This window comes from Rousettus aegyptiacus, unplaced genomic scaffold, assembly GCF_014176215.1.
Source record: "Rousettus aegyptiacus isolate mRouAeg1 unplaced genomic scaffold, mRouAeg1.p scaffold_m13_p_7, whole genome shotgun sequence".
In the NCBI taxonomy this organism is placed as follows: domain Eukaryota; kingdom Metazoa; phylum Chordata; class Mammalia; order Chiroptera; family Pteropodidae; genus Rousettus; species Rousettus aegyptiacus.
Window position 1 is genome coordinate 72,048,410 of NW_023416310.1, and position 56,808 is coordinate 72,105,217.

Here is a 56,808-nt window from a genome sequence, read left to right on the forward strand (position 1 = left end):
TCTTAATAAAAGTCACTGTTGACCAAATTGCAGCTTTGAGAGGAGACACAAACAAAACTTCGCAGGATCCATGAGGGAGTTGAGGGCTCCAGGTTAATAAACTTCCATTTGCCTTCGCTGAGCACCATTCAAGGGACTCTGCCCTCAAGGACCCGTTTCATATTTTCCTGTGAATTTCCCCAACGCCGGGGATAGATAGGACTGGTGATGGGAGCTTTGGCTTAGGAGATTAGTAGGCTGCAGAGATTTTTAAAATAACTCTTCAGAACTGATCAAATACGAAATGCCTGTTTGTCATAGAAAAGTTTGGAAAATTCATCAAAGTACAAAGAAAAAAAACTTAAATGGTCATTATCCAACTCCCCAAAGCTAACTACTACTACCGTTTTATCTTTCGTCGTTTCAGAGATTATTCTGTATGAGTGTGTGCGCACGTGTGTGTGTGTGTGTGTGTGTGTGTGTTAGAACAAGTAGTGTTCAACCAGCGTTTTCGGCTATCGGTATCTATTAATAGTTTTCCGTGATTTCATTTTTTCACCGCATAATGTTTCTTTCCCTTTGATGTGGCAAATTCATTTCCCTAGTCCTCTGCAGTTGGATATTTAGTTGTGTTTTTTTTCAGTCTTGCTAAATTTGTAATAAATATCTTGGCCACTCAATCTTTGCCCAAACTCATGACTTTCTTCAGAATAAATTTCTGTTAAATTCCTGGGTTATGGTGGACATGGGGTAGTAGACTGCTCATTCATTAGTGAGCCACAGAGCTACATACCTATTAAGTAGAGAAAAACAAACAAACAAAGTTCAAGCCCCCGGGCTGGGTCCCCATCACGTTCTAACGTTTGGGGTCCTTGGAGGAACCTCTGGCTCTCCTGTGCCTGGGGTGGTGCAGCGGCTGATTCCGAGGCTCACGTCCTTTCCCCCACCCCAACCTCTGCCTCCGCAGGTGTCTGCTTTTCCCAGACCAGCCAAGAAGGACCATGTGCCAGGTGAGTGTGGCGTTTCTTTATACTGCGCTCTGTTTTACCGCAGATTTCACGTTGCTCATAAGAATGCATCCAATAACACAAAATGCAAACGAATCAGGATCAGGGAAAACAGGAAGCGAATGGAAGATCAGAGCCGCGGGAAGGGCGGAGCGGATTCGCTACAGAGGCTGCTGGGGTTATTAGCTGCCCTGTGAATTTTAAGCCCGGTATTTCTGGCACTGTGAAATGACAGATTCCATCCAATATCTGACTTGTGTGGTGTGCCTGGGACAAGCATGTCACCTTCACGGCAAGTCTTTTCCAGTATAAGCCGTGGACGTTGTGCCAGTGCAGACATCTATGACGACAGCTGTTGAGGGAATCAGATACTCAGACCTGCAAACACAGCCTGGTTATGATCCGGGCTGACCTAGAAAAAACACTGTATTAACACATGAATAGTATGTTCTTCAAATGATCCGCACAGTGCTTTTGACAGAGGAGAGCAAACAGCTCACTGTTCCTCAGTCTTTGCCAGGGGCAGTTGGGGGGGTGATGGCGGGGCGATGGCCCAGGCTCGCTCGGCCCTCTCTCCTCAAGTTCCAGGTGGTGGCCGCCTTTTCCCTCTGCAGGACTTACACCTCATCCATCTGCCCTTGGCCTCCCTGGAACCGTTTCTCAGTCATCATTATCTTTCTTCAGACATCAGTGACATCGTTGTTTGCCATCAACCTGTCTGCATTCTCATGCGCCTCTATTCTCTCCCTACCCTGGTGTTTAGGGACACGTGAGCACCAAGTGCACTGGCCAGAACCCTTGAAGTTACGAGAGCCAGAAACGCAGCTAGAGCAAGTGCAGGACAAACAGAATCTAGGCAGTACCCCGTACCGTGGGGCGAGCAGGCGTGCAGCTGGGACTCGGAGCTCTGAGTCACAGAGAGGACCCCAGATATTGTCAGGAGTCTTTCTTGTCCCTTGTCCCTGTTTCTGGGACTTCCTTCTGTCATACTGACTTCACGTAACCCGAAATAGAACGCCCAAATAGCTCCCACAGCTCACATTACAAATTTTGCCATAGAAAGGGACCGAGGCTCCTCAAATAGAGCCAGTTCGCAAGATCTTTGGGAAAGACTCCGATTGGCCCAGCCTAGTTTGGGGTGGGGCCGAGAGGCTGGGTCTCTGCTCCGGTTGCGGGGAGGGAGAGCGTGAGTCCCACAGAAGACGAGGCCTCGTGGACACACGTTGGAGCTGTCCACTCCAGGAAGAGGTACAGTCACAGGGTCTTAGTTCCTAGCCCAGAGACCTGTCTGAATGGGAGTGTTTATGCTTAATAAAGCCAGGCCTATCTGGAGGTTCAATACCAGAAACATCTGGGGCCAGGACAGGTATGAGAGGCTGAAAACAAGGTGGTGACCCCACACCACAGCCTTCTCGGAAGAGAGAGCTGGCCACGACAGGAGGCCGGCAGACCTGGATGTGAAGCTGCAAGTTTCCTTTGGTGCTGTTGGGAAGCTGTTGTTTTGTGGGAAACCAAGTCTCACTGGGACTCTCCCTGCGTCAGGGCCGTCTGCAATAAAGATGACAATAAAAGCATTCCGACTCCATCTGTTGAGCACTTAACGTTCCCGTCTCTGTGTTTTTCATCTGTTGTTTCATGAATCGACGTGTGAGCTAGGTGTCAGGAACCCCTCCTCCCACTTTACTGATGCACAGACGGACAGAGACCCGGGCCCTTCATGTTTGTGCTAAAACTGCAGTTGTATCTTCCAGTTCCATGTCCCCAGCATCACACACCTGCTTCCGACACGGCAGCCGGCGGCCCCTGGCGGGTACTGAGCACCGGAAGTGTCATCAGGGCGGCCGCGGACCTGAATTTTTAATTTACACTTACATTTGAAAACCAAATCAGCGTATTTTTTTTTCCATTAAACACAACTTCATTGCTTTTATAGGACTAAACTTCACCAAATGGAATTGGAGCTATAGTGTCTGAGGTGAGATGTACTGTAAGAGGCAAATACGCCAGGTTTTGAAGATGTGATGTGAAAAAATATATATGTTAGTGATTTAAAAATGATTATATGTTTAAATGATAACATTTTTGATGTAGTAGGTTAAACAAGAGGTATCATTAAAATTCATTTGTTTACTTTTTTAAAAAGTATGACTAGCAGAATTTATTTTTGAAACCATGTTATCAAGGTATGATTGACATACAAATATCCGTGTACATTTAATTAGACCACTTGATGAGTTTACAGATAAATGTGTACCCATGAAACCATCACCACAATCACAGCCATACATTTCCATCAAATCCAAGTTTCCTCCCATCCCGCTTTTTACGTATATATTTTTTTTCTTTTGTGGTAAGTTCATGTAACAAAAGATCTGCCCTCTTAGCAAAAATTTAAATACACTCTGCAGTATTGCTAACTACAAGCCCTAGTACCGCAGCGCTACTCCCTAGTGCTGAGAATTTGACTATTTTAGATTCTTCATAAAAGTGGGATCACGTGGTATTTGCCCTTCTGTGTCTGGCTTATTTATCTTAGCATAATGTTCTCCAGCTCCATGAATGTCACAAATGCTGTGATTTCCTTCTTTCTCATGGCTGAATAATATCCCATTGTGTGTACATGCCACATTTTCTTTATCCATGCACCCACTGATGGACAGTTAGGGTGTCGACATCTCTTGGCTGTTGTGAATAATGCTGTAATGAACATGGATGTGCAGATGTGTCTTCAAGATCCTGCACTCAATAAGACTGTCATCTTCAGAGATGCATTTGCTTCTTTATGATTTGGATGCCTTTTGTCTCTTTTTCTTGCCTAGTTCTGACTGGACATCAGTCCTGTGTGAATAGGAGAGGCATATTTACCTTTGCCATGAGATTTATAATGCTTTCATGTTGCTACCTAATATATTTTTGTTTCAACATGAATATGCTTTAGTATTTCTTGGAAGGCAGGTCTAGTAGTGATGAACAACCTCTGTTTTTGTTTGGGAAAATCTTTCTCCTTCATTTTTAAAGGAAAGTTTTACCAGGTGTAGTATTCTTGGTTAGCAGTCCTCCTCCCGGCCCCCCGCCCCCAGTACTTTGAGTATATCATCCCGCCCTCTCCTGGTCTGTGAGGTTTCTGCTGAGTAAGCCACGCATAGTCTTAAGGGGATTCCCTTACATATAACAACTTGTTTCTCTCTCGCTGTTTTCAAAATTCTCTGTCTTTGATATTTGGCGATTTAATTATAATGTGTCTCACTATAGACTTCCTTGAGTTCAACTCATTTGGGGATATTTGGAAATCACGAACGTGGATTTCCATTTCCCTCCCTAGATTTGGGAAGTATTCGGTCATTATTTCTTTAAATAAGCTATCTTCTTTATCTCCTCTCATCTGGGACTCCGGTTATGCATGTATTGGTTCTGTTGTTGATGTTCTATAAATACCATAGATTTTCTTCACTCTTTTTCATTTTTTTTTTAACTTCCTCTGACTACTTTCAAATGAGTAGTCTTCGAGTTCACTGGTTCTTTATTCTGTTCGATTGAGTCTGATGTTGAAGCTCCTATCAAATTTTTCAGTATATTTATTGTAGTCTTCAGTTCCAGGATTTCTGTTTGGTTGTTTATGGTTTCTGTGCCTTTGTTGAACTTCTCCTTTTGTTCATACTGTACCATTTCACACTTGTCTGATCAGCAGACACTTAAACGTGTCACAATACCAAGGTTTCCCCAAAGGACATGAGAAAGGGGAAGCTCGCATACTGTGTGGGTGGAGGAGTAACCTGACGCAGGCAGTACCACAGCCCCAGGAGCATCCTGACCTGACAGCAGTCCCGTCCACACCGTAACCCCAAAGCCTGCCCTGCCTTCCTGTGGACTAACAGCCCAGCCCACCTGCAGACCTTAGCATCCGGCCCTCCTACCCACAGATCGCACCCATGGACCATGGCTGTGGGCCTGCCCACTGACCCCACCAACCAACTCTCCCAGAATCTCTGATCAGGGTGACTGGTAAAGGTGTTTTCTCTCCAAAAAACATTTGGGAAAGACTGGAAGATGTGATTGCTTCTTTACATGCAGATAGCAATGCAAAGTTGTAAAGATGATGAAAAATCTGGTAAACATAACACCAAAGGAACCTAATAAAAGCCCAATAACTGACCCTAAGGAAACAGAGATCTATGAACTGCCTTTTCATAGGAATGTCCTCCTGACATCAGAACATCCTGTTGCTTTTTCATGACTGCTCAGGCGCAGCCTCCAGTAAAGCTTAACTTGACATCAATACATTGAATTTGACCGCTGTCTTCTTTGGGTCTGTTCTGTACGTAAATACACTATCATCATAAATACACTGTCATCATTCAGTGTAACCTTACTATACAGAAGTCCACGCTGTTCATCTCACTCCAGCAGACTCTAAATGCCTTTAGGATAGGACCAATGTAGCATTCAGCTTTTGGACCCCAAGCGCCAAGCAGAATGCCAGTAACACACCGGGTCTTCAATAGAGCCTTGCTCACCGAATGAATGAATGAATGAACGAACAAATGGAGATCCAAAGGTGAGATCTTTCCTAATATTATTTTTCTCACCCACAAAATGCACAAAGTTAGGGGCACACTCAGTTCCTGTATGACTTAGCATGGGGTGACCTGACTCTGAACATGGCAAGATCCATCTCCTCCACGCCTTTGCCATAGTACTCTGTTGCAAGCACTTAATAGTAATTGGGAATATGCTGTTTTAGGAACCACTGTCATTCAGAGATGTGGCTGTGGGCTTCACCCGTAAGGAGTGGCAGCAGCTGGACCCTACGCAGAGGACCCTGTACAGGGATGTGATGCTGGAGAACTATAGCCACCTGGTGTCAGTGGGTGAGGAAGCCCTCTCACGTCCCCGATCATGTCTGAGCTCCTTTCTTTTCTCAGCTATATAAAACTTCTTAAGTACTAAAAGTGTTTGGCCTTGGGTTTCAGTTGTCAAAGAGTCTTGCTCTCATCTCGCCTGCATTATATGTTTTCTGAATTTACTTCCCAAGCAAAATATCTATTCTTGGCCAAAATGTAAATGTTTATTGTGTGGCCTGAAACTTCTGCTTCCTTATATGGCTCAGATCGCTCAGCATAAATCCTGTAACCATTTTTCATGAACAGGGTGTCAACTCACCAAACCAGCCGTGATCTCCAGGTTGGAGCAGGGGCAAGAACCATGGGTGGAGGAAGACGAAATCCTTGGATGGGGCTTTCCAGGTAAGAGAGAAGCAGCTTGCAGGGGGACCGTGGACATAACGTTTCCATGAGGTCACAAAGCAGAACCTTGGATTTTTGTTTTGTTTTGTTTCAGGCAACTGTTCTTAAAAGCCTTGGACCTTTGCAAGCAGCTGTGGACATTTGGCCTCAGACCTTGAGAGGCCCAAATGATTCCTGCACACATCACACAGCACTACACCATAACTCCCTTTTCCCTGGATTTTGGAGAAAGACATAATCTATATCTATTTATCCTTTTATTCTGCCTTGCCATCCAAGACCTCGCTTGCTCAGTCTTTCTCTAGAATCTTGACTCTTACAGTTTCCGCCATGGTTATGAAATAGTCTTTTTCATGCAGTCAGGGATCCATACATTTGCCTTATTCTATAACTCTGTCATTTTGTGCCACTCATTTTAATTTTAGTTGTTTTTTTCCTTCACTGTGAGATGCCTCAAAAACCTATTTGCTACCCTTCGTATGACTTTAAGTTCCTCCTCTTTTCAAAACCACGTAATATGTGGCTCTGTGTTTTCTAGTTGGTGATAACTGAAGCTTTTCCCTCAACCCAGTGTAACTCCGTGGGAAGAAGAGCATTTATTTTATTCTTCCTTATTTCCGTGGGACTTACATGGTGGACATTGGCTATCTCCTTCCTCTTTTTTTAGGGCGAGGATCTTTTATCAAGCTTTTGTTCAGGGCTGTTGTTTTAATCGGATACAGAGAGGATCACCTAGAGAGCTTTAAAAATAGCCCCTGGCTAGGTTCCAGCCCACTCCAGATGGGAAAGACCTGGGGATTGATTTGATCTCATGGGAAATCAGTAGTGGGGCTCGGGGAATGGAAACATTTCCAAGCAAAGGCGCTCCACGGCTGCTCTGGGTCTGGGAGCCAGAGGTGAAACAGCAGCTACAATTTGTTGTTTAAAAGGTAAATGAAGAAAAAAGCCAATGAGGATCTGAAACAAAGGATGGTGGGTCCAACATTTAAGATTGTCAAAGCAGACTGCTCAGTAATGTGGACGCCACACCCCTTAGGGCTGTCAGCCGGATTTGTTATTGAGGAACCGTGACTGAAGAAAGTGGCCATCCAAGCCATGAGAGTACAACAGGGAATCATCCTGAGGCCAAGGACGCCTTGCATTTTGGTCTAGGACCCTTATTCTTGTGTTCTCATACTGGGTATCACACAGATCTGAGAGGTCCATGTGAGGATAAGTCACCGCAGAATGGACCTCTGGCTCGAACGCAGTTCCCTTAACAGTAAAGGACTTGCTGCTTTGAGAAAGTTGATTTGGTGTGCATGATGAAGGGGAGCTTACGGTGGGAAGGACACGGAAAATGCAGATTAGCGAAGAGTCTGTTTGTAACGCAGGAATGAAGTGAGGGAACTCTCACCCGGGTTCACTTCTTTTAACCTGAGTCCTTTGCTCATACTTCCTGAACCCTTCTCTTGTGATTCTTCCAGAAACCCTTGTCTTTCTCTGGTCCTTGCTAATAGTTCCTAAGTATCCTGCTCTCCTGATGGGGCCTCCTGATGAGCCCCTCCCTTTTGCCTAGGGTTGCTAGAGCTAGTTGTCGTCTGTGATAGCCAGTTGTGCCTGCATCTTCCCGGCTCTGCCGTCAGGACGTTGAAATTGACAGTGGTGGAGGAGTTGTTTTCACTATGGAAACTGGTAAATGCTACAGACCAGGGCTTTCCCGCTCCCGGCAAGCCGGTTCATTAGCAGACAGATTCATACCTTGAATCCACTATCCTCCCAGTTTTCCGCTCTCACTCGCTTTTACTTGTGTGCACTTTCTCCTTCTTTCCAATATGCTGTCAAACTTGTGAATAGCAAAACTACTTCTATTCATTGTCAATGTTTTTTTTTTTATTTCCCTGTTTCTAGTATCATTTTTTTTTTCTTTTTAAAAGCTGAGGGACTAGGACATGTTTATAACAGGATTATGATCATCCAGTCTGGGCAGCTAGGTTTGAAAGCACAAATTCAATCCTTCCAAACATTTCTGAAATAATTTAGTTCTATGATGCGATACTGGAAAGATTAACACATTTGTGTCACTTTTTTTTTCCCTAGAAGAAGTTTTGCAAGTTGATACCCAAGTAGATAGACAACAGAAACACCAAGACAAACTTTTGAGGCAAGTTTCATTCCTAGACAGGAAAAAATTGACCAAAAAAGGGCACCATGAATGTAATACAATTGAAAAAAAAACCCGTCAGAACACAAACCTTGTTCCTTTAAGACAACAGGTCCATAAGTGTGACTCACGTGGAACGAGTTTGCAATGTCATCTAGCCGTTAGTCCCAACACATACCTCGCGAGAAGGAGATTTGAGTACGATGGACAGGGGAAATTATTTCTCTATCCTAAACTTGAAACTCCACATTCTGGCACTCATGAATGTAACCAGTATAGAAAAGCTTTTAGCCACAGCCAAGCCCTTAGTACTGATGGGGGAACCAAAAACGCTGAGAAGGCCCGTGAATGTACCAAGTGTGGAGAAGGCTTTTCCTACAAACCAGAACTCATTAGACTTCAGAGAGTCCACAGAGGTGAGCAGTCCTATGGCTACGACAAACAGGGGGATGACTTCAGGGAGAGCTGCCTCAACGAACGTCAGGGAAGTCACACAAAAGAAAAACCTGGTAGAAACAGCAACTGTGGTAAAACACTCTCCCAGATGAGAAGCCTCTCCATGCCTGACACAGTTCTTGCTGAAGAGAAACCTTATAAGTGTTCAGAATGCGAGAAAACCTTCTCCCACAAGTCACGTCTCATCGAACATCACAGATCTCATACAGGAGAGAAACCGTATGGCTGCAAGGAATGTGGGAAATCTTTCTCCCGGAAGTCCTGCCTCATCATCCATTATAGAATCCACACAGGAGAGAAGCCTTATGGATGTAGCGAATGTGGGAAAGCCTTCTTCCAGAAGTCACACCTCATCCTCCACCAGAGGACTCACACAGGAGAGAAACCCTATGAGTGCGGTGAGTGTGGGAAAGCCTTCTCCCAGAACTCATGCCTCATCATACACAAGAGAACTCATATGGGAAAGAAGCCCTATGAATGCTCTGACTGTGGGAAAACCTTCTCCCAGAAGGCAAACCTCATTAGACATCACAGAATCCACACTAGGGAGAAACTGTATGGATAACGTGAGGTTTTTTTCAAGAAGTCACCACACATCTAGGAATGAAAACCTCTGGATATTCTGGATGTGGGAAATCCTTTAGTGAGAAATCTAGAGATTGATCCTGAAGCGATAGTCTACCGATTTAGAGAATTAAAAAGTTTAAAAACTAATGCTAGGAGGGTAATTATGCTCTAGAGTGATATGTTTTTATAGGCTATATTTAATTATAAAGTGTATCTGTCGCTATATTAACTGTGAATATTGAGCTTTGAAGTATGTGAATAATCCCAGAGCTATATAGGGGTTATGTTCCTGAAGATGCTACATAAAAAGAATTTTATTTATTTTTGCACTACATTTGTAATAATTGTGAACTTGTAGACAGACACACCATGATATGTAGAGTGTCATCTACCCAGGCTTTCCGCGCTAAATTATTCCCTTCTGTCTTTGTAATATACATTATAACTGTAACAACGTGAATTTGCTATTAAACCGGAAGTCCATACACCATACCACATGCCCTTTTTGTTGTCATTGTCGTTGTCGTTGTTGTTTTCTGGCAAGTATTACAGTGCCCCCTGGATCTGGAAACCAACAATTTCCTGATAGATCTCTCAATCATCTGGTTTATAAGTTATGTTTGTATTAAATGCGTGAAGTTAGGGCTCCCTTTCCTGGCAATAAAAAACACCTCACTGTAAACAGCTAAAGGTTTTGGATAATAATGGATAAACTTTTTTTAGATTCATAATTTGCCTTGCAAGAAAATAAGTGAAGTTTCTAGGCACCAACTAGGTAAAGGGAACAGAAAGTCAGAAATGAAGTTTGTGAGTTGATTGTGTAGCCAGTAGCTGCCGTGGGGGTTTAATTTTGTTCACCCAAAAACTTGGATAGTAAAGACTCTAGGAAGATGAGAAACAAGGACTTGGGGCCACACAAGGCAGAGAGTTGGCACTGAAATAACTCAAATTCAGAAATTTCAAAAATCCGTACATATAGAGAAAGGGTGGACTGGAGAAAAATCTGTGCGTTTGCACAGGACGCTTGTCTGTCTCTCCCTGAGCTCTGATGGGGAAAATGTTTTCCCTAATGAACCGTAAGCCCTAACCTACACCTCATGAGTCAGAATTTTGAATTTGTTTTTTCATGTCCTAGTTGAAAAACTGCACAATGGACACAGAAATTTGTTCTGGTCTTTGAAACAATGTACAGGAGCAAACTATTTTTAGAGGAAGACACCATCAACCCATGTTTGTCAGGATTCTGACATGTAACCCCAAGATGCTTCATAATGCAAAATTACAAAATGTGAGCAACCAATACCAAACGTCAACAGCCATTTTAACAAAATAACACCAAGTAAGTTAGGTAATAGAAAAACTGGAAATTCTATAAAAATAACTATCTTTAAAAATGATTAAAAACAAAAAACCATGTGAAAGCAAGGCACGAAGACAGAGAAGAACCACAGAGTGTCTAGAAATGAAAAATACGGTCACTGAAATTTAAAACAACGTTAAGTTACTCAATGAACGTGTCAAACAGTAGATTACACTCAGCTGAGGAGAAACCGAACAGTAAGATAAAGCTAAGCAAATTCACAGACTTCAGTATACAGAGAGGTGGAAATAGGAAAGAATGGGCGGGAGACATTAAAAAGACGAGCAAACAGAAGTTCCTGAAAGACAAAACAAGGATCCTGGAAGAAGAGTAAATATTCAGAGATAATGGCTCAGACTTGACAAAAGACGCGAGTTAACAGATTTGAGCAGCACAGCTGGAGAAATGGAAATAAATTCTCATCTAGGTGTTCACAGTGTCCAGTTGAGCCAGGTACCCCGCGGTACTGCTGACTCGCATCCATTTTTGTCTAGCCCGGCGGTCTGCACGGGCCTTAAACGGACTCGCATCTCGCAGGTGCACGCCCTAGAGGGCAGCCGCAGTCACAAGTGGGTGTCGATTTCTGTCATGGCTCCCCCAGCGGCCCTCGTGATCGCCCCTCTCCCCAGCCTCCCAGCGCTGGTCTGTCTCGTGTGCCCCTAAGCTAAGAGCCCCGAGGCCACGCTCCTCTGGTTTGAATTGATCAATCAAGCCCTAGCCCGGGAACGCCAAAGCACTCCGCCTCAGGGACCCTAATACAAACTCGGGCCGCAGGTCCTACCTTTCTCCAGGGTCTGCTTTCGACCTTGATCTCCTGGGGGGAAGGGGAGGCTCCAGCCTGCTGTGCGTCGTCACCTCCAGGCCTGTGAGTGAGAGACTCCTCCTCGTCCGTTGCGGTCCGTTGCTGATCCCGCTCGCCCTCCGGCGCCCCGCCCTCCGCTCCATGTGCGTTAATTTAACCAAGTGCTACCAACTGGCGGCAGGAACAGGATGGTCGTGCTTGCAATCGGCCACAGGGAAAGCCTCTGGGCTGCAGATGGCCGGCGGGCTGGCTCCCCGGGTGGGCGGGTCTATCGGGGTCGCGCCACCTGTCGGCCTCGCCGGGCGCCGCTTGGCGCTGCACGTGCCGCCGCCTCCCCGCGCCGGCGCCAGCGCCCAAAGCTCCAGCGTGACCTCGGGGCGTTGCTCGTAGGGGCTGGTTTGAGGCGCTGCGGGTGTGTCCTGCGTGTTACCCCCAGAGGTGAATTCCCCGAGCGGGTGTCAGACCTCAGACCCCACTCCGAGCGCCGACACGGCTGTTGGCCACGAATTCGCCAAGTCCTGTTGCGTTAGTTAACGGTCGGGACACACGAATGGCAGCCCTGCCCAAGTGCAGCGACCCTAGGAGGAGGACAGGGAGACTCCCCTTTGCGGACCGCGGTGCTCGCGCGCGGCGCGAGGACTCTGAGTCCCCACCAGACGGTAGGGGGCGCCCGCGGCGGGAACGCGGGGCCCCCGACCAGGGAAGCGCCCCAGGGCCTGCGGTCCCTCTGTGACTGCGCCCCCGCCGCTGCCGTTCGTTACTGCACCCTGGCTGCTGTCACACCTGGTCCCCTGACCCTGGGGAGTATTCTCAGTCCCACCCCTGGCGCATGGTGGTGCAAGATCTAACGGCTCGGCTCGATACAAACAGCCTGAGCACCTGGGCCCAGCGCCACCTGTGCGGCCCAAGGAAGTTAGCAAGCCTTGTTGACAGCAAAGTGCCTTGGGGACCCCCTGGGCGCTTCTCGGCGCCTGGCGCACCAACGCCCAGAAGCGCTGCTTCCACGCTCCCTCGGGGGCTGCTAGTGCGGGCGGTTGAGACACCCTGGAGAGGAAAGCGGCCACCTCCTCCAAGTCCAGCCGCCAGGGACGTCCACCGCAGATCTTTCCGATGAGAATCCCTAAGGTCAAATCAGTGGCGGGTAGTACAGAGTTTGGAACTACAACTCGACAGTGTATTGTGTGTTTGAAAGGTGCCAAGAGAGTAGATCTTAAAGTTCTCATTCCAAGAAAAATCAATTGTAACTATATGAGATGAGATAACTAGACTTACCGTGGTGATCATTTTGCAATCTATGCAAGTACCGGAGCATGATGTTGGACGCCTGAAACTAATATAATGTCACATGTCGGTTATTTCTCAATAAATTAAAAAAAAAGAAAGAAACTGAAATTGAAGCTACACAGCTCAAAAACATGTTTAAAATATTTGAAGACTTTCTCTAGCAGGAGGGAGAAAGAAGCCAAATGGCTGTTGAGGTTTTAATACTGGCTCTGAGCCACAGACACGTGGCCACTAGCCACATTCCCAAAGATCCAAAATGAGTAACACTTAAAAGCATCCCTGGACCTTTGGTCAGTATCCAGACGGCTTACCCCAAGGAGCTCCCCACCCTTGCTGCCAGCTAGCCAAGTGCACGTGGCCTCCCCGGTTGTGACTGTCACTGTTACTCTCATCGTGAGCGACCTGGATAGACCCCTCAGGCCTCACCCTGCCTCAGGAGACGCATGCAACAAAGCAGCCACCTGCACAACTGCACCGCAGGTGGCCGAGCACCAGGTGCTGGCAGGCCCTGTTAAGAATAGTGTCCCTAAGACTGTCTTGAGGAGAGGACTTCCTCATACATGTGGGATTTGCGGGAGAGGAGTGGGGGAGTCCAGTGTTTCATAGCAAGAGCTTCCCGTGGGCATCAGATCCCTGAGTGCCCACCTCGGGGAGAAGCAGAAGGTAGGAATAGAGACGGCATGGACCGACCGACAGAGGCCGCCTTTCACGAGACTTCTGGGGCAGTTAACAGGCCCACTCTTGGCGTCCCATGCTGCTAGCACGATTACAATGCTTCCCGGGCTCTGAACCAGCCTCCCTGGATGCATTGTTTCTCCCTCTACGAGGCTGGGTAGGCAGGACTTACCAGCGCTGACTCTGCCTCCAAGACTTAGCTCCTGAATGGACCGTTCAGGGGACATTTTTAAAGAAAAGTTCCCTCTCATAGTATCTGAGACTCTGGCCATGGGCTACAATCAGGGCTCTCAAGTTTTTTGAATGTAGTTATTATGCCAAACGACCAACCTGCTGCTTCCAGGGCTCTTTGTGGGGCAGCTGGACCCAGGCGTCACCAGCCGGGTTCTCATCACAGACTCTGAGGCTCTGAAGAGGATTCGATCTTCTTGATCCTTGCCCTGGATAGGACTCAAGAGCTGTGTCCTCAGCCCTGTAGCCGATATGCCAGACCCCAAAACACCCCCGAGCTTGTCTATGGTGTATTTCTCTGTCAACTATGTACTCAGAACTGTCAAGGTCGTGGATTTTGAAAACAAGAATAAGATCTGCGATCTGGCTTTAAAGATCTCGCAGTCTAGTTGTGTTTTGGGCAGAGTGAGTGGGATGCGAAGCAGATGCTAAAATGATATTTTGGACAATAGCCGTAACCGAGAGGAGGAAGGAAAGGGTATTGTCTTAGGCCATTCGGCCTGTTCTGTCCAAATGCTGATATTTTTAAGACACAGACTGAGTGGCTTAAAAATAACAGGAAATTTTTTTCTCATAGTTCTGGAGGCTGGAAGTCCAAGATCAAGGCTCCAGAGGACTCAGTGTCTGATGAGCATCTGCTTCTCGACTCCCAGACGGCTGGCATCTCACTGTGTCCCAATGTGGCTGAAGGGCAAGGGAGCACTCTGGGGTCTCCTTTATAAGGGCACTGATTACATTCATGAGGGCTCCAGTCTCGTGGCCTCATCACCCCCCAGAGGCCACGCCTCCCGATAGCATCACACAGGGGGGCAGGCTTAATGTATGAATTTAGGGATGGCACAAACTTTCAGTCTCTAGCAGATGTGGTATTTAGGCGGATCCCTGGAATAATATGAGGGATTTTTGTAGATGGAAAGAGCGTACCTGGGGTTAAAAAGCAGCATGAGCAAAGGCATGACCATTACGAAGGCTCGCCCGACTTTGTGAATACCTCGAGTCAGCTGGAGTTTATTTTACATACAGTGAAGTGTGCAAATCTTAAGTGAACATCTCGATGAAGTTATACACACATAAAAACCATGTAATCACTACCCAAATCAAGACACAGAACATTTCCAGTTCCCTGCCAATCTCCGTGTGCCCTCTGTGGTTCGAATCCTTCCCCAGGAATCACTATCATGACGCCGGCCGCCATAGTTTGTTGCGGGTTTTTATTGAAATGGAAACATACAGCACGTGCTCTTGGTGTCTTACTTCTCATGCTCAGGATTAGGTCTCTGTTGTGCTTACTTTCTGCTGGCAACAGTGGCTCATTCCTCTTCCTGGCTGTGTAGTATTCCACTGCATGACTATGCCACGCGATGTCTGTGTCTACCATGTTCACAGACATTTTTGGATTCTTTTCAGTTTTTGACTATTGTGCGATAGTACTCATTTCTCTTCAAAGACACTTTGTGGCTAGAGTTTAGACCAATGGTTTTCACCCAGTGACGATTTTGCTCCCCAGGGGATTTTTGCCAATCTCTGATGACATTTTTGATGATCACAACTTCCAGGTGGTGTGCGCTACTGCCATCTAGTTGGTAGAGACAAAGGGTGCTGCTGGACACCCCACACAGCCCAGGACGTCCTCCCACAGCAGAGAACTATCCAGCTCAAAATGTCCATAGAAGCAGAGGAACTGGGCTGGAGTCCGATTTTGGAGTCCTTGTAAGCCCTACTCAGGTTATGCTCAGGCGGCCTTGGGGAGCCATAGATGGCTCTGGAATGGTGAGGTCCGTGGGAGCGGGCGATTTCAGGAAAGACAGCGTTAGGGGCCATCGGCCTGGCCCCTGGTCCCTGGTGTCCCGTGGCCAACCATCCGCTGCAGTGCGCCCTGCATGTCCCGATTCCTCAGGGTGTAGATGGCCGGGTACAGCAGGGGCGTGATGTTGATGTAGATGAGGGACACGAGCTTGTCCTCCTCGAGGGAGCGGCTGCTCAGGGGTCTGGAGTACATGGCCGTGGCACAGCCGTAGTGGAGCGCAGCCACGGTGAGATGCGACGCCGCCGTGTGGAAGGCCTTGCGGCGGCCTGTGCCCCCGCCCATCCCCAAGATGACCACCAGCACGCGGGTGTAGGAGAGCAGGATCAGGGCCAGAGGCAGCACCAGCAGCAGCAGGCAAGCCGCCAGCAGGACGCGCTCCTGCAGGTCACGGTTTCCACAGGCCAACACCAGCACCGCCGGGAGGTCACAGAACACGTGGTTGACCAAGCCCCCGTGGCAGAAGGGCAGCTGGAATATGGCCGTGGTGAGGCCTACGGCCAGGAGAGAGCCCCCCGCGCAGCAGGAGGCGAGAAGGCACCAGCAGAGCCCTGTGGTCATGAGCTGAGGGTAGTAGAGAGGGCGGCAGATGGCCAGGTAGCGGTCCAGGGCCATGGCGGCCAGCAGCAGGCACTCAGAGCCTCCCAGCGCCACGAAAAGGCCCATCTGGGCAGCACAGGTGGAGGGGGCCACGGCCTGGCCCCCGGGGGGCAGGAGGAAGCCAGCCAGCATGCGCGGGGTCAGCACCAGCGTGTAGGCCGCCTCCACGGCGGACAGGGCCCCCAGAAAGAAGTACATGGGAGTGTGCAGGGCGGGGTCCAGGACGGCCAGGCCCAGGATGAGCAGGTTCCCTGCCAGTGTGGCCAGATAGAGCGGCAGGAGGAGGCCGAAGAGCATCACCCGCAACCACTGGGGCCACCCGGAGAAGCCCAGGATGACGAACTCCTGTGGGGAGGTCCAGTTTGACTCGGACCAATAACTCATGTTGGGACCTGGGGAGGACAGGCGTGCAGGCTGGAGAGGACGTTACGGTGACACACCCTTCCCAGAAAATGCATGTCCTTTGCCTCCCCTGGGCTTGGAGCCCTCCGCCCTGCCTTCCAGGGGGCCACCCCTTGCTTCCCGCAGCCCCGCTCTCCTCCCCTGGGGACTCGGGGTCTTCTCCCCGATCCAAGACTTTCCGCCCCTCCTTTCCTGCAGTCCCACGTCCTCTAGGCCTCAGAGGTGCTGAGCCACTGCCCACTCTCCCGTCTGTGCTCCGTGTCCTCCCCAGCGCCCAGGTGTCTTCCTCACACCTGTCCTCCACGCACCCTCCAGTTCCTCCAGCGTTCTGAATCCCACGCTATCCACACCTGCAGAGCCAGGTGACCTGTGCCCAGCCCGCAGTGATGGGGACGAGGGCTGACCGCCTAGGCAGAAAACCACTAAGGGATTCCGATTTCCACCGGACACCCTCTTCGCTGAGTGGGCTGTCTCTGAGTGACAGGGACGGTCACTCTTGCGGACAAAGCCACAGGGATTGAGCATGTTGGAAGCTCCCGTCCACCCCCCCCCCCCCCCCCCCCCCCCGCCGACGAGCACCGCTCCCGGGGCTTCGCCTCCCGCTCTTCGCTGGCAGACTCTGTGCGCATCTCTCCTCACCTGCCCCGAGCTTGGTTTTCTGGATTATTTACATGTTGTGTCCTCCCCTTACCTGGATTAAGGACAAGCCCACGGCAATTCTGGGCCCGTCCTTTCTCTCTGATTTAGTTGTAGGGGAAAAAAAAACAAAACACAACAAAAACAAAAACGAGGGAGGGAGGCGGTCCCCCCGGCCCGCGTTCGGCGAGCATCCTTCACGGTGGCAGCGCCCGCTCCCACGGCTCAAGCTCCGATGATAAACCCTACAGCTAAAGACCCAGCCCCTTCTCCTAGCTCAGACCCTGAGATTTCCACTAACTTGTCCCACCGACCCCTCCAATTCAAACTGTCCCCCAACTAAATACATTATTTCTAAACCCTGAACCCCTCCTTTTGTGAATGGAGCCAGCCCAGAGAAAAACTAAAAATCAGGAAGTCGCCTCCGATGGAGCCCTCTCCTGTACCCTCAAGGACAGCTGGCCACCGCGTCCTGGCAGAAACACCTCGGACCCCAGAGGTCCTTCTCTTTCCTCTCGTGACACTTTTTCTTTCCTGAATGATTATGACAGTTTCTAACGGGTCCTCCTGCCTCCAGGCTGCTCCCTTCTAACCAGTTTTTCACAGCGCCAGGCGGAAGGAGCCTTCTCAGCCAGAAGCCAGTTCTGTGCTCGCCTCCCTTCCTTACCTTCGGGATTAAGTCCAGAGGCTTCAGCACAGAACCCAGGTCCTTCAGCCCTTCACGTGTGGCTTCCAGCCTCATCGCCTGCTGTTTGCACGACAGAGCAAGTCAAGGTGAGTGACCCACCTCCCCTGAGCACGCCGTGTCCTTGCACACCCTATGCCCATTTCCTGGGACCCCCCTGGGGTCCCCACATTACCTGGGAAAGCTGGAAAAGCTCCGTTCACCCTCCAAGGCTGAATTCGCGCACTGCATCCCGGGTGAACGCTCCCGTCCCTCAGGCAGGTCGGGTGTCCTCCTCTAATTTCACAGCTGTTGTGGCAACTCCACTAAACTCAGTCTCCTGGAATCAAAGATTTGGGCCATATTCATTGTTTGCTGCATTATTGTAAGGGAAGGAATTCGTTACTCAAGCCTCATTTCTCCCAAATATATGCCTCCTCTCCGTGTCCCTATTATGTCCCTAACCTGGATTTCGGTCCCTGGAATCTCAGAGAGTCAGAGATCTCCCCCCTTTACAACAACTAATTGCCCCAAGTACTCCCCTAAAATAACCCCTCAGGTTTACCTTCAATCTCAGGTGCAGTCAATGCAATCAATATCTTCAAGGTCAGTGCCCCACGACAAAAAAGAAACTACCGGAATCACATTCGTCTCCTCCCCTAGCCATCAAAGGTCAATGGTCCTTCCTTCCTCTTACCTCACTCAACTAAGAGACACAGGCTTCTCCTTCTCTTCTTTCTCTTCATACACCCCGATCCTTAAAACTTTGCTTCTTTAACCTGCTCCAAGCTCACCTTTCCTAAGGAGACTTACCTGGCTAGGCGAAATCGCTGCTCCAGGCACCTACATGCGTAACATAGTGACGGCCATCGATGCCCTCCAAGCTACCGGGTCGGACTGGCGTCGATGCCGACGCTGCTCTTCCAACATTATTTGAGCTGTTCCTTCATATTTCGCCAACGGTTCCTCTCCTCGCAGGAGGCTGGTAGTGCGCTGAGGTCGTGTTCATAGAGCGAAGACCAGCAGCCACTGCGCGGTGAACCATGAAGCCACTCTTGACCACCCACTGTGTGACAGTGAGCTGGTCATGACATACCAGAGCCCATTTCCTCACCTGCAAGGTAAGAGGGTGGAACAGGATGATTTTCAAAGTTCCTTCCACTTCTGATATTTTATGGTTCGATCAAAAGTGTGTTTGTGGTTACGCTTTTATTCCCAAGGTAAACCATTTTTTAAAAAAGATATGGCAATGTTTCAAAAGCCCATAAAGAAGTTCGAAGACGTGGGTTTTGTGTACAGTACTAACTAGATCAGTCAGGGAGATGTCAGGTTAGGTGTAACATGGTCAGTGTCAATTGGTGGATCGTGGAAGGGGCTTCGAGCAGAGTGAGTAGCAAAACGGCTCTGTCTGGCGAGACCAGTGTGTTTGCCTACGCGTCCACCTGCGCAGGTGTGTGGAGTGCAGTGCATTGTGGGATGCGCTCTGCCCCATCATCCAAGTTGGCGGCCTCAGGGAACGGGGAGGTCTGGGGGCTGAGCCAGGAGGGTTAGTTTCTGGTCCAGTCTGGAATATTGCCCAAGCTACATTTTTCTCTGGGTCTCAGATTCCTCATCTATCCCCTTGGATGTGGGACTCAGGCTCTGCAGCCCCTGGCGCCCCAAGATCTAATTGTCCAGTTCTCCGAAAGCAGGAGCCTGTCCTTTGCTCCTCACGGAGAGAGATGGCACAGGGCCACAAACGGGCTTCCGGTCCACACACACGCCTGGGCTTTCATCCCCCGTCTCCACTGACCTGCCGACCTTAGCGAGGGTTTCTAACCCTTTGAAGCCCCAGCCACCTCCTCAACCCCATGGAACTGTTCGAGTGACGGATCGAAATGACGTGCAGAAGGCGCCTGGCCCGGCAGCGCCTGCAGGTACGACACCCGACCGAGCGGAAAACACCCACGCGTCAGGACATCCTCGGTCCTTCCCTCTGCTTCCTGCTCCCTGTGTGCGGGTTCCGTCGCACCCCGGCTGGCCCCCTCTGGATGGAAGAGTTTTCTGGAGAGACCAGATAACTGGTGGGCGGGAGAAGGGAATGCCAGACCAGTGTATTCACCGTTCTCACCGCTCAGACTCCGAAACCCAGAGTGCCTTTAAGTTTCCAGACCTTCTGGTCCCCTACCCCACCTCCCAGCTCTGACACCATGGTCTCCTGCAAAGTGCCCAGAGGCGTGGCCACGGCCTCCAGCTTACCCTTCGCTGGCGATACCCCTGGGAGCGAGGGAGCGGAACCAAACAACGGCTCCCACTGCCGTTACTATCCCTGCCGTTTGCTGAGCCCTGATGATGCGCAGGCGGCTCCAAGCGCTCTGCGTGCACAATATTGTTTTATCTTTGCAAGACTGTATGAGGTAGTGGGCATTATCATCATCATCATCATCATCATCATCATCATGAGTTTACCGATGAAGAAGCTGAGACTTAGTTAGAGCGGCCTGTTAAAGGGGTTCCCTGCGTCTCCCTCGGTTGGGATTTGCCCCCCAGGTCTGACTGACTTCCCCGCCTGTGCTCTTCCATAGGAGGAGTCCACTTCCTCTCTTATCTGTTGGTCTTTCCCCGCCCAAATGAGGGGGAAATGGAAAGGAACTGAAGGAGGAGAACGAAGCGGACTCAGAGGCAACGAGGCACAGAAACGATGAGGTGCACGACCGGAAACAGGCAGAGAGGCACCTGCCGAGGCCGGTGGCAGACAGAGCGAGGGCGGAGTGTGCCCAGCCCCGTGCTTCACCAAGCTCCGAGCTAACAGACTTGGGCAGAAAGGACAGATAGAGATAGAGAGGCAGAGACAAAAAGACAAACAGATTGACAAACAAAGACAAACAAACAGAGATGGAGAAAGAGAGCGATAGAGACAGCGTGACAGGCATATAGACAGAAAAAGAGCTAGGAGAAACTTCATGTCCTCCAGCCTTCCGGACCACAGATCCGCTCCTCGCAGGATTTCCTCCTGAGGAATTCCAGCAGGGGCTCTGCCCTCACACGGCCCACAGGAGCCATCTTCCATGGCATCCATGGAAATTCATGTAAAGGAAACATTCAGACTCAGGATCACCAGACCCTAGTTCCAGCCTGAATTAAAATCCTCAGCTCCTCAGACCCACTGCCCACCGTCCTAGGGGGAAAATACGCCCTAACTATGACTCCTGAGCGAGGGAGAGACCCAGCCCGGGTGGAGAAGGTGCCTTGAATTCTGGATAGAAGTGCGAGCTCCGCCCATCTGAATGCGGACACACCGCACCTCGTTGGTCCCACCCTCGCCATCTTCTGCCTGGCTCCCTGTTTGCAAGCCACACAGCTACCAGCATGTGCCACCGTTCCTCATTTCTCCCTGACCTTACTTCTCCACATCCTTTCCCCACCTGGAAATCTACTCATTCTTCAAGGCCCAGATCGAATAGAAGCTCCTCTGTGACTAAAAATAATAAAGCGACAGTAGATTGTAGAAGGATTTTATAGGAAATGGGGAGCAGACAGACCCCGCCACATCATCCTCCCTCTTCTCCCATGATCTTCCAACTTCGGTTCCCAGGGACTCACAGAAAGAGTTACCTAATAGGTTTCCCAGGGCCCACTTAAGGGTCTGGCATCATCCAAAGCCCCGGGGCCTCATTACTGATCTTCTCCCCGACTGTGATGCCTAAGGAGTGTGAGGCCTCAGAAGGCTGGGGGCTGGAGGGATGAGAGGGGGGGGGACTTGAGAAATGTAAAGTTTGCTCTCCTGGGAGAGTCTGAAACTTTTGGGCCAAGGGGACTGGTGGCCACCTCCCTGCAGTGATGAAAAGACTATCTAAAGCTGGAGCTGGGAGTAAACGTCAACCCCAGGGAATGAGTGGCCCAACATAGGATGGGAGACAGCTCCCTGGAGAGAGGAAAGTTACTGCCATCTCCACGTTTTTTCAAAGTTTTAACCAACGTGTGGCCAGGAGACTGAAGATCTCAGAATGGATCGAGTGCTGTAGTTGATGAGGGTAAAACTCTTCATCTGCATCATCATCATCATCATCATCATCATCATCATCGCCACCACCATCATCACCATCTCCACTATCATCATCACCACCACCACCACCATCATCACCATCATCATCACCACCACCACATCATCATCATCATCATCATCATCATCATCATCATCATCATCACTACCACTATCATCACCACCACCACCATCATCATCATTACTGGAAAATACTCCAAAGTGCTGAACAATAAAACCCAACAACAGATTTCTTGTGTTCTCATTGCCCATCTGCAGAGAAAATGGTACTGTTGCAGAATATAATTTTGTATCCTGCTGTTCCCATTCAATAGTGAGTAATTCACATTTTCCATGTGATACATAGTCTCCTTAACTGCCTATTTCAAGTGTTATTTTTTTAAACATGAAATGCCTGGTTCAAAATCCAAAGGGTACGAAAGTTTAGCCTGTCCCAAGAACGCTGCCTCCACGTTCACCCAGAAGCAACAGCTCTCATCAGGTTTGTATTTCTCCTCACGATATTCCAGGTATGTACAGGATAGTATGACCATGTGTTCGTTATCTGCTATTTTTAATGGGCAGAATGTTAGCAGCAGCCCGTAATTATTATGCATATGTCCTCTTTCACTTAGCAGTATATCTTGGAAATCATTCTACATTGGTATATTTTTAGTTTATTTAACGAACACTTATCCAGTGTTTACTATCTACCAGACACTGTTCCAAGGTGATACCAAAATATTAATCCATTCCATCCTCACAATGATCCTCCTGTGTAGGTACTATTACCACCAGAAGGCATGAAGATGTGGAGTGACTTGCCCACGGTCACACAGCTGAGAGGGCGGGGCGCCCATGCTGGCCACCACTCTGCCTTACAGCCCCGGACAACTGGTGGCCTCAGTGTAACAAAGAGCGCCCTCGTTCTTTATCATGTCGCATCACGCCCCATCATATGTAGGTGCTGTAATTGACTTGACAAGTCCCTGTTGAAGGACATTGAGACGGTTTCTGATCTTTGGCTCTTACAATCAATACTGCAATAAATATCCATGTCTCTGTGTGTGTGTGTGTTTTTTTTTTTTTTGGCATGTGTGCAATTAGTAAAAGGGTCTATTCATTTAAATTTTTCTTAGTTATTTTATTAGTTGTTCATATGTTACTCTCCATAGTTATTGTAGAACTTCGTGTTCCCTCTGGAATATATGAAAATACCTGTGTCTCCACACCTTTACCAATACAGGAGTAAGATTGTTTTGTCATTGATGATTGGATAGGAATGCGGTGTCTCAGTAAAATTTTAATTTGTGCTTCTCTGTGAATGAAGCTGACCTTTTCATATTTTTAAAAGATGTTTGCATTTTTTTGCACTGATTATTCATACTTTCTCATTTTTTTTTATTTGCCTTTAGCTCTTTTTCTTGCTGATTATAAGTAGTTTTTAATTTCCCAGTTTGATATTTCTCTTCTGATGTTGTTTATAGTGGGTTTTGCCATGGAGAAATTTTAAGTTTCAATGTAGTCAGACATTGTTTTTTAAAAAATAGTTATTGGTTTGCACATTATACTTGAAAGACCATCCATACTCGAAATGAAAAAATATTCGCCTATGTTTTCTTCTTAAACACTTATGGTTTATTTATTTATTACCAATTAAATGTTTAATCCTTATGCAATTTATCCTATAAGATGTGGGGTAGGAATCTAATTTTATTTTTACCCTGTCATCCTTTAAAAAATAAACATAATTTACATGTAATAGACTTACAGAAGTGCACAAAAGAATGGTGCAGTTGGATGAAATTTCACAAAGTGAAAAAGTAGAATGTTACCAGAACCCCAGAAATCCTCTTCATTCCCAACCCCACCCCCACCATCGCCCTTTTTCTTGCCTAAAGGAAAATAGCATCCTGCGCGTTAGCGCCGTGCATCCGTTTGGTTTGGTTTTGAACTCTAGAGCACACATTGTTTTGTGTCTGGTGTGACAACCCGTTTCTGGAAACATGAGGTGTGGGAGACAAGTGCTGCCCATGGCATAAGATTTTGCCAGATCCCAATTTATCCGTCAGTGTTGCAAACCCCTTTGGGAAATAAAATAATCGAGTCTCTATCACCTCGTTCTCAGTTGGGCGGGCGGCACGCATCCCGAGGACAGTGGACGGGAACGGATGCAGAGCAAGCAGGGGCGCGGTCGCGGAGAACGGCAGAGGCGGCCGGTGCCACCCGCATGGAAGAGCCGCTCGCCAATGACCCGGAAGAAGTCACTGGCCGTGGGTACCAGCGGGGTCAGGGCACAGGGAAGCGGGAGGGATCTGAAGCCTCCCTCACGGCGACCTTAGCCCCACAGAGGGAGCATCCACCTCCACAGGAAAAGCAGCAGAGGGAAACCCCGCCGCCCCGTGGGGCTCAGGAAGGATGAGTCCACCCCATTCCAAGGGACTCTCCAAGGCGACAGCCAGAACTTCAGGGGACCATTTTCTAAGGTCTTTGTGATAAGATTCAGGAGACCAGACCCACTGTGCCAGCTTCTCCTGGACGGGAAGCTTTGACTCAAGACGACCTTCATCGTGACCTCTGGCAGCGACTGCTCTAAGGCATTTCAAACGGCTGGAGCATGCTTGGTGGGGAGTGTCTCGCCACGTGCATGTCTAATTCTCGTCGAAACTTTTTTGAGAACTAAAAAAGCCACCCTCCCGTGCCTCAGGAGCTCGTGAAAAGAATTAGGTCGAAGTAGAGAAACCGTATTTAGTTGGCCAGGAGTTGGGGGCCCGCGGTGAAAGGAAACAGCACAGAGGGCCTTAAGAAAGAACTTTATTTCTAAACGGAGCTGGGGCAGGGGTCTGGTGAGGGTACATGTCTGTCCCCTGCCAGTGCTCTAATGCCCACCCCCAGCCATTGTGGTTGATGCTGAGCCTGGGGAGGGACAAGAAGTGGGTCTTAGGGATGGGGCGTTTGGGGCAGGGGAGGCTCCAGGTCCCCCTGCCTCCGGGCCCCCGTGAGGAGCCTGCCGCAGATGGCTTGTAGCCACGGATGCTTCTCATGGAGCCACAGGCCTGACTCCCAGGCTTCCGGGCTGCACCGCCACGGCAGCCGCCTCATGACCCAGGAGGACAGCCAGAATTCGGGACTGGATCTGCAGCTGCCCACACCGTTTGGTCTCCTCCACCTTGGGCACCTGGCGAAGAACAAGCAGGGCTACAGGAGGGGCTTCCCGGTGCCAGCGGGAAAGCGCGCTGCTCCCCAGCCAGCACCCCCGGTCCTCTGGGGCGCGGCAGTTCTGGGGGGTGCTGACGTCCACGAGGCAGCCGACCCCGCCCCACAGCAGGTCGGGCCAGAGGCGGGCTCGCAGGAGGTGGTCCCGGGTTGGCTGTCCCTCCCACACCCTTCCCTCTCCAGCCTCTGACTTTCAGGGCCAAACGAGCCCCTGGGTTCCTGCTTCCCTATTCCACCCCTCGCCTGTCCTGCTGCATTTCTCTCTCTCGGTCCCGCCGGCCCCCTCCCCGCACCTGTCTCGTCTTTCCCTTCCTGGGGGCCCCTCTGCCTTCCTCTCTCGCTGTCTGCCCCCAGCCCTCCGTCTGTCCTCCTCCTCCTCCCTCCCCCACCCCGACCTCCAACAATAGGCGGTTGCAACCTAGGCTCTGCAGGTTGTCCTGGACGTTGGCATCTAGGATGGGGGCAGCAGCGGCGGTGGGGACAGGGTTGACAGGGAGCAGCAGCAGCAGCAGCAGGACCAGCGGGCGCCACATGGCTCGGCAGGCAGGGCTGCTGGGAGGGGGCCGGGGTGGACAGGTGCACTGTCAGAGGCCCCGCCCCGGGTCAGGGCACCTCTTCCCACCCCGCCCAACCCTCTGCTCTCCTCTCCTCTTCCGGACCCTCCTCCCCCTCCCGTGTGCCAGGCCCACCACCCCAGAGGCCGGCCCCTGACTCCCAGGCCTCAGCCCGTTTTCACCTGCCCACAGCCCGGTCACCAGACTCTGGCTCCCTAAAGACTGTTAGATGCAGACCGTTGCCGGATGGGCCCCTGGAGCTCTGGAGACCTACTCGAGCCCAAGCCCCGCCCTCACGGCTGGCCACGCCCCGCCTCGAGCCCCGCCCCGTTACACCTCACAGACCCGCCACGGTGGCCACGCCCACTTCGACTACACCTCTGGTCAGAGCAAGTCTCCACGGACTTGCCTCGCCCCTGGGCCAGAGCCAAGCTTCTATTTGTTGAGCAAGTCCCTGGAGACTTACCTGCCTTGTCCCTCTTCCCATATTCCGGGAAGCGGTCCCAGAAGCCCTGAGTTTGGGGCTTCTTGTGTGTCGTGATCGCGAAGCTCCACGCAGCTCTCTCCTGTTGAGACTCTGTCCCGTGCTCTCTAGCTCCTTGGCCTCCTGAATTCTCAACTCGGGCGACCACCCCGCCATTTGCGGTGCCCGTCCCTGCACTATGGCCTGGAAAGTCCCTCCAGGAAGTAATGCTGGGGCAACCACAGGGATCACTTCGTTTCTCTTCTTCAGGGGTCGCTGTCGCGCAGCTGATGTCCAATGTCTGTCAATTCAATCCTTTTGTCCAGTTAGCTGTACAGGTAAATCTGGTTGCTGTTACTTCAAAATAGCTAAAAGCAGAAGGTGAGAAATTATCTTTCAAGTGATGGCGTCGTTATAGGAACTTACCAAATTTTATCTTTAATATTCTTAAATTTTATTTTAAAAAGGTATGGATATTTCCATATCTTTCCTTTTTGGAGGAGCAACTGTTCTTTATCGGTCATGTTGGTTTTTTCCGTATGAAATTAAGTCGCTTTCTCCCTCGCGTGGCACCTTCCGTTCGTTTGTAGAGTTTTCTCGGCTTTGGAGACTCCTGGTATCTCGAGGAAATCTCTGCCTCCACCCCTTCTCATGTCACATTTTGTTCTTTCTGGAGCCCCCTGCAACAGCTCTTTCACACACAGGATCACCAAGCTCATCGTGGGCTCACCTACTCTACGGAATTTTTTCTCTCATCTGATGCCACATCACAATATTGTGCAGAAAAAAATGTTACCTTGGGAACCGAGTGACAAATCACATGGATCTTTCTTTGTACTACATATCTCCCCCTTTTAACTGTTTATTTCTACTTCACGTTACCAACACATTCGTTCGAGGGTGTTTATTCGGCACAGGTAGCTGTTTTCGGTGCTGAATTCCCGATGTCTTTCTGCCAGAGCTTGGTTTCTCCTGGGACTTCCTGCCGTCCTGGCTGGAGAAAGGCCCATCACGCTTGTCGGTGCGCGTTTACGGAAAACACGTGTGTCCCGGGACCAAAACACAGCGACGCTGGGACTGCTGACACGCATTTATCCACCGCTCCCGGATAATCATGCTCCAAAAGATGTCTCTCTCTTCAAGTCGTCACTGAGATGTATCAAATTCCTTCTGCTGTCGCGAAAGCTTAGCTTCGGGGGCGTGGCGGAAGCAGCCCGGGCCGAAGGCCAGCTGTGCGCTCTCGCTCCCACGCCCGCCAGGCCCCGGCGCGCGCTTGCCTGTCCCGCCGAGCGAGCGGGGCGGCAGTGGCCGCACTAGGCTAGCAGCGGAGGGAAGAGCTCATTTTCGAAGTTTGGCTCAGCAGGTGCTGTGCCCGTCGCACCAGTTTCTTCACTCCCGGATGCCACCGAGACGGCTGTCCTAGCCTTCCTCGGGATTTCTGACATTACTTGCACTCCACACCCTTTGCTCACAAGACAGCAATTCAATGGCAGTGCACCAATCTGACAAAACTGCAGGAGTCTGAGTTCTGTCATGTGGGGGGGGGGGGTTTGGCCATGATGATCACTGTGGAGAGGATTACGTTTCGTTGCACTTCCTTGTGGCCATCACATGACTTAGTTTGGGGCGTCCCGTAGCACCGTGGCGCTACATGTCCTACAGTTTCCCCCTTCGAAGGGCTTAGTTGCTTGAACAACACATCCGGGTACAATCTGGGATGGAATAAGGAACACTGGGTGAATTTTTGCCCTCAGGTATAAGTGGCTTGCATTAGTGTCTTTACCTATTTAGATTTTAGAGAAAAATCGGAAAGTTAACCAACCCCAAGTCGAGCAGTAGATATGGGATGGGGGAGTGGGCTATGTGCAAGGGAGTCACAGCCCCGCCTGACCACCTGCACGGTGGTTAGGCCCAGTGGAGAGGACAGGCAGCCAGTGTGGGGGACCGCGCCCCCGAGTCCCATCCGCTTCCCTGATTACCCCGCCCTAGCCGGCGAGGCACTGTCAGTCTGTCTGTCCGCCTTCGGCGGGGCAGCAGAAAGGTGAGATGAACGCAAGCACACGAGGTCTGCTCCACCATTCGTCCCGGCTGCACCCTGAGCTCGGCCGGTTCCCACCCCCTCCCTACGCCAAGGGCTTTATTTTTTACGGTGCAAAATCGTAGTTTCCTTTACTCACGTTTCTGCTGTTAACTGTGTAGAATACACTGCTGAGAGGATTACCTGAAAACTTTTCAATAGAATTTTTCATCAAATCAAACTCACCATTATATTTACTTACCTCAAAGAAAGTCACCTCTGTGATAGGATAATGGTTAAGATGCACCCCGAATTCGGAAATTTGAAAAACAATTTGTCTGAGAAAATATGAAATGTTTATACACATTAGTTCTTTATTGAAGAGGCAGTTCAGACCAGTCTAAATATGCAAAAGGGCAGGATGACAAAATCTGCAATGGCCCCATCACCTTTCAAATATTTTACTTAAAATATACATTATATTAAGCTTTAAGGTCACAGTGTAGGAAACGTTAGCAGTTACCATTAAAACTACTATAATGAGTATTTCCTGCACAGAATTATCCAAAATCTACCATTTAATTCCTGTTACGTGGCCTATTTATACATACCTAGAAAAATATGGCAAGAGTGCTGAGCAACAAAAATGGTAGACATTTGTGATTTTAAAAAAACTTTATGAAAGTATAATATACATGCAGAAAAACACCTGAAGTGCACAGAACACTCAGATATTCAGCACCCAGATTCAGAAATATTACCAGCACCAGTTAAACACCCCTGTTCGGCCTTTGCCGAGGTTGGTCACCATTCTGATTTCTCGCTGCATAGACCGGTTTTGCCTTACACTGCACATAGAGGGAATCATATACGATGTTGGCTTGTGGGTCTGGGTTCCTTCCTTCAGCACCGTCTGTGAACTCGAGCTGTATCATTATTCATTCATTCTCTTTGCTTTCCCGTATTCTGTAGTGGAAACGCTTAAGTTCATTTACTGTGCACGTGCCTTAAGATATGTGTTTTGCTGTTTAACACTACAAATGTTCTTGCCCATGTCCTTTGGTGGCCGTATGTGTGTATGGTGGGTACATACAAGCATTTCTGCTAGGTTTGGGCCAAAAGGTCCACACGCTAAACTTAAGGTGCCTGCTTTCCTAAGTGGTTATCAACTGGCACATCGGCAGTGTAGACTTCCTGCTGCTTGCATTCTTGCCAAAACGTGACTTTTCATGCTTTTCATTCTAACCATTTCAGTGGATGTGTAGAAGCGCATGGCATCCTAAAACTTTCCATTTCCCTGATCACTAATAAAAACTAACATATTTTTTCATGTTTCTTGGCCATCTGGATATCCTCTTTTGTGAAGTGGATGGCTAAGACTTCAATTCACTACCTAGTTTCTTGATTTGTAGGTGTCCTTTTTATAGCTTAGATCAGGGGTCAGCAACTATGGCCTGCAGGCCAAATCCAGACTGCCACCAGTGCTTGTGAATAAATTTGTATTGGGATGTAGCCATGTTCATCTGTTGTTGTATACGGCTTTCGCCATACAATGGCGAAGCTGAGTGGCTGTGACAGATTGTGTAGCCTGCAAAGCCCCCAATACTGCCTGGCTCCTTACCAGAAACACTCGCTGGCCCTTCCACACTCAGGCTTGTGGTCACATGTACGAACTGTGAACATCTGCCCCCTCTGTGGTTTGCTTGATTTCTTAATGGTGTCTTTTAGATAAAGACAAGTTTTAAAACCTAATAAAATCAAATGAACACATTTTATGGTTTAGTACTTCTTGAGTCTTAAGAAAATTTTACTATAAGGTTACAGTTTCCTAAGTTTCCTTCTTATAGCTTTGTTTTGTAGTTCGTATTTAGATCTGCACTTCATCTCAATTGATTTTTCCATTATGAAATATATCAGAGCATTTATTGGAAAGAACATCTTTTCCTGAATGACATTGCATTTTCACCTTCATCGTAAATCAACCAACAGTATTATACATGGGTGTTTCTGGGCTCTGTTCTGCCCCCTGGTCAGTCTCTCTCTGTGCCAGTATCACACCATCGTAACTACCATGGCTTTACTACAGGTCTTGGTACCTGGCAATATAAGTCCTCTTGCTCTAATTTAGAATGTGGCCTTGCTATTATTGGTCTTTTGAATTTTCACATGAATTTTAGAATTAGTTAAATTTAGGTTAAAGTACAGGACTTAAATATTGCATTGAATATGTGAATTGTTACCTTTTAAAGATTGTCCTGGAATCCATGAACAAAATATGTCCCTCTCAGTTTTATGACTTTTTTTTTCTGGATAAATTTCTTAAAAATATGGTTAATTTTTTCCCCTAGGCACTTGAGGATTTTTTATGCTATTTAAGTGGTATTGCTTTTAAAATTTTCACTTTCCCTGTTCATTGCTGGTATACTAAAAAAAAAAAAAAAAATTCTTCATAATGAACTCATATGTGGTGACTGTTAAATTTATTCATTAAATCAAATTACCTTTATGTTCCTCAGAATTTTCTATGTACAAAATCATGTCATCTGCAGATCAAATTTTTCACTCTTTCTGATCCTTTATGTCTTTTGACTGTTTTTCTCCCACTATTTTCCTGGCTAGGTCCTTCTGCACAGTACTGAATAAAATTAGTAATAGCAGGTATCATTGTCTATTTTTCAGATATTCAATATTTCGCCATTAGGTGTGCTGTTGATTATACTTTAAAATACTCTTTATCCAATTAAGAAAGTTCCTATCTATAGTCTGTTAAGAATATAAATGGATGGAGGTTTTACCGTATTAGTTTCCTGCCCCCTAGGTTACTTTGCTTCGTGTGAGGTATTACAGTGACTTTTTAAAAAATAACTAAAACACTCATATTCCACCACTATAAAAATTACCAGCAATCAGAATGAAATGATCATGATTGGTTTAGATTAATTGGGATTTACCCTCTGAATCATGTAAAGAAATGACAGACACCCAAATTCTTCCAGCAAAAAAAGAGGGGAGAAATGACACTGTGTTACTCAAAAATGTGTGCTGGGAACTTTCCAAAATACTGGGAATAATGAGCAGTGCACAAAATAATGACACTACCCATATTGAAGTACAGATAAAACTTCTGAATTACATGATATTGGCACACTGTGCAAACTTCTGGGTAAAAAACAAGAGTGGTAAGAGAGCTGAGCATATTTGATAGAAAATTAATACAATTGTTCTTTGTCATTGAAAAAGACTTAATTTCAAATTACCTATGAATAGTTTATGAAAATAGTATGTTTTAAAATCTTTTGTTTAAATGTAATTGAAAATACAAAAATCGGTCTCCTCTATTGATGAGGCATTTATTAGAAACCCGTTTGTAAATGCCTCTAGAGAATAGGAAATTATGTATTTAACTATTTTGTCAAACATCTCACCAACAATATATCCTGGGTTGGTATGTTTTGCCCTCTTAATATTCAAAAAAGAATACTGCCTTTCCACGAATTATTCAAATCCAAACTTGCATAGAATTGTTAGATTGCATTTCAAAAACAATAGAAACTTCCATATAGATATTTAATGCTACTGACCTCATTATCAACTCCTGATGATTTGAAACTTCATTTTATACAATGAAGGTTTATTCAGAGCTGATAACTTCTGATATCTTTCTTATAAACATGTGACTTTACATCAGAAATATGGCTTTTAGTATAACAATTTCCAAGACAATATATTTTTCCACATTTACCACTTTAACAGATTTCGCCTTGGTATGATTCCCTGATATTAAAATACGACTTGAATCCAAAATAAATATTAAATACTTATAAGGGTTCACTCTTGTAAAAATTATCTAGTGTCCAATGAGCTGTAGGGTCTTGCTGAAGGTGTTGCTTCTTGTTGCTTTCTGAGGGCCTCTTCTCTGTGAAAATTCAGATTTAAATGAATCTAATGCCTAAATGCTTCTCCGCATTCAGAAACATAAACTCTCATTCCATATGACTTTGAATCATTATATTCAGAGGTTTTTCTAAAATGAGATTTCACAAGAGATTCCCCATGTCAAGTACATTTATGTTCCCTCTCCTATGGATTCTCTGATGGCTATTGAAGGCTGATCTGTGGTGGAATTTTTTCCCACATTCACTACATTCGTAGGGCTTCTCTCCTGAATGAGTTCTGTAATGTACAGTGAGGTACGACTTCTGAGAAAAGACTTTCCCACATTCGTTACATTCATAGGGTTTCTCTCCTGAATGGCTTCGGTAGTGTACGGTCAGGTTTGACATCCGAGAGAAGACTTTTCCACATTTACTACATTCATAGGGTTTCTCTCCAGAGTGAATTCTATGATGTATGGTGAGATATGACTTCTGAGAGAAGAACTTTCCACATTCATAACACTCATAAGGTTTCTCTCCTGTATGTACCCTCTGATGTCTGAAGAGGGATGAATTATGGGAGAAGGTTTTTCCACATTCGTTACACCCGTAGGGTTTCTCTTCTGAATGACTTCTATAATGTACCGTGTAGTATGACAACTCAGAGAACAATTTTCCACATATATTACATTCATAGGATTTTTCCCCTTTTGGAAGTGACTGGTGCCCATCAAATGCTGAATTTTCAAGAAAGGGTTTCCCACATTCACTACATTCATAGGGTTTCTCTCCTAAAGGAGTTGTATGATGGTCAGCGAGATATGAGAACTGAGAGAACTTCCCACACTCACTACATTCATGGGGTTTCTCATCTGTGTGTACTTTCCGATGTCTAATAAAGGCTGAATTTAAATTGAAGGTTTTGCCACATTCATTACATTCATAGGGCTTCTCTTCTAAATGACTTCTATAATGGATGGTAAGGTACGATACCCGAGAAAAGAATTTCCCACACTCACTGCACTGATAGGGTTTCTCTCCTGTGTGTGTCCTCTGATGTGTAATAAGGGTAGATTTTCGGTAGTAGGATTTCCCACATTCATTACATTTATAAAGTTTCTCTCCTGTGTGCGTTCTCTGATGGTCACTGAGGGCTGACTTGCGGGAGAATGACTTCCCACATTCATTACATGGATACGGCCTCTCTCCTGAATGATTCCTCTGGTGTAGAGTGAGGTGCGTCTTCTGGCAGAAGGTCTTCCCACATTCATTACATTCATAGGGCTTCTCTCCTGAGTGAGTTCTCAGATGCTGAGTGAGATGTAACTTCTGACAGAAGGTTTTCCCACACTCGTTACATTTATAGGGCTTCTCCTCTAAGTGCGATCTCCGATGTACTGTGAGGGTTCCCTTTTGGCTGAAGGATTTCCCACACACATTACATTCATAAGGTTTCTCTCCCGTGTGAGCCCTCTGATGTATAATAAATTTTGACTTTTTACAGAAGGATTTTCCACATTCCCTGCATTCAAAGGGCTTTAATTCCATTTGTGATCTCTGGTATACATTAAAGTTTGACATCTGAAGGAACTCTGATCCAGAATCATTCCATTCATAGGGCTTCTCCCCCATGTAATCTCTCTTATGGGTAATGAAAACAGCTTCATTGTCTAAGGCCTCCATGCATTCATTATATTCAAATGGTTTCTCCAAAATATTAATTTTCTGAAGAATACCTTCTTCGCTTTGAGAATAGCCTTCCCCATTTTGACTAAATTCATAGGATTTCTCTCCATGATAAGTTTTCCCACATTCAGTACACTCATCAGGCTTCTTTCTTGCATAGCTTCCATCGCTAATAATTAATTCTGAAGTAGATTCTAAATTCTTTCCACATGAGATACAATTATGAGATATGCTTGAAGGAACAGCGTTTGTTTCTGCATTATAATTATTTTCAAATGCATTCTCTCTCTCCTCAATCAGGGTTTTGTTGTTGAGATAAACAGCTTGCCTTGAACATTCATCTCCATTTCCTTGGATTCTGTCTATCACGTCATCAACTTGCCAGACTTCTTCTACAAAGAAATAAAATTAAACAAACCTGTTAATCCGAACACACCAGCTATAAAATGGACGCTGTACTCAAGTGCCCTATTTTGGGGTTGACGTGGGCTTTTCTCCACAAATAAAAAATAATTGCAAGTATATAGTCCTCTTTTCCCCTTGATCTGACATACAAAACAGACAAACGGAAACGCACACGCATCGTTGTGGGCTGAGGGAAGCACGGCGAAGAGATGAGTGTGGGACAGGAGTCAGCGCTACTGGAAATCAGGAGAATCAACTGACATGGAACGCAAGTGCCTCTGTTATTTATAAGTATGTTCGAAACTTTCGTAGAAAAGGTAAAACAAATACAGAAAGGGATGAGCAGGGGACAGAGTCATTGAAAGAGTGCCAGATCCAGGCAGAAATTGGAAGACTCAAAGCAAATGGGGTCACGGAGAGAACAAGAACAATTACAGGATGTATATTCAAATTTTTGAGTATGGTTTATGTTTAGGAGAAAAAATTACAATTTATCTCTTAGATTACAACTTATTTAATAGATTACAATCTATATTAAACTGTAAGATATCACTTCATAACAAGATTCCCATAGTAACATCATCAATAACATAGACCCAAAATCTTTATCTTTCTGTTCTGCACATAAATCCAAATAAACATTCTAAAAGCTCCAATTCCCTTATGTTTAGAGACAATCCCACAACCAGGGCTCCAACTCTCTAGCCCCAACTCGCATTCACCTGGAAGAAGAGTCCCAGGCACATTAATGTCCAAAAGATGTTAGGACAGAACAGACGGCAAGAGAACTTTCTAATAAGATCAGCTCTTTGAAGTGTCCTGATAGTCTAGTTTAACACCAACTGAACAACAGAGCATCATGGTTAGAGCACTGAGAGCCCAACTCGAATACGTTACAGGCTGGGTGACCTTGGGTGAGTAATTCAACTGTGACGTTGTTTCACACATCAGAAATGTGCACAATAGCGCTTCAGTCATAGGATCGGGAAAGAATTTAGTTAGCACGTGTAATCTGCATAGAAGAGTTTGTAACACAGAACAAATGCTCATCAGGTTTTCCCATTAATTTTCTGACCCAAATTTCCTAAAACTAGTCATGTCTTTGACACAACAATATAACTTAATTCTGAACACAAACAAGAGTTCCCATACTCCTGGGTTTCATTTGTTATAACACCTTAAATATCAGATTCCTAAGTCTGTCTATACGATATTAACTTTATCTACGTATCTTACAAATTTTTCAATCCCCTGAACTATCGTTACGTGCTCTCACCCACATTCAGTGCAATGCTGACAGTGCTGTGTGCAGAAATCGACAACATCCTAAGACCCAAAGCCCCAAATACGAACAGGAAATAAGAGAGAAGTTACCATTCACCAATAGGATTTTTCATTACCTAGATTCACAATACATACTCAAACTAGCATTGCACTAATCTTCCCAAAAGACCTTTGCTCCGGGAAGCCTCGCGTGCTCTACCACGAGCCTGTGCTCATGTTCTCGTCCAGTGTGACTTCTCAAAATCTACCTATAGTTCGAAGGAAGCGTTAAAACATTTATCAAATCTCTTCCCAGCTTGTTGAAGTTCTTTCCCTTAAAAATTTTAAAACAGCTTTAACAGAAAGTAGTATAACATGTATTCGCATGTAAGTACTCCATGTGAAGGCTGGATTTTAAACTAGTTCATGCAACTGTCTTCTTCATTCCTAACCAAAACCTATGCTTGTGGAAAATATGTCTGTTTTTTTCCTTTGACTCTTTCTGTGATTGGAAATTATAGTTCCTAATCTGATCAAATGGGGTGCTTTTGGATTCCATCCTAAGCTCTTTTTTACCAGAATTTATAGTTCAGAATAAATTCTCTGAATGGATGAATGATAAAGGTCTTGCATTTACCTACCTCCTCAGTTAGTCAATGAAAAACCTGCTGAGTGTCTTCTGTACGTGTCAAAACACAATCAAAAAATCCTTCCTCTTTGGAGGACTATAATTCAGCCTGGAAAAAAAGCTAAAGCAACAAACATATGCCACCACATTCGGACTATACAATCTAAAATGGCATCCCACTTTTGGGGTAACAATCGCTGAGTGGAATGGATATTCAGGGACACTGGTGTGGTGAATGAGCAATGGAGGCAGCCAGATAAGAGAGCAACTTTTAAGCTCAAATTTAAAGAATAAAGTTCTACAGTTTCTGTTACACGACAATGAATACAGTTAACGCCACTGAACTACACATTTAAAAATGGTCCGAATGGTAATTTTTATGTTATGACTTTTAGTACAATTAAGGAAGGAAGTGGGGGAAGGAGGGAGGAAGGAAAACGTACAATCTGGACAAGGAAAGTTCACACCAAAGACATGGACAATGACAGTGTGAACAGAAGACATTTAGAAATCGAGACCAAAAGGAATTTAACACGAGTATGGGCAAAAAGAGGACTTTAATTTTGATCACCAACATTGCTCCACATCGGGCAGGAAAAGTTACAGCCTCATCTTGTTAGCCTGGTGATTAGATCAACTAGATACTTCAGAAGAATAGATTTTGCAATTTAAATAGAATTCATTGTAACTTAGGTATGAGAAGATGTTGTTTACATTGATGCCAGAAGAAGCTAAGAATATGCAGAAGATTCTGAAGACGTTGAACAAAAAACAAACAAATAAACAAAAAAAAAACGGAGAGAAAATAAATACATGTTATAAATAAAGGGACGTGGGGAAGATGCACAGAACTTGTGATTTAGGAAAGTTCATTCTAAGAAGGAAAGAAGGAAGAAGGGAGGGAGGAAGAGAAGAAGGATGGAAGCGGCCTATTTTCACTGGCACTGTCATCTGTCAGGAAAACTAGTCAGCTAGACTCCAGGTTAAAGGTGTTACGAATTGATTTGGATGAGTGGCATAAATGAAAATTAAAAAGTCCTAAAAATTGAGACTAAGTGAACCCTTTTAAGAGATATGAAGAAACGTAAAGAAGTAGAAAGTAGAGGGCACTTCTCAGGAAAGCAAGAGAAGTAGGCAAACTCACTGGCATGGTAAACGCTTCTCGAACGTGTACCGTGGACACAGGGATGCACGGACAGAGATAGATGCGCACCTGGGGTAGAGGGCGGCCGGCTGGTGCTGCACCACCTAATGAACCTCAAGAACGGTGAGCGGCGCCTCTAAAGGGCAAGCGCACACCTCGGCGAGGCGGTCGCTGGCCTCGCCCCCTCAGGGAGGGGACGGGGTGCTGGCATCTGGGATAGAAACTGGGGGCAGAACACAAAGCAGCGGCACTTCACAGCGAGGAAAGAAAACAGAAAACAGAATGAAGATGAAAATCTCGAGTAAGTTTCTCTATCAGACTTCTGAATGCCCGGAAACCAAGGCCATCTGTGCTAACGGGGAGAGGGGAAGGCAAGAGCCCTCGGTTCTCGTCAGCCCGGAGCGTCTCACAAAGGTACATCAGATGTGAAGCCAACGAAGCAGCCTGTGCTCCCGTGCTGGAGAGACAGTGCTGTCTGGGTCCCCAGCGGCGTGGCTTAGGGCATCCAAGGCACAGAGACACCTCCAATCGCTCCCTAAGGTCTGGGGTGACCATTCTACTAGCTCACCTAGACGACTCCCACACGGCAGGTCACCTTCTGCTACCCACGGCTCTTCTCCCTGCTCCAGCTTGACGATCACGTTCGGTTTGGCGCTATCGTACCCTGCGAACGAGAAACGGAGCTGGACCCGGCCCGGCCACTCGGCCTCCAGGCCTGAGTGGAAGGTGCTGTCGCGGAGGCTGCGAGACACGGCGCCTCATTTTGCGCTGTTATTAAATCTAGAACCTTTTGACGGAGAAGCAGGGACACAAATATTTATTCTGCTGCCCAAAGGAAATTAAATGGTCTTATCACTTATTTCTTCAAACTCAAGGTTAAAAGCCATTAAATGAGAAGTCTGCCCCGCCGCCCCCGCACAGCAGCGACCGGAAAGCCAGCTCCGCTCACCCACGGAGACCAGGTGGCTGTAGTTCTCCAGCATCACATCCCTGTAGGTTGTCTTCTCAAGAGGGTCCAGCTGCTGCCACTCCTCCTGGGTGAAGTCCACTGCCACGTCCTGGAACGACACTGGCTCCTGGAATGACAACATGATCGAACGGGTGACACGGAGGAGGTGTATGGGGAGAGGAGCCTCCCAAGCTCCCTGGTAAAATCGACTCTGAACGTTGCATACTTTTGTTGCGTTACAAACTGTGGAAGGAAAACACAATAAAAACACGTGGCCTTTGGGTTCCTTGTTGTGTTAAAAAACAAAAACAAAAACAAATCCTCAAACCAAAAAGAAACTGTGCTCTGATTTTGCGACTGAAGTGTCTGAGTTTTGGGGCTGTGAGATCAGGAAAACATCACTCCTGTTCTCAAAACGCTACCGGCCCGCTAAGGAGATGCCGTGTAAATGACATAGCATTTTATGCCTTGTCATTTTCTTCAGTGGTCCTCGCCGGCTCGTCACGCCTTTCCCTCCCAGGCCGGCTGCGCTGGTGTCTCCTCCACTGTCAGCCCTTTGACCCTCGGATGCGTCCTCTTCGGCCAGCTTATCGGCATGACTAAGTTTTCTATTTCATTTAAGTTTTCATCTCAAACGTCTCATTCTTGCAGCAATGAATATGTTTCTTGAATGAACACCCGGTGGGTTACTAAAGTGATGTATACGAGGTGGTGGATGGTTTAACAAAAGAGAAGCGAATTATCTTCTTTTTTTGCAGTCAGATTAGGCGGGGTTTTCTACAGCATTAAAGATGAGGCGGTGTAGAAAGTGCCAATGGCAAAAACTGAAGCCACATGGCCAGCAGCGACCTCTTTACATTCAGGAGATGTGGAGTGGAGTGGAGTACAGAGCCGCGGAGAACACTTCACACACAGCAGGCAGGAGGCCGCGGAACAAGGAACCACACTCTGCGACAGAGCCCGTGAAAATCCGCAGGCCCGTCCAGAGGGTCTGGGGGTCCCGCAGTGGCACAGTGACGGGCTGACAGAGAAGTCAATCACAGGCCAGCCTGAGCAGCTTGAGCGGCTTCCTGTTTCCGGCACACAGAGCAGCCTGATCAATGTGGAATCTGGCAAGGACCTCTGGCTACGGACGCTGTGGCCGGAGACACAGCGAAGCACAGCACACTCCAGGCTCCCACAACCAGGTGACCACTTGGTCACTGTGCAAACGGAAAACTTCTGTCTGGGACAAATGATAAGGCAGGTGGGACGCCAGGAATGCAGGTGTAATTCAAGGCAAACCAGGACATAGAGTCAACTCTACCCATGTTAGACATGGGTGATTTTCCCAAAGCCAACTCTCGAAAGCTGCTCTCAACATAAAGCACCCAGGGCATTTACACCTGCCAACTCGCCACCGGCACAAAATGGAGGGTGCCTGCGATTCTGTGCATAAGGCACTGTCGACAGAAAAAGAAGGCAGCCCATGGAGAAGGAGAAAAAATTTGCAAATCATATATGATAAGGACTTAATATCCAGACTATATAGAGAATACCTAAAACGCGACATCAAAAAACAACACCATTCAAAAATGGGCAAAAGACTTAAAAAAGACATTTCTCCAAAGAAGACACGCGAATGACCAATAAGCACATGAAAAAGTACTGCACGTCACTAAGGATTGAGCAAATGCGAATCGAAACCATGAGATACCTACGGCCATGCCACCTTGAACAAGTCCAATCCCGTCTGATATAGGAAGCTAAGCAGGGTCAGGCCTGGTTAGTACTTGGATAGGAAGCCACCTAGGAAGACCAGGGAACATAGGCTTAAAAAATAAGGGATTGTAAACTGACAAGGTTTTTGCAATCTGTGAGGTCAACCAAGGGTTGCCTCGCCTAAAAAACAAAAAAAACACAAAAAAATAAATAAGATACCATTTCCTAACCATTAGGATGGCTACTATTAAAAACAAAAACAAAAACCAGAAAATATCATGTGTCAGAGAAATCTGAACCTTTGTGCACTATGGGTGGGAATGTAAAATAGTGCAGCTGCTGTAGAAACATTTTAGTGGTTCCTCAAAAAAATCAAAAATAGAATTACCAAATAACCCAGCAATTCCATTTCTGGGTCTATACCCCAAAAAACTGAAAGCAAGGACTTAAAGAGGTATCGTACACCCTTGTTCATAGCAGCATTATTCCAACAGCTAACACATGGAAGAAACCCAAGGGTCCACTGACGGATAAATGGAAGATAAGCAAAATGTGGTCCATCCACACAATGTAATGTTATTTGGCCTTAAAAAGGAAGGAAATTCTGACATGTGCTACAACATGGACTTTAAGGATGTTACGATGGGTGAAATAAGCCAGTCACAAAAAAACGAATCATAATTTCACTTAAATGAGGTGCTTAGTCAAAGTCAGAGAGACAGAAAGCAGAATGGCGGTTACCAGGGGTTGGGGACAAACGGGGAACTATTCTTTAATGGGCAGAGTTTCAGTTCTGCAACTTGAGCAGCTCTGCGGAGATGCACGGTGGTGATGACTGCACAACATTACGAACACACTTAATGCCACGTCCTGTACATTAAAAATGGTTAGGACAGCAAAATTTGTGTTATGTGTACTTTACCGCAATAAAAAAAAAAAAAACTGGGATAAAAGTGAAGTGATATCTGATTATTTATCTCTGCTCACTGACTTCTAGGGCTCTGCAGCTGTCCCCTTCACAAAGGAGAAAGGAACGAAATGGGGTCGTTAGTTGCATATAGTCACATCAGCTCTTGGTAATCACTCCCTCAAAATTGAAATGAAAAAGGCAAGAACCAGCTGAAGAAAAGGGCAGAAATGAAAGGGAAGCAGCATCAAGATGATGACTCAACGCCGACAGATCGAATTCGTAAAGGAGACAACTGACGTCATTTTCTATTGATTGATATTTCCTAATAAATTAAGCAGGAGATTGCGTCCATAAAATGAGAACATTTTGCTAAGAAACAGCCATCGGGGAATACTTAGAAATTAAAGACTGGATTGATTTTTTCTTTTTTAATCTTTGGGTAAGAAACCTGACTAGCAAATGAGACACAGAATATATAATTTAGGAAGTCTTTTAGAAAATAAGAAACTGATGAAAGAAAAATTGAGATAAGAAAGCCAGATTCAACAGATTTATCATTTTCAGAAGGACAGAATGGGGAGAAGGTACAAAACTGAACTTAAGACTTTAAGGCAACTTATTACTGAAGCCTCCGCAACAAAAGGGGCCACTTATTATGCGAATAAGAATAGTGGGAGGAAAAAACGGATCCAGAAATTGCCCTATAAAATATCCAAAAGAAAAATAAATAAATCTGAAAAAGTTAGAGGAAAAAAAAAATACACTAGCTACCCTGGGCACTAATCTATTTCTCAGCACCGAAAAAATAGTGAAAAACTACTTCCAACTTTTGACAGAAAAAGGATTTTGAACCTAGGACTGTACAACAAGGCAACTATCATGTAAGCCTAAGGCTACATACACTAAAGGTATTTTCAGAAAAGTGAGACAACTTAAATAAAAGCATTTCTTTAAAAGTCAATGATGTACCACTCCATTGAAAACCACAACAGCCAACAAAGAGGAACATGAGAATACAGAAACCTCAGTGAGACCAGCAAAAACAGGTTCTCAGTGCTGGATAAAGCAGCAGTTTTAGGAACTACAAACATTTAACTCTTAGTTAAGAAGCGAAATGCTCAGTAAACATGTTCCATTGTCTTATTATTCGCAAAGACTATATCAACAAAGGGTTTATACTCACTGACAGCCACAACTGTGAGGTCCCATAGCAGAGATTCCCTGAGATGGCAGAAGTAGAGCTGAATGACAGAAACAAAGCAGGACATCCGGGTGTACTAGACAAGGGCAAGCCAAATGAGCTCATACATCACCTACAGGAAGTAATCACCTTTTGAGTTAAGTTAGTCCAGAAGATAAGGAGTAGTAGGGGTTAGAAGACTGATCAATCAACAAATAATATCACATCACATATCACTATCACTTATAGCAACACAAATATCCAAAATAAAATATCAGCAGGCAGAATTCAATACCAGATTTAAAAAGAAAATATGAATTGATGGATACTTCACTAACATGAATACATGTATATGTATACACACTCTTATAAACTGAATGCATAGTGTGATATATACATGATACATACGTGCATATGTATATAGATACATACACACAAGTACATACGTACACTTTTTAAGTTTATACAGACACACGTGCACACACACATATTTATGCTTCGGTCCTTTCAGTTCTAAAGACAGGATTTTACTTAATCGAGAAACACCAGACATTCCCATGATAGACAGGAAGCAAACAAGGTGAGCCCTACAGTTACTGCCTTGAGTTTCTGGCCACAGAGCAGGTGGGGAGAACTAAGACGGTCAAGAAAAAAGAGCTGAGAAACTGGGGGAAATAGGTAGGAAAGCACCACCCATAAAAAAAAAAAAAAATCGACTGAAGGACCCAGAACTGACCCAGATGTTACGATTGACAGAGAACATTAAAACTGTTTATAACGTCGTTCCTTATGTTGAAAAAACTGAGAAGAGAGAAGGGATTTTAAAAGACTCAAACTGAACTTCTACAGGTAAAAACTATATCTTCTTGAAATGAAAATGACACTGGACTAGGTTAACAGTATCACTAAAGAAAATGAACACGAAAACATAGCAATAGCTCTGTAAAACGAAACACAGAAAAAATTGGAAGAAACTGAAGAGCATCCCTGAGCTGTGGGACAATTTTAAATGGTATAACGTACAGGAAAGAGGAATGAGTGAAGTGTCGGGGGAGACAGAGGAAATATTTGAAGAAATAATTGTCAATTTCTCCCCCCAAAGTTGATGAAACCATAAATGCACAGATTCAAATAGTTCACGATACCCAAGCACAGACACACGAAGAAAATGATACCAAGACATTTCACAATCAAACTGCTCAACACCAATGATAAAAAGTTTAAAAGCAGCAAGAGAAAAGTACCTGAAATGGTACTCTATTTTCTCTTAAATCTCTTGAAAAAAATAACTGTTTAATTAAAAATAACAAGGTATCATGAGATTGATACTACCTGTAAAAGTTAAATGCAACAACAGGATAAAGACCAACAGAGGATAAAAAGAAGGTAATTGTCAGCTTCTCATACTCCAAGTGAAATGGCATGTTACTTGAAAATAAACTATGAAAAATTAAAGTTGCAAACTGTGAACCCTAAAGCTCCCACTGAAATTACACAACAGTGTTATCACTAACAACCCAAGAAAGGATATAAAAAGGAATCATGAAATACTCAATTACTTGAAAGGAAGGAAGACAAGAAAAGGAAAACCAAAAAGATAGGATAAATAGAAAACAAAAGCAACAGACTGTAATCTACCTGGTTATGGCAATAATTACATTACACGTAAATGGTCTAAACACCCCAATTAACAGGCAGAAATTGTCGGATTGGTCCAAAGGCAAAACCCAATTATGTGCTGCCTACAAGAAATGTGCTTTAAATATAGAGACTAAAACAGATTAAAAGTAAAAAGATGGAATAAGATACAGTACACACACACAACTCAAAAGAAAGCTGGCATGGCTATTTCACAGAACGCAGTATTCGCAGGAATAAAGAAGGCCATTTCCTGATGACGAAGTGGTTACTTAATCCCGCAAACTCAATTGCAAATGTTTTAGGTACCTAATACGATACATGAAGCAAAAAAGGGTAGAATTGCAAGGAGAAACAGACAAACCGCGATTGCAGGAGATTGCTGGGCAACCAAATAAACAGAGTAACAGAAAGATCTGAAGGGGGAGCAGGCCACTTGCCCATGACTTAGGTTTTATCCCTGGATTAAACAGTAAAAATGGAAAAGTGTCTATTTGGATAACAATTCTGGTGCCTGGAAAAATCACATGCATTAAGTTCTCCCTTGGCCTATGCGTACAAAACCGAGTATCAGCCCTATAGTGTGATGATTTCCTGGTTGTTAAATTTCATATAACCCCATTATACAAACTTTACTAAAGACATTTTCCAAGTCCAAGGAAATCTTTACAACCCACAAGTAACAAAAACGGTTTTGTCTTATCGTCAATAAAAATTACGTAATGGATTGCATTTTCCTTTTTCTACGACTGTCAAGATCATTGGTCATATTTGCAGCTTAACTTCAATAATCCGAAAGTACCATACTACCTGTACACATGAATTTGACAGATTCTTGGTGCTGGTCTCTCTAATAACTGCATTTTACATAATGTCTTAATTTCTATGTTCTCTTTTTTAAACCTTCTAAAAAGAGGGGAAGGCATGTACAAGACAAAAAACTCACCTGGGATTCATGCATTTTTCTGCTGCTCTTGGAAGAGTGTAGAGATTGTTAACAGTGGACCTAGGGGAGAAGAAGAAAGTAATTGAATCGTAAGAAATCGGGCCTGCCTAGGCAGGAACCTCCTGCATAAAACCACTAAAGAAAGCTCAATAAAAGGACACCCTGTGGACACTCAGAAGGTGCTAAAGGGGGGATATAGGAGAAACACCTAAACCGCTGTAACTCCACCACAATCCGGGGCTTTGGAGGGGTTCCTCTCACTGGACTCCTGTTTCAGACAGTTTACCACCATTAAATAAAGGGGGGGAAAACTCCCTTTACTCTGCTTATATGTTTTGTTCACGTCTCTTTAAAATACAGAAAATCAAAGAATCCACAGGAACACGGACTAGAAGCGCTCAAAGATGGGATAAATGTCCATCAAGGCACAGTTTCGGTTTTTATCTCACTAAATGGTACTGCTGCACTTAGAATGTTCTATTGAGAAAACGGTAATACAGTGGACACAACACTTGGTCTGGGAGTCCGAGTCCCGTTAGCAATCCCACCTACAGACCTGGTAACCTTGGACACGTCACCCCCTTCTCAGGCCCAGTCTCTTCCTCTGGCAATCGGGGCGGCAGGACATACCCCAGCACACTTATCCTGCACGACGCTGCGTGGCTCCGCACAGCAGAACCGAGGGGAACCCCCACACACTCAGGTCACAGTCAAGGCCCTCAGGGACGTGCAGAGTCACGTTTGGAACCTGGGGAGGGCCAAGGGGTGTTGGGGTGTGGAGAGGGGAGGAGGGGACACCGCACGTCCGCAGCAGGGGCTGTCACCGCCTCCTCCCCCGGGAAATCGAGAACTCCGCGTCCTAGGGGAGCGCCCATTCCAGGGCAGCCACCCCTGCCCTCCGGCCCAGACCCTCGGATCCCCGGGAAGCGGTCAAACCCTCCGTGTCGCACACTCTCGTGCCGCCGGCCCGGGGCCGGTTCCCCCAGGCGCTGACCGCGGGCGGGAGGAGCCACAGCTGCCCGAGGCCCGCCACGCACGACCTACCCCGCCGCGACGCGCCGATCCGCCCCCGGGCTCCCGAGCCGCGCGCGGGGGGCGCTCCTGCGCGTCTCTCGCGGGGTCCCCGCCCCTCCGCCGCCGAGGCCGCTGCTCTGCGGAGGCGCCCCGGGCCTGCGGGACAACCTCGCCCAGGAGAACACTGCTCCCGGGGCCTCGCTGTCCCGCGCGCCCCGGCCGGGCCGCCGCGCTGCACTCGGGCCGGGCCCGGGTCCCGCCGCCCTGCGCCGCCGCCGCCGCCGCCCGGCCCCTCGGGCCTGGCCGCCGGGTCCGGGGCCGCGCTCGAGCCTCCGCCCGCGTGAGCCCTGGCCGCACGGCCGCACGCCCGCCGGGTGCCGGCCCTGCCGGACGGCGTCCAGCCCCGCGGGCCCCTGGACCGTCGCCCGACGGAGGCCGGAGCCTGCGAAGCGGGGCCAGCGGTGACCTGGGCACGGACAGGAAGCGACCGCGGCGGCGACAGTGCGCGTGCGCGAACACGCACGCAGGCCGCGGCGCGCGTGCGCGAGGCGACGCCGGAAGTCCGGCCGCGGGGCCGCCGGGGTCGGGGGGCGAGCCCCGGACTCTGTTTCCCATGAGTCCGCGCTCCGTCATGTTAGGGGGCGTCTCGGTGGTCCCCTCCTCGCCCAGGAGTCGAGAGGCCCTGTGCCGCCCGGACAGGGACACAAAATTCCCCATAATTTAAAGAATCGTCGTTATTGTAGCCTCTGCACGAGTGTCCTGATTGTGTCCTGGCGCCCTAGTCTTTTTCATACATTGATAGCGTAAGGCTTAGAATCCGTAGCCACAGACAACCCTGATAAATAAGGGAAAGCGGTGTATCGTGTTCATTTATGATGGGCGGGACATTTAAGTAAGATCAGTAACCGGTTCTGCGATAACCTAGTAAGAGTATTAACCTCATCTACCTTCCTCCCCCCTTACTGGGAAAAAGAAACCTAGCTATTTCAAACTACTTTCAATTCATGAGAACTATAGAGTCATAAGATACAAAATTGAGAGAAGAAAATTACCCATTAGTTTACCTCTTGAAGATGCTGAGTGTAGAAAAAGAATTGTGTATTTCAGTGGAAAACTAAGCGCTGCGGACATCCTCTGTATTTTTTAATCTAGTCTTTTGTCTTTTGAGCTCCTGCCTACCTCTTTGAAAGTTGTAGGTAACATGCAAATTATGTTCCGTATGCTGGAAATTCAGTTGACCTCCCGCCATGCCCACCCACCACCATCAATCACTGCCAGCATCACCAGTCCGTGAAAATCGGGTTTTGCCTTCATTCATCCATGCACATGTTCGTCGCAATATTCCTGATCTATATATGACACGTGCGTTTCTCAATTTCTCTTCTAAACAGGTTATAACAGCTTCTGGCTCCCTCTCGAATTAAATAAAATATTTAGCACATGTTCATTTTCATGTCTGAGATTCAGGATCTTAAACTATGTTTTCACAATTTTGGAGGTCTTCCCAAAGATCCCCAACGGATTCACCAACAGGGCCAGGGAAACTTCATGTATTGAAAAAAAACAAAAAGACGTTTAGAAAATTGTGAAACTTTGAACACTGGATGTTATACATTAAGAATGGTATTATGGGTTATCCTCACCTTTTTAAGGACTCCTTATCGTTTCAAGATATATACAGGTAAAAAAAAAATTTTTAAGCCAAGAAAAAGGAGACTCCGTGAAGAAAATATGAGTTTGGAAGTAGCAGATGTCAAAGGCAGATGAAGAGCTATGTGAGGCAAGGACTAGGAGTCACGGATCTTTCCGTCACCAGCTCACAGCTCTGAAAGCAGCTCCCTTGGTGTATCAGCCTTCTCAGCCTTCAGCAGCCTCCAGCCTGTCCCAGTTTCTCCGCTGGTCCATCTCTTTATCCTGGGACTATGTAGAGCTGTACCCCCTTCTCAGTGGCCGCAGCTTCCACTTCTCTTCGACTGGACCAATCCCCATCTCAAGCTTCTCAGGACATCTGTCTGGGCTGAACCCAAGGCCTTCTGCTCTGGTGTTCCCAAACGCTCTCAACTCACCCTGTCCTGGGTGGCCTGGCCATCTATTCTCTTACCTGTTTGTGATTGCTTCATTGTTTGAGTCCATTGTCCTGTTTCTTGTGTGACTCTTAACCCTTTGTTCACTTTAGCTGCTACTGCCTTTCCTACCATCCTGTGAACACCTAGAGTTTGTTATATTCACTTTTCATTTCAATTCCTAGATGTCTCCTAAGCCGAATGTTTCCAAGCTCCTCCCGTAAGACTGTTTCTCCTCTTTGTTTTCTGGTTTCCACGTCTGCTGAATCTAGTCCCTCTGCTGCTCTTACCACACGAGCTGTGTCCCACACGTGAACGCTGTCCATCCCCCAGTTGCTCATGTCCCCATAGCTTACCGGCCTTGTTGGTTTCACTCTCTGCAGCTGCTCCGTGCTCATCACATGATCTCATTTTCCAGAACTGCACCCTCGCGCCCAACACACAGACGTTTTATTCTTTGGCTTCTCTTCACTCAGTTACTCGCATGTCTTTAGCTGTTTCGATCTTCTCTCACATATCCTAAGCTATTTCAATGGCCTGCGTGCACCCCATTATTTCACTCCTCCACATTCTCTCAGCTTCTCCTGTCGCCCTTGTCTTAGCTCTGTCCTAAAACATTCCTGCACCTTCATCTATTTACCTTTCCTGAGCACCCGAGTTGTGACAGAGCTCCCAACCATGGTCAGTGCATTGTAAAATGGACTTTGGCTGGCCTTTGTCCCAGGTTCCTTGGAGGAAGCCCCTAAATCCTCTGAATTTCCTGAGTGATAGGAGTGTCTGCTATTTAAGCTGGGGCCCTCCGAGCACACCTGTGGTTATGCTAATGAGGTGACTGGGGATGGGAGCCAGCAGGCCAGGCAGAGCAACCCTCTGATTTCAGGGTGGGGCTTTGAGCCACGTGATATCAACCTAATCTCTGGGGAGGGAAGGGGGCTGCAGATTGAGTTTAATTGCATGGCTAGTGATTGGAAAAGTCATGCCTACATAATGCAACATCAGTACAAACCCGGCGCCAGAGCTCGAGGATCTTCTCTGATTGGCGAAACACGTCCACGTGCCGCGAGGGCGGTACATCCTGAGGACGCCACGCTTGGCCTTTCAGACGTCCCAGAATTCTCTGATGCTCCCGTCTCCCCACTTCTAACAACGCAGTGTTCATGTTATCGGCTCCTTCTCCTCCATGCCTATCTTACTTATGAGTTTTAGCTCTTCCTATTTTCTTTTTGCCCTGAAATCTCTCCTATACTCTCATTTCTTTTCCATTGTTTCTGTTTCACCACATGCTCTAGATTTTCCTTCTACCACAAAGGACCGACTTAGAGATTGTGAAAAGAATTCCCATTAGGGTTAAAACAGTGAGCTCTGTGTGTGTTCTCTTGTGCCCGTGGGTCCACTTGTCACAGCCCGTTTCCAGGAACGCATGTCCTACTGAGCCACCTTTCCTTTATCCCGAGTTTCAGATTACTGTCTAGGTATCCAGTGTTTCTTCCTTCTTTGTACTTTTCCCATTTTTCTCCCTCAATATCCTTTCCGTCTGTCCTGCTTTCGGACTCTGGCTGAGGATCTGCCTCAACGTCTATTGCTTTCTCTATGTGAAAAATAATTCAGGATTATTTTTCAGAGTTCAGAGACTTGGTTGAATAATCACAAGCCCAGTACGCAACATTATCATTTGACAGTGAACAAGCGACCCAAACTGGTACAACCACACACATCGTTGGGATGAGAAGACTTCCGATTAGGAAGTACACTGTCCTCCTTAATAATCTAAAATGACATCCAAACATCTCACCCAGGGAAGTTAAAAAATTACAAATGAATTTTCATCATTCAATAATAAAGACAAAAAAGAAATTTATATTTACAAGAATTTGGGAGTACTTACCTAACTATAATTGATATATAAATATAATAAAAACACACACGAAAAACTTTCTTGAAAATGTAAATAAAATTATATTTATACATATATACATAACAGCTCTGTGACTCATCACAAAACTGTTGGAACAGCATGTTTTTATATTTTTAAAATAAATATATAAATATAAAATATTTTTAAAAATATAATATGGGCAACATTTTCAAAATAAGCCAATGAAATTTATTGCATATATTAAACTACCCATCACAATCCTATGGCTCTAATTTTAAACTTTTAAAGGAATTTCCTCTTATTCTGAGCCCCTACACTCCACCTAGACTGTGGCAACCAAGTACAAAAAAAAAACAGGACCTCCAGCTTCCACCTCACGGGAGATGTGAACCAAACCATCCGAAATTTTGGGTGGCACCTTAGGAAGGGATGGAGCCTAAAAAAACTCTGGTTTCTTATTGTCTTTCCAAGGACTCCTAGAAGTACCCCCAGCTCCTAGGAATATGATGTGATAACTCTATTCAGCTCTTTCTAGAAGATTCTGGTTTCTTCTAGATTATCTGCACAAGAGGCTTCTTTTTTCTTCCTCGTGTCTGTCACTGGTGTCTGGATTGACTTCCTGCTGAAAACCCGAATCTCCCCTGGGCTCAGCGATCTATCTAGAAGTAAAAGATAGAGAATGTCACATTTCAAAGAGGCAGCTCTCTAGGCATAAAGATTATTTACATTCTCAGTCAATTCTAACCTGAGTTTAGACTAACTTATAAATCCAATTTTATCTGTATTCCTCCATTCTCAACCCCAAACCTGAACCATTGTTTTCAAGTGTGATTCTTGAATTTTGATGACCCTAAGTCCAAAAATTACTTAATACCCCTAAAGTCGGGCACATCAGTCTGCTTTTTAGCGAGGACTCTGGGTGAAGAACACATAAGGAGAATGCTGCTTTAGACTTACTCACACCTCGGTCCTTTTGTGGTCCTTCCAATTAGAACTTCTAACCACACTACAAATATCGCTAACATGTCAACATCACAAATCATAAGACCCGAAGCCTGATCCCCAACCTTACCCCTAGGTCCTAATGTTTAACCATAAAACCAAGTCCTAAACTTGGCCATTGCTGTGGTCTAAATATTTGTGTCCCCCAAAATTCACATTGAAATCCTAACCCTTAAGGTGAGGGCATTAGGTGGGACATTGGGAAGGTGATTACGTCATGGGGTGGAGTCCTTAAGGATGAGATTAAAGCCCTTATAAAAAAGGCCGTGGGGAGACCCCTCACTCCTTCCACCATGTGCAGACCCCATGTTCAGACCCACATGCAGCTGGCAACACAGAAGAGGGCTTTCACCAGAGCCCAACCATGCTGGTACCTGATTTCAGACTTCCAGCATCCAGAACTATGAGGAATACATGTCTGTTGTTTATATGTTTATAAGCCACCCAGTCTGTGATGTTCTATCACAGTGGTGCGAATGGACCAAAATAGCAAGTTCACAAGCTTAAAACCAAGTCTTTGCTTAATCCTCTGCCCAAACCCATAACTCTAATGTGTCGATCATAATAAGCCAGCTGAGGCTGGTATTTCTGACCCTTCACTCTTTCTGACAAACTTCCTTGAACATAAACTTGAGGGGGAAGGCATACTAGTGTACGAGGAGAGACTGGCCCAGATCTGGTGAAGTACACTCTGGTAATCTGGCCATAAGCAATCTGTTTAAAAGTAAATTTGGATGAAATATAGCTAGTCATAAGTTATCTTTTATTATTAAGTATAGAGACCGTTCCAACTAATATCCTACTGTTAGATATTTACTTTGTTGTAGATAAATCCATATAGTTGGTATTCCTGAGGGATGAAAAGGCCAAAATGAATGAACGAGAGAAAGCCAGAACATAATATATGGGAAAAATTGGAAACTTATTCACTTTGCACAAAAATCGACATTTCACCAAAGCTATTATTTGGAACCAAATGCTTTGGATGAAATGATTTTAGCCGAATCTTAAGGTCTGGCACCCCCATGTCCCACCAAGGTTGTGCCTATGTGTGGCTGTCAGTTTGCAGGGGGGAGCCGAGCCAGGCCTGGCTGTGTGCCCGGCGGGCCTGCTGCACAGTGTGTGGAAGGGTGATGGGGGTAGGGGAGTGAGGAGCATGCGTCCAGCAACTGGGTTCCTCAGATTTCATAAATAGACAACAAATCATTCCATCTGTACCTGGGAGGACACGTACCTACCTTCCTCAGGCCAGGGACCTCAGGCCTCCGTAGTCTTGGGAATGAAGGCGCGATCTCGCGCCCACACCCAGAGCTCTGGATGAAAAGCCTGGATCTGGAACGACAAATAGCCCCCTGGGAAGATGATGACTCTCCAAGTGGGACCTCTCTCTCCCCTTGTCTAGCCCCCAATTCTTTCTGGTCCCCAAATCCCAACTCCGATCCCCCATGATCCCTTCTCTCTCTAGCCCAGTCTGCTCCTGTGAATCCCCACAGCCCACCCACCTCTTCGCATTCTTCCTGGGAGACCCTCGTCTTCCAACCCATGGAGCGGACGAACTGGAACCGCAGTTTGTGGAACAAGGGACGCTTAGAGCGGTTCTTCCCAAAGAGGAAGGAAAAGATGGCCTGTTTAGGGGCCTGGTTGTCCTCTTCCATGTCACTGGCCAGGTAGCTGGGGAAAGACATTAGGTTGCAGGTCAGGAGCAGAACAGGAAGGACTGCCGCCTGAGGTCAGCTTCCCAGCAAGGACACAGGCTAATTGTCTTCACGTAGGACCTAAGGGTGTCACAGAGTGCCACCCACCACCAAGAAGCCACTGCCAGGCAGGGACCTGAAGGGCGCCTCTCATACCTTGAGGATGAAGACAAAATTCGACAAGGAAGCCCAAGGGCCTATCCTGCCGTCCACGAGCAACACAGTTCCCATTGCAATTTTCCCTTCTCCGTCCTCGCCCACCTCCCCTTCAACCTGCTGTGTGTGCACACACCTGTCCCCCTATTATATAAGTGCCTCTACCGCTCCTGGGGGCAGTACACTGAGCATCGAGAATCGAGGACTTTGTGGACTTTACAAAATGGATTCCATAGGCACCATGACAGTAATGTCACCTGGTACATAAGGGGACTGCCCTTAGGGTGTGACTTGATACCCAAAACCACAGAAACGTCAGCCATGACTGTCCTGGATAAGACCTCCCCGGCAGGGGCCCATGAGCATGAGGTTCTCTCCTTGTAAGGTCCTGACAATGCTTGAACCTGGACCGAGAGCATCGCGGACGGAGCGCCGAGAGCCCAAGACTCTGACCTTCCGACCCATTGTAGCCACTGGCTTGGGACTGACGTGCAGCCTTCCGCACCACCAGTCGCCAGAGCTCCCTTGGGGGACCCTACGGACTTTCGTCCCTTCGCTCTGTAAGACTCTGTGCTTCCCCTCTCCGTGTTGTGTGTTCACCTGTGTGGGCACCTGGCAGTTTATCTGAGAAGGTTCCACTCCATGAACCTGGCCTTGGAGAAGGGCACAGATGCGTTCGAGGGCATGACTTTGGTAGCCGCTTTCTTTAGCTTGGGACGGGCCGGACGGACTCTGGTCTATTTCTGTATTCATAGCCTTCCTACCAAACGACTAAGATAGGACTTGGCTCATATTGGTGTATTAATTCAACAGAACGTCTCGAATCTCTCTCCCCATCACCTCAAGTCTGCTGGCACGTGAGATGCGCTTTATTTATGAGGTTTTGTGAAATGAATGAATGAATGCTTTGTCTCATAGTCAAATGTAAAACTGATTATCTCATAGACTCACTATAATTTAAACATTTGCAAAATAAAAGGAATTACCTGAGTGTCTTAAGAATGCATTGTCATTTTGACAAGACCTGCCTTTGACAGCTGTCTAGTATAATGGGATTGGGAAGGGGGAGATAAGAAATAACTATAATGCAAAATATCGCATTAAATCCTATTGTAATAGAATTTAATTAAATTGCAACTGAGATGCCGGAAGTAGAAAGGGCAGAGGAGGCCGCAGGAAGATTTGGTATTTGAACTGACTTCAAGTACAGGTCATTTTTCTCAGGTACTTATGTGGACCTGAGAAAGTACGTAGACAGAAAACACAATATAAAACCAGAGGGAAGGGCACCTGCGTGTAACTAAGTTAAAATAACATTATATGTCAACTCTAATTGGAAAAAATACCCAGAGTGGAGGGTGTTTTGGAAGAGCAGTGAAACAGAGCGGGGAATCCTCAGACGGTGTGCCGTCTGAAGGGGGCTGTAGAGAGGGCTGAATTCGGACTTCGAACAGAATTAGTCAATGAGCTTGCTGAGGACGGTTGGTCGTGAAGTGGTTAGACCTGTTTCGGAAGGATTTTTCAGAGACTCAGTAAGAAACATCTCTGGGGAGCGTCCGTGTTATGTAATGGGGGCCTGGACAGAGGGAGAAGACAATTACATTGGGTATTGATATGGGAAAGAGAGGGACAGAGGAATCAGAAATGGTTGGTCTCAAAGCTATTTGCTTGGAGGTAAGGTGGGTGTCAGCCAACGGTTTCTTTTGGAGGGTTTTATGGGGTTTTTTTGTTTATTTGTCCTGTTCAGTCTTTTAATTGATATTAGGGATGTTGACTTTTACAAAGAACAGTATAAAAAACTCTATACTATAATCTTATTTTCATACCCAGAACAAACAGTTACAAATAGTTAAAAATAGATGAAAGGTCCTGCTCCCACGCCCGGATATTGGCTGGTGGGGCCAGGCAGGGTACTCACAGGGCCAGGAAGAAGTGGATTCGCTGGTACTGCCAGGAGAAGAGGCCCGCTCGGCTGAAGTACGCTATGACCATAGCCAGGAGGTACTGACGGGGAGAGGAAAAGCACTGTGAGAGAGGCCGCATCGTGGAAGAGGAAGGACGGCGAGGCCGAGGAAGGGACGGGAGGCTGGGGGCGGGGGCCGCTGGGAGACGAGCCCCCGCGCAGGGTGAGCCTGCCTGTTTGGAGAGTGAGAGGGGGCATCAGAAGGTTGGTCACAAGAAGTCAAGGGAGGACTTCATGGTGCTCTCACGATGGCAAGCTCTGGTGGCTTGAGAGCGTCTTTGATAAGCTGGAGCAAAGGGGAATCCCCGAGAGCTGAGAAGAGAGGGGGTATGACGTGCCAACCACCAGAGGGGCAGGCCTGGAGCTCAGATCCCAAAGGAGGCGGACGGAGGCGGGGCTGCCCGAGAAGCCACGAGGCCCGTCCCACCAAGGGAAGTGGTGACCAGGCTTCCGGTCGGAGAGAGAATAGAACTGTGTTTTCTGTGTGTTCAGGAAACTCTCCCCCGCCACACGACAGATGGGGGCAGGAATACATCTCACCTTGTCAGATACCTTCAGATTTTTGTCCCAGGCCAGGAACTTTTTAATGACAGGATCTTCTGTGAAAATAGGGCACGTGTTAGACTGATGACCGCAACAGGGCTGCTGTGGGAGTTTCCAGAGCGAAGAGGACCACGCCTCTCCTGGGGACGGTTCAGGATTGTGGCAAAGGGTGAGGCTAACAGGAAGAGGGGGAAGGGGTCGTTCACGGGGCAAGGAAGCAGCGGTGACCCCCGCACCTGGTCTGGGTGACTGAGCGAGGACAGTGTCAGTAACACAGCCGCACACTTCAGATCTTAGATAATCTTAAGCAAACGCTCCCCCCACCCCCGGCGTGGGCGTTCACTGCAGGGGCCGCAGCCACTCATTCTCTCAGTTGACAGCGACGTCGGGGTGCGACAGCGCCTTATTATCCCCCCTCACACAGATTTAGATTCACAATGCCGGGCAGAGCTAAGAAGTCTCGGATGGTGCAGCTGAAACCAAGCGTTCTGGTCCCCAGCGCACACCCTTTTCACGTCCAGCCTAACCCTCCACCATTTCCGAGTGCCCAGGAGCGCTCGGTACAGCGTTCTCCGAGGACAGAGAGCTCGCTAGTTCACAGGGAATTCTCTTCCACTGGAAAAGTGTACTCATTGGAAGCTTCTTCTTTTTTCAAAAGGAGAATGGGATTGGAGAGACCTCCCCAGGGCCCCTTCCTACCGAGCAGCCTCCTGAAGACCTCGTGATGCTCAGGGAGCACCGAAGACACCCGCCGCCTCTTCAACTTCATCTTGAGGCCACACAGTGTCTCCACGACCCAGACGTCCGCAGCCTCAGGGGCGGTCCCCTCCTCCTCTGCTGACCACGCCTTCTTCCCCTTCCGGCCAGGAGACTGAGGGGACAGCCTAGAATCTACTCCGGAGGGGGTGGGGTGAGTAAAGACACCAGGCTACCACACAGAGCTTTGTCTTTGGGATCCAGCTATTCGAGCTCTGCCCTCACCTAACCCCTAAACACGAACCCCTCCACCTTCTCCAGGCTCATAGGCCACCGGCTCTCTCCCAAGCTAGCTTTCCGTCATTCTCCTTTGGTGACATCCATCTGCCCCCTTCGCCCACTCATCTCGCTGCTGTTCCATTTCCCCGTCCTCGAAACTCATCCTCGTTAGAAATCATTTCTCCCATTGGGGGAGAAAGAAAAGGAACCCCCCACTGTGCCCTCTCCTCCCTCTCTCATCCTCGGATCTCGTCTCCTAACCCTCCTTCGTGGCTCCCCAGTTTCCTTCCATGGGGACGTCCTTGTCCCCAGCGCTGGTCCTCTCCTCCTCCAACCGCTGGCTTTCTGAATTGCTCCTTTCTTTTACACACTCCCTACTCAGGTCCTCCTTACTGGTCAAGCCTCTCACATCCCTTCTCCCTCATCTCCTCACCTGATGGTCCCGGGGTTTCTTTATCCAGCTTCGCCTCCAGAGAGCATCCTGAGTAGCTAGGCTGGGAGCTGTGGTCCTCACACAGGATATCGGGTCGACAACTGGCCATGAGCTCTCTCAAATGCTTCTGTTTCATGAAAGCGAGACTCTGATCTTTCTAATGCCTCTGGATTCTGGCTGAAGACAAGTCCGTTATCCCTCCTCCAAGCCGAGCAGGAGCTAGGAGCAGAGAAAGCTCTCGTAAGATGCTGTTGTCCACCTCCACTGCCGAGCACCATGGAGTCTGGGCCTTCCAATCAGGAAAGTCGGAAGCCTCCGATGTCATCAGTCATTCCAACCTGGCAACGAGTTTGAAGGAAAACACATGTAACTGCCATGTGCGCACTTCTGGCGACCAGGGGCAAACGACGCCTCCCGCCACAGACGCACCGACCTCTGCCCAGCCTCCAAAACGACCCTCAGCTTGTCAGCATCGCGCTCGACCCTCTCCCGGGCAGAGGAGATGTTCGCTCCTTTCTAACCCTGAAGTACGTCGGGCTCGCTCCTTCCTCCCCCTTCCTATTTCAGAGCACAGTCTAGTGGGAGAGAGAGGAGAGTGACAAGGAAATTTAGGGTCAGCAGATATGGTAAGACCTCGCAA

The 56,808-nt window shown here is 47.1% G+C and overlaps 4 protein-coding genes and 1 long non-coding RNA gene across 14 annotated transcripts in view; 2 read left to right on the forward strand and 3 right to left on the reverse strand.

The window, feature by feature from the left end:
• The window catches only part of LOC107515898, a 10,330-nt gene extending 7,759 nt beyond the window's left edge, over positions 1-2,571 (forward strand). The window contains exons 4-5 of the mRNA XM_036225061.1: positions 947-989; positions 1,601-2,571. Of these exons, the coding sequence (XP_036080954.1) occupies positions 947-989; positions 1,601-1,979 (422 nt within the window). The 3' untranslated portion in view covers positions 1,980-2,571. The remainder of the gene's footprint in view (positions 1-946; positions 990-1,600) is intronic.
• Positions 2,572-15,557: 12,986 nt separating this feature from the next.
• On the reverse strand, positions 15,558-16,535 carry LOC107515897 (olfactory receptor 10AC1-like). The gene has a single exon (XM_016155133.2). It carries the CDS (start codon positions 16,533-16,535, stop codon positions 15,558-15,560), a length of 978 nt encoding a protein of 325 aa, XP_016010619.2.
• An 8,136-nt stretch (positions 16,536-24,671) lies between these two features.
• On the reverse strand, positions 24,672-45,712 carry RBAK (RB associated KRAB zinc finger). Of its 8 annotated transcripts, none has more exons than XM_036224918.1 (10): positions 45,494-45,712; positions 44,450-45,197; positions 41,869-41,998; positions 38,075-38,201; positions 37,694-37,789; positions 31,706-34,077; positions 28,387-28,462; positions 26,111-27,819; positions 25,509-25,642; positions 24,672-25,052 (listed from the first exon to the last, which is right to left on the reverse strand). In XM_036224918.1, exons 3-6 carry the CDS (start codon positions 41,989-41,991, stop codon positions 32,162-32,164), a joined length of 2,262 nt encoding a protein of 753 aa, XP_036080811.1. In that variant the 5' UTR covers positions 41,992-41,998; positions 44,450-45,197; positions 45,494-45,712; the 3' UTR covers positions 24,672-25,052; positions 25,509-25,642; positions 26,111-27,819; positions 28,387-28,462; positions 31,706-32,161. The 8 variants fall into 8 exon arrangements, with proteins under 8 accessions (XP_036080811.1, XP_036080810.1, XP_036080809.1 ...); XM_036224917.1 differs by having other exon boundaries at positions 28,387-29,872; XM_036224916.1 differs by having other exon boundaries at positions 29,746-34,077.
• A 3,833-nt stretch (positions 45,713-49,545) lies between these two features.
• Positions 49,546-56,334, reverse strand: LOC107515932 (speedy protein E4). 3 transcript variants are annotated; one of them, XM_016155203.2, is made up of 7 exons: positions 56,169-56,334; positions 55,460-55,651; positions 54,758-54,813; positions 54,173-54,258; positions 51,907-52,075; positions 51,643-51,736; positions 49,546-50,061 (listed from the first exon to the last, which is right to left on the reverse strand). In XM_016155203.2, the coding sequence occupies exons 1-6, from the start codon at positions 56,302-56,304 to the stop codon at positions 51,662-51,664; spliced, it is 714 nt and encodes a 237-aa protein (XP_016010689.2). In that variant the 5' UTR covers positions 56,305-56,334; the 3' UTR covers positions 49,546-50,061; positions 51,643-51,661. The 3 variants fall into 3 exon arrangements, with proteins under 3 accessions (XP_016010689.2, XP_016010688.2, XP_016010687.2); XM_016155202.2 differs by having other exon boundaries at positions 54,758-54,816; XM_016155201.2 differs by having other exon boundaries at positions 51,639-51,736; positions 54,758-54,816.
• On the forward strand, positions 54,809-56,296 carry LOC118605429. The gene is made up of 3 exons (XR_004952137.1): positions 54,809-54,929; positions 55,419-55,670; positions 56,197-56,296. It is a non-coding gene; the product is annotated as an uncharacterized LOC118605429 (long non-coding RNA).
• Positions 56,335-56,808: the final 474 nt, after the last annotated feature.

Bases quoted from the DNA above. Each gene is read 5' to 3' on its own strand.
- RBAK (XM_036224918.1), bottom strand. From the start codon at position 41,991: ATGAGCTCATTTGGCTTGCCCTTGTCTAGTACACCCGGATGTCCTGCT. The intron at 37,790-38,074 runs GTGAGCGGAGCT...TCTCGTTCGCAG, and splicing joins CAGCCACCTGGTCTCCGTGG to GGTACGATAGCGCCAAACCG. The intron at 34,078-37,693 runs GTGAGCTAGTAG...ATTTCTTTGTAG, and splicing joins GCCGTGTGGGAGTCGTCTAG to AAGAAGTCTGGCAAGTTGAT.
- LOC107515897 (XM_016155133.2), bottom strand. From the start codon at position 16,535: ATGAGTTATTGGTCCGAGTCAAACTGGACCTCCCCACAGGAGTTCGTC.
- LOC107515932 (XM_016155202.2), bottom strand. From the start codon at position 56,304: ATGAAACAGAAGCATTTGAGAGAGCTCATGGCCAGTTGTCGACCCGAT. The intron at 54,817-55,459 runs GTAGGAAGGGGC...CTATTTTCACAG, and splicing joins GGTCTTCAGGAGGCTGCTCG to AAGATCCTGTCATTAAAAAG. The intron at 51,737-51,906 runs GTGGGTGGGCTG...TTGTCGTTCCAG, and splicing joins CCCAGGAAGAATGCGAAGAG to ATCCAGGCTTTTCATCCAGA.